At 50.5% G+C, this 69,679-nt stretch overlaps 2 protein-coding genes across 4 annotated transcripts in view; both read left to right on the top strand.

Moving 5' to 3' along the window:
• The window catches only part of MFSD11 (major facilitator superfamily domain containing 11), a 15,176-nt gene extending 7,375 nt beyond the window's left edge, over positions 1-7,801 (top strand). For all 3 annotated transcript variants that reach the window (XM_048964879.1, XM_048964877.1, XM_048964876.1), the window contains exons 10-16: positions 1,163-1,304; positions 2,125-2,165; positions 3,296-3,361; positions 4,759-4,884; positions 5,308-5,482; positions 6,347-6,482; positions 6,982-7,801. In XM_048964879.1, coding sequence (XP_048820836.1) covers positions 1,163-1,304; positions 2,125-2,165; positions 3,296-3,361; positions 4,759-4,884; positions 5,308-5,482; positions 6,347-6,482; positions 6,982-7,146 — 851 coding nt within the window. In that variant the 3' untranslated portion in view covers positions 7,147-7,801. The remainder of the gene's footprint in view (positions 1-1,162; positions 1,305-2,124; positions 2,166-3,295; positions 3,362-4,758; positions 4,885-5,307; positions 5,483-6,346; positions 6,483-6,981) is intronic.
• A 16,172-nt stretch (positions 7,802-23,973) lies between these two features.
• Positions 23,974-65,352, top strand: MGAT5B (alpha-1,6-mannosylglycoprotein 6-beta-N-acetylglucosaminyltransferase B). The gene is made up of 17 exons (XM_048964843.1): positions 23,974-24,162; positions 27,880-27,992; positions 37,653-37,797; positions 45,698-45,810; positions 45,896-45,969; positions 46,763-46,930; positions 47,390-47,554; positions 48,042-48,211; positions 54,810-54,941; positions 55,530-55,663; positions 55,796-55,926; positions 57,032-57,187; positions 57,602-57,748; positions 58,814-58,930; positions 62,452-62,526; positions 62,691-62,965; positions 63,884-65,352. The coding sequence occupies exons 1-17, from the start codon at positions 24,095-24,097 to the stop codon at positions 64,080-64,082; spliced, it is 2,382 nt and encodes a 793-aa protein (XP_048820800.1). The 5' UTR covers positions 23,974-24,094; the 3' UTR covers positions 64,083-65,352.
• The last annotated feature ends 4,327 nt before the right edge of the window (positions 65,353-69,679 follow it).

Below are 69,679 nucleotides of genomic sequence, written 5' to 3'. Positions count from 1 at the left end.
AATAAGGCACTGACATCTAAATGCTAATCATCAGGCTTCAGGAGTGCTGCCTCTGCTCCACTTCGTTTCTCTGCTAAATGCACTGTCTCAGTTCTCCATAGGCCTTGGCTTGGTAGCACAGCACAGGTTAATTTTTGAAAGTCAGCTCCCATGTTCTCTCATGGGGGCCTTGAAGTTCTGTGCCTTCTAAGTTTCACTGCCATTGCTAACCACAGAATGCAGCCATTAAATATGAGGGAGTTCTGCTGTTGTGACTTCTTACATTTTCAAATGGAAAACGCTGTTGAAATGTCTGGAGACACTTTTTTGAAAGCTAGATGTTAGTATTAGAAGCTCAGACAGCACTTGAAAATCAGTTCCTCCTTTTTACTGCCTATATTATAGGCATCTCAAGATGAAGCACGTTTTCTTCTTGATCTATAATCATGCACAGGTTATTTTTAATTGGGACAGAACAATTTACTGTTTGCCTTTAAGCAAACATCCATTAAACACAAGCACAGGCAATGTCTTTGTGTTTGTTCACTGGTTCAATCACAACTGTTAGCAGTTTCAGCATTTTTTTTCCCCTGCCTAATTTGCAAATAGGAATAACTTTGGTATTGCAGACTTTCCTTTGCCAGACAAGTTGGGTGGTGCACCAGAGCTGGTGCAGAGGGAAGCAGTTCCTTCCTCTAGTAGCACACTGTATGCTGCCTCAGTTACTGAGGTATCAGTGCTGTTAAGGCCCTTCTGGTATACAACTAATAATCTGATGTTACAGTGCTAATATCTGGTAAAGAACAAATTCTTGGGTATCTGCAGGCTTTTGGGGTAGCTTCCTATGTCCATTCTGAATTATACATCTCTTGAAACATAGATTTTTTTCCTGCTAATAGTTCATGCATTTCATTGATAACTGGCTCCTCCTTGGTCATAGTCTTTTGTGGCAGGAAATGCAAGTAACACTCTTTAATATGCCAATGTTTTATTGGCATTGTGAAAATGAGGTAGGAATTTACCAGTAACTGTGTTCATTTGTTCCACATGCAAGGTAACGTAGAAAATCAGTAAGCATTTTAAACACTGCTCTGAATTATGCTTGTATTAGTTCTTTGAAGGAAGCTGACTGTGTCTGAATTGCTTTTACATGCCTTGTTATGACTTTAATTTGTTTTTCCAGAGAGCGATCGCAGAACTGTCTTCATTGCCCTGACTGTTATCAGTCTTGTGGGCACAGTTCTGTTCTTTCTGATTAGGAAACAAGAGGACACAAAAGCTCCAGGGGAGGAAGATTCTGCTAATGAAATCCACGGGGGCAGCTCGTAAGCGCTTGCAACAATGATTTATTGTCACATGTACTTACTTATGTGTCCCTGCTTCTTAATGGAGTGTCAGTTTCACTTTCCCCTCTGAACTGGAAGCCTGAATGTTGTGAACAACCTGTAGAATGCACACATTTGATAGAAAAGTGTCTGTATGTGAACAAGTGAGAATCAATTAATGTTCTGCATATGACATTTTCAAGGATGGAGTGAGGTAATGCACATCAAGTTTTTCCATTAATGAGTGAGTGCCTTTGGAGAGATACCACTTACCTCTTTTTCTCCACTGATTGTTAAATGTGCATCTGGCTTTTGTAGTCTATCTAATCAGTCCAGGTTAAGGGCTGGAATGAGCAGAAATTACTCCCATCCTTTTTCTAAGTTATATTTTCATACTGATATATTTGTCATATATACTCAAAATATTCAGGTGCAACTTCTGAGTAAGCTGGAAGGCAGTAAGACACAGTGCAGTTTTGCTTGAGGCATCATTTTAGATATTTTTGTTTTATTAACATAATGTTAGAAAAATGTCACCAAGTGTGTGCTGGTGAAAAAGCTCTGCCAGCCATTTCTAAACCTGCTCAGAAGGAAATCTCTTGGGTTAAATTTTGAATGGTGTTCCCTTGCTCAGAAAGCCAGATGCATTTTGTGGTCAGTAGTTTAGAGTCTCAAATAACAATGCATTAGCATATTTCAGTACGTAATACAGGCCTAAAAAATGTACAGACATCTTGAAGAATGAACTCATCTGCCTTCAGTGCAATGATATGAGGTGGTTATTGGTTTTCTTTTTTGACTAAGTCATTTATGCACCCAGGTCTGCACGAAACAAGCTGATGAGAGCAGTGGATGCCTTCAGTAAGTACTGCTGAACATACAAGCTGCTTCAAAAAATCCTGACAGATCCTTTCCAGCTTTCCATGGTTCTGCTGATACGTGAAAATGTACAAATCACTCAGAACAAAAAGTTGTGGATAAATAAGGTTAAGAATGCATTTCAATTATTGCACTTGAAAAACAGAAATTTAGATCTGGCCTTTGGGAAAAAGAGACTGCCAAATGGCAATGACTTTCAGACTAGAGATGACAGTTCATGTGTGGATATGGGGCTGATGAGGTTTGAACCTGATAGGAGCTGAGTTTTCTGTGTGAATATTTGTGACTTTGAGCCAAGTGTAAACAAGGTTTGCAAATGGAACAGCTTGGAAACGCTGAAGTTGTGGGCAGATTGCTGTTGGTGTGCAGCTGGTGTGAGGTGGCTGGCTGAACTCTAGAGTGCTTCTCCCATGATGGTGTCATACAACCAAAGTCTGTCTGCAAGCAAAGAAAGTGTAACAGACATCACCTCTGTGCTAGTATAGTGCAGGAGGAATTTGAGTTTGAGATGCAAGCTGCTTTGCAATGCATTCCTTATGCAGACAAGCTCAAAAACAACAGGTCACCCCTGGGGAAAGCTTGTGAATGAAAGTTAAATTGTCTTCTGCAGTAAAAAGAAAAAAAGAAGGAAAAAAAACAACAAAACAGTATAAAGGAGAAGCTGCATATTACTTTTTGTCACCAGATGGTAACACTTTAAATCAATGTTTTTGAACTGAACTGATCAGTTCCCACTGAGTTTGATACGGTCTGTCAGTGTCTGCTTGTTTTAAGATCATGGAGATCTTCATGGACAAAATATGCTTATAGGAGTTAATCGCCATGAGCAGTGAGTACAGAAATACAACGAGGAATAAATTGTCTGCTGGTAGAAAACTGCACATCTCCCTCTTTAATATTTTCCTCCTTGCATTTCTTACAAAAAGATTTGAGATCAAATCGTTGTTGTTGAGTGCAAATGAAGGTCGGTATGCTTAGCACTCTAATTTTCTCATTGCAAGAAAGTCACAGTTGAAATAACTTATTTTTGGCTTAAGCAGAGAGCAAAGAAAGGGCAGGTGCTCTTAGTAGTGTTAGTGGAAGTCACATTAATCTCCTTTGTGTCTTTCCAGAGAGATCTATAAAGCTGAGCTTCACGAAAGAGATTCTGCTCCTCAGTGTTACAACAGCCTACACAGGTATGAGGCAAGCACAGTGTGATTGTGCAGCACTGCTGGGCATCGTTTGGAGTTTTAAACAGAGACCACAGAGCAGAGTGGTGACCTGTGTGTCTCTGCAAACAGTACTTGAATATTTCAGGTGCTGTTGGTATTACTGTGGCAGGAACTCTCTTCACCAACTTCAGTTTGAACTTGATCTGCCACTGTTAGAGCGAAGTATGAGCTGTAGAATAGAAGTGCATTTATTTGTACCATATATTAAAGCAGTTATTCCACAAAAAGACTGTTAAAAGGTTCAAGATCTTGAAGGATTTTTGTTTTTTTTTTCCTACCTATTTGGCTTTGGTTTTTATAGTTAAGCCAAATGAACTAACTTGAATTCCTTGTAGATGTTCAGTGCAACAGGAGTGTGAAACAAGATAACCAGGCAAGGGCACGGGGTGTTGTGTGATGAAATCTGAGGTTGGTACGGAAGGTTTTGTAGAAAAGAATCAGTCCAGCTTGAAAGCGCTGCGTGCTGCCATCTGGTGGCTGCTGGTCGGTATTGCCACTTCGCGGGGAAACGGGAAGTTCGTAGGGCTGGCGCAGGCTTTTACTTCCAAAGGTGCGGTTTGGTTAATCGGGCTGTTGAGAGCTCGTTCCTTTGTGAGGCTCTGCAGGTCGCATGCAGCATTACACAGCCTGCTGCTGGTAGACCAACGTGTGGCGTGCTGTGTTTTTGCCATAGCAAAAGACAGAGGAGGGGAATGAGAGTTCTATTTTCTGTTTTTCTTTAAGCATAACTCTTGGGTTCTTGTAAATATAATTGCTGTGAAGACACTGTGATTTTGAGACTAATGCTTCCTTATTTTGGACTTAAATGTGTCACCTTTCAGTATCAGCAGTAGAAAGAAAGATTTCTGACAAGTTGTTGTTCTTGCTCTGCTTTCATTTTGCAGCTGTGGGAAAGGAGCAGTTGAGCTTAAACTCCCCTTGTTTGGGATTTGGGGGTGCAGGGGTCTTTCTCAGAAATACTATAATCTGGAAAAAAAGAAAAGACATAAAGTGAAATAGTTTCATTTCCTCAGTTACTAAGTGCTGTTTCACACAGAGGTTCTTGTTTGAATGAAATTCCAAAGTTCTTGGAGAGGCAGAAATACAAACTGTTTGTAGGGGTTGTGTCAACAGCAGCAGTACTGAGCCTTAGTGCATCTGATGCTAATTATGTGACTTTTTTTTATATTGCTCCCATGAGCTAGCATAGAAAAGTATGATTGCATAGCTTAAACCTCCTCTTGTTTGTTTCTGTTACATCTACCTCTTTAAAATATGTATTTGAAAGTTACTTTAGGGAAAAACATTAGATAAAAACTATTGCAAAGCCTATGAAGAAAGCCCTCATTTGTCAATCTTGTGTCTTGTGCTTTCCTTCAAAGGGTTGGAGTTAACGTTCTTTTCTGGAGTGTATGGAACATGCATCGGTGCTGTGAATAGGTTTGGCAGAGAAGAGAAAAGCCTCATTGGTCTCTCTGGGATTTTTATTGGTGTTGGGGAAATTTTAGGTGAGTCAAAAGGAAATATTTGCTGATGAGCAACTTGCATTCGTAGAGAGGCACACGTTTTTGCAATCAACAAAGCTAGGCAGGACATCATCCCTCCATAGTGTTGTGAGGAGGAAACAGAAGTCCTGGCACGATACCTTGTGAAAAGATGAAGTGCCTTCATCAGCATCCACCTGAGAAATGTGCCTGCAGGTCTTGGACACCTCTGGCAACCCAGAGCTTCTGTCACCAGGAGAGCTGGTGTGGCAGAGCTGGCAGACACTTTGGGGCTGCTTTCGTGTCTGTCAGTGCTTCAGATGTTAAACACAGGGGTTTTACAACCTATATTTTCAGTCTATTTTTAATTTTCATTACTTGGAATTCAATCCCGTTCTTTCTATCTTTGTTTCTGATGTAAGTCTCCCATCTTTTCCATCCCTACAGGTGGAGGAATCTTTGGTTTACTGAGCAAGAAGAATCGCTTTGGCAGGAACCCCATTGTGATGCTAGGCATCGTTGTCCACTTCATTGCCTTTTATTTAATTTTTGTCAACATGCCAAGCAATGCCCCTGTTGCTCCTATGGAAGGAACAGATGATATTGCTTATATGATTCCAAGGTGTGTAAGCTCTTCACTCTGGCTGTTATAACTCAAGGTGCATATAAAACAGCTTGTACTTCTCATAGAAGACTCATTGAAACAGCTTTTTTGTGCATACTCAATTTAGGGGCTTAAATGGTGTAAGAATAAAAAGCACGAGAATATTTGGTAGCAATTGTACTGTTTGAGAACATAACTCTTACAGTTGTGACCAACAACTCTTGTGCTGGCTGTCAGGAAGTTGGACTCATTCTTACTGTAGCATAGAACACCAGCTTTACACTCTGTGTTTGAATGCTCCTTGTCAAAGCCCAAAGTCTGTTAGTTAGGGGAGGAACATAGGGAGCATTCTTATCAGTGCAAGCTGTTTTTGGGGTGTATTTGTGCTAATTTGTGTGAAAGTAACGTGGTCAGTTTGTGCAGGCACAGCTGCTCACCTGCAGTGATTAGCATTTGTGCCTGTATGTGGGCCTGTATGTTTTTGATAGGAGTGTTTTTCTGAGTGAATTGGTCTTTTGCTCATGTTCCTGCCGTTTTGTTGAATTCACTGTATGTCTGTCTTGGCTTTTGATCACTGCTGTGTGGGCTTTTTGACTCCAGGCATTGAAATGAGATTTTAGCAGTTCTAATTCAGTGTAGAATTGACTGTTGGTAATACTGACAGAAGCCTTAGCATTCAAGGAATTAAAATCTGATGAAGCTATTCTTTTTGCCAGCCAAGTGTTCCCACTTCTTTTCCAATGAAATTTAAAGTTTGGTAACTTTCTTCCATTCTCCATTTCCAAGGTTGTCAAAAGTAGTTCATAGGTTCATGCATTAGTCAGTAGCTGTGTGAGCTGCTTGAATGAGTGATTCTTACATTTGATTGCATTTTTCCTTCAGCAAAGAGGTGGCCATATTCTGCAGCTTTCTGTTGGGCCTGGGAGACAGCTGCTTCAATACCCAGCTGCTCAGCATTTTAGGATTCCTGTATTCTGAAGACAGTGCTCCTGCCTTTGCCATCTTTAAGTTTGTTCAGGTATTACATCCCGTAACCTTCTGAATGTACAAGTGTGGGAATGCTCTTTGTGCAGCTTTAATGAAACTTTTACCCTTAAAAAGGATACGCTGCAAGTGAGCAGGAGTGGTTGTCCGAGTTTCTAGCTGTATTTTGGTAGAAAATAGTTTGTGATGCTGTAAAACTGAAAATAGGTTTTCTGGATTTTGTCCTAAAGCCTTGGCTGCGTTGTTTCCAGACACAATGCTTTGGAATAGAGGAGAACCGTGCTTGCCATGCTTCAAATGCTTTTCAAATGTGTTCATTTTCTGCTGTGAACTCTATTTAAATAAGTACAAACTAAATCTGTTGTATATCATCTGGGGACATATGCTGTGGTATAATTTGATTGCTGTCTCTTCGAAAGAAGCATGCTTAAAGATGCATGTTGAGCTGTGTGTATTGCCAGCTCTGTAACCTTGTGCAGCAGTGCTGGAGGATATCTCCACTTAAAATCTTTCACTTTTTCTTTCCCCATCAGTCCATCTGTGCAGCCGTTGCATTTTTCTACAGCAACTACTTCCTTCTGCAGTGGCAGCTCCTGATCATGGTGGTTGTTGGTTTCTTTGGGACAATCACCTTCTTTGCAGTGGAGTGGAAGGCAGCAGCATTGCTTGCCCGTGGCTCTGACTACAGCAGCATTTGATCTCAGTTTCCCACACCTATAAGGAAGAGCACAGGCACGTTTATTGACAAGTGATGCAAGAAGGTGGAAGGATCAAGCTGAAGAGATTCCGACGGAGGAAGCTACTAATAAATCACCAGTCCTCAAACTGAACATGAAATACAGGAAGAGAAAATGCTGAGACTGAAAGGCTTTTTCCTTGCTTTAATCAGCTGAGTGTGGTGTGTGTCTTAAAAATCCTGTGTTAGAAATGGAAGGAAATCGAGATCAATGTATTGAACAGTTTTGTTCTGAGCCACATCTGAATGTGTAATGGCCTAATTTCACTGTCATCCACTACAGAATTAGTTTTTTCTTTCTCTCCCCAAATTATTTTACCTGTATCCTAGTTCTGCAGACACTCAAATTCTCCCACTGAATGACCAATGCTTTTGTGATGTATTGCAGAACGCATCTGTAAAGCTGAGCAATCAATTCACAAGCATTGATGTTTTTTTTAACAATTAGATATGCAGGAACATTTCTGCAGGAAATGTCACCTTATTCTTTTACCTGGAAGTTCTCAAATCCTTGTGTAGAACAGTTTGCTTTACTCAGGAGGTACCTTGCTGTACCTCCAGGACACAAAACCAGCCTTTCATCCAGCGTCTCCCAGAGTAGAGCTGCAGTGGGGCAGCTGCTGTCACCTTCTCAGGGTAATGCTACATGAGGGGCTGCAGGCTTCCCTCCCACACGTCCCAGCGGCTCTTTTCAGTTCACAGATGGTGATGAAAGTTTCAGTGATGGGAATATTACCAAAGATATGTTTTAAAAGTGCATTTGGAGTCAGAATGTGATCTCTAAGAATCATCTTGTGGTGTTTATTCTGCTGCATGGTCTAAAAATACCTGAGATGATTGATGTCAGCTGTTTCCTTCAGTATATTTAGGGAAGACTGTACTGTAATCTCATTCTGCCTAATGTGGAAACAAGCTGAATGGCATGGCAACTAAACTTTAATCCAGAACGGTTGTAGATGGTGATCTCCTGCACTCAGCAAGTGCATCCCACCTTGCTTTTAGCTGTCTGCATGACATTGTATTGCTGTTTGGTTTCCATCTAGCAGATAAACACGATGCACCTGAAAGCAGATAAACAACACTGAGCAAGTGGGAGTTTTTTAGACACTCCATGTAACTATTCTTAGAAAAGTACCATTTCCCAAGCTTTTCATGCACAGTCAGAATGCAAATGTCTTGTCATATGTTCAAAGGCACGTAAAAATATTGGCTTGGAGTATGCATTAGTAGCTCCTGCGTGTCGTACAGACATAGGTGTGCCCAAGGTTAAACTTGGTGAGGGAGTATGGTGTCTCCTGTGACATTTGCTGTCACTTCAGTTCTTGCAGAGCATATGAAACACTGCTCCCATGAAGCACAGCTGTCCTCATGCATAATGAGACAGCAGAGAAGGATTATTTTAGAGGTATAGGAGAAGATGTAAAATTCGCTCTAGGTTTCCTTGCTATGAGTTTAGTAAGGTGTTAGTGGGAGGATTAGGAGGCACCTGAACAACTGGCAAGCAAAGAAATCTGAGGACAGCCAGGAAAGCCTTTGTATATTTCCAGGAGATGTAATGGATGATGTGGAAGGATGGGATGAGGGCACACACTGAGTGAGGGGTTACTGAGGCCATTCCAATTTGTCAGGCAAACTGAGAAAGTGTTTGGTATTCAATCACAAAAAGTGAGTAGCAGCACTCAAACCTCTTATCCACCCCTGTTATCCTGCAATGTAAGCGTGCTGTTTGTACACAGAGCTCCATAAGATGTATAGGTGATAGGATGCTGGCAGTGGTTACAGTCCTCCTGTTGCTATGTACCTGTATTTTTCTCTCAAATATAAAAGGGATAAAGAATCTTCTTAAAAATGCAGGCAGTTACTTTCCTCTCTGATTTGTGAGACTTGTTCTCCCCATACAGATGAACGAGAGAAGGCAAAGCTCGCAGGAAACAACTTTGTCTTGCAGTGCATGGGAGGGAAAATCATTTCTGGGTCTTGTAGTAATGAGTAACTGAAAGTGACCCTGCTTCATTTTACTAGATAACAGCTCTCGTGAGGTTGCTCCTGAAATCGGTCTGTTCTAATGAATTTGCATTGTTCATCTGTGGCATAAGAATTATACCAACTATTTTATTAGAAATTCAGGAAAGCCAGCAATCCGGTGTGTTTTCAGCAAACATTTTGAGGCTGGCAGTGGGGGCTACTGATGAACTGGGTTTTGTGCACACGTGGTGCTTCTGTACATCAGATTTCTCTTTGTTTCCCTTTCCCTGTTCTGTTTGCTCTGACTCCATGACAGAGAATGCCATAAGGCTGTGGGGGGCACTGAAGTATTATTGCTCTGTGACAAGTTTTACAAGACATTGAGAGAGAGAAATATCTCAGTATATATTTGCTGTTAACTGTATGACTTCTAAACTTTGGATCTTAAGGGAAGGTTTGCAGTTGCTCGAGCCATGACACACGATTGTTTCTTCACTTATTTCTGTGATTTATTGAGTGATTAAAAAAAATCCACACAGCTGTACGCAATGGTTGGATGGGTCAGAATGTTTGGCGTAGCAGTCTGAAGAATGGCAGTGCTGGCAGCTGTCATCATTCCATCTCTTAATCTTCCTATCAGTGTTTACCAGCCCTGAGGATGGACCCTGTTCATTTTACCTCCTTGGCTTTTGAACAGTTCCACATTAATGTGAGTTGGGAGCTTGGGTTCATTTCATTGGGATTTGGGGGGAGGGAGAAAGGGCTTCAGATGTGATTATGGTATCATGGTTTTGTTTCAATGTTAGGGATTTTATCTTTATAAGTGAAATTACATATTAATTTGCTTGAGTTTATTTGAAAAATCTTTTTTCTTTTCCTGCTCTTATCCTTTTATGTTATTATTGAGGTTTAATATCCGGACATATCGCATCCAAGTTCTTCAGACAAATGCTAAGAGGAAATGAAAACTGATATTCCTGACATTGAGTGCCAGAGATGCTGCTAGGAATTAGTCTTTCATGCATATCGTGTAAGCTGATCCACATTTCTGTCTTGTCAGTTGGTTTTCCTTCTGATACAATAGGAGTGTATGCAAAGAGAATTTCTGCAGCTTTAGCCCTTGTTTGTAACTAAGCAATGCGCTTTTATTTCTGTTGTGTTCATTTCATTTGGTACAATCTACATAAGAACGTTGAGATAAGGAAGAGAAGCATTTATAGAAGGTTCTTTCTGAATGTGGTCTTCATAATCGAATTTCTGCTGATACAGCTAAATTAGGAGGGGGTATTTGAGGGGAAGGAAATCATAACTAATGCTGAGATCCTTATGGCAGTAAAGGCCCTCCTATGGTGTCCTCATCCCTGCAGACAGCCAAGGGCAGGGATGGGCTGTGGGCACTGATGGAGCTGTGGGTGTCCCTGCTCAGGGCAGGGGTGGCACCAGATGGCCTTTAGGGCCCCTTCCAGCCCCAACCTCCCTATGGTTCTATGATTGTGTGCCTGTTTAAATCGAGAAGCCTTCAGCTGGTGGTGTTCTGTGTTGTGGCCAATTCTGGAAAGAACTCTGTGGTGGAGTTTGCTATGAAACTTTGTTAAGTTTCATGGAAAATTAGTGCAGGAAACTGTAAATTTGGGGCCTTGTGTCTGTTGACCCAATTGGGAAAATCTCACTTGCCTTAACTCCTGTAGTTAACTTCAGGAGCCTGGTTCCTTTGGCCAATGCTGCTGAGGTTTCCTGGGAGCTGGGCTGGGTGTGAGAAGCGTGCCACACACGGAGAGAGCTGCTGGGGATTTCTAGAGCAGTGTTTAGTTGTTTGCTGATGGCCAGTAGCACAGAAAACAAGGCGGAATAGAATGCTGTGCATGGAGTCACGAGGCGATGTCCTCCTCCAAGTGATCCTAATGACACGATGACATTGTGCAGAAGTCTAATGGTTGCAATTCCTCTTTAATTAGAGACGTCTTTGGGTTAGACTTGGTGGTACGTGAGTTGAGAATGAGCTCAGACACAATTATCTTAATGATAACACTGATTTTGAGTGTACTGAGTGAAAGCAGACTATTCTATTTCTCCATTGCAGGTTCTTCAGACTCCTCTGTGGCTCCACGGCATGACGGCTGGGCAGCCTCTGTGTGCTGCTGTCAGACAGAGAGAATCTGTATTTGGTTGCTGACTGAAATATCCTTTATGTGTGCAATTAGAAAAGCACCTCTTAGGCCGGCTGTCACTGCACACAGCCTTTGAGTCTGTGGATGAAAGGACATTCAGGAGTTTGTGCTTCAAAGTTGAGTCATGAAGGGGGGGGAAAGTAGAAGGTTTGTGCCTTAAACGAAGCATCAATCATCCTGTCATCTTGAAGGGAAATAGCTATTCGTTAAGGTCACTTAGTGAAATTAGTTTCAATTAAGTAACTTTACTAAATGCAATGGTGGCTGGTCATTGCTGGAACCACTCATCTTGCAGGAAAGCCTGACCTGCACAGTTTGTTATCATTATTAGTCTTTACTTAAAAAAAAAACCAACCAACAGAGTAATTGCACAGATAACAGCTTGTTTTAGAGAACCTCCCAACCATACATCATTCTTTGTTTCATGCTTGCAGAGGTGTAACAGTGGTACAGGACGTTTGGTTCAGTGCTCCGGTGCTGAGTGATTGTAGGAGGCAAAGAAAATGATTCTTCTGTAGCAGTGCAGACAGTCCTCCAACTGAACCCGTGAATAGGCACGACTGTATGCTTTCCAATCAGAGTAAGTGTCTAATTGCTGGTTATTATTTACTTTAAATGAAGAAGATACATTTTTACAAGCAGATGCTGGTTGGCCCTGTGGTCCGGAGATGAGGTGGTATGCAATGATGTGACCCCAGCCCGCAGGTAGTGACAGTGTCAGCTGAGTGCTGAGCAGTCACAGTGACTTGCTGCTTGTTTCACACCTTCCCAGCAGCTGTGTGTGCCCACTGCTCTGTGTCACGCTCACTTGGGGCTGAGCACAGTGCTACAAGGGGGCAGGAGGTGAATGGCATCACAAGCTGCCAGGGCACCTCTGCCCTGCTTGAGCGGCGTGATGGATGGAGCACGGTGCAGGTGGAGGACAGCTGTGAAGGCTCAGCATTTTCCCTTGCTGCTAATTTCCCTGTAACTCTGATCTAAAATCTGCAGGCTACGTTTATAAATTAACTTCATTCCCACTGTGCATATTCCTGTAAAATACTTGTGCAGAATATAAATGACCGCTGTTCTGATGCATTTCTGCACTCGGTTGCCGCAGGGTGGGAACAAGCCATGCATCAGACGCTGTGAGGTGCTTTCTCCCTGTGCACTGGTGGCCCAGCATGTGCTTGTGCTGTAGTTGGGCTTCCTGGAGAAAACACAACACGAGTGAGACTTCAAACGTTGCAGTGCTCACATTCACATGCCGCCCTTACCTCAATGCGGAGCGAAATCGAGCTGCAATCACAGGCAGAGCTCAGTGACATTTATGTGTAATTATAATGATTATACTTTATAAGAGCCTAATTCTGCAAATTCTCAGATGTGTTGGCGAGGCACTGCCCTGTGCCAGTCGGTGGCAGAGGACAGGGCTGGGTGCCCTGCGGGTGCTCAGCAGTCGGTGTGTGGCTGCGCTGCTGTGATTTGATACATGCACAAAAAATGACTGCAGGGGAAGGAGAGGGCATTATGCACACTGAGCTTCATTTCATGCAGAAAGCAATTGGACTCAAAAGTTTGCTTGGCAATAAAAATAGTACTTATGTAGTATTTGCTACTGCAGTAAACAAACAGAGAGATGGGGACCTGAAGCCTGCAGCCCTGGGAGCATCATGCTCAAAGCATTTGTGGGTAACAAAATGAGGTGAGGGAGAGTCATGTCGTGCTGTCATTGATGGAGGGGTTTGCTGGGCTTTAGGGGCCAGCAACTGAAGAGAGCACTGTGGTGCTTGTGAGCACCTACTTACCCTGCAGGCTTAGGCTGCATTGGAGCACCCTATGTTCCAAGCAGCTGGAGGTGCAGTTTGATGGTCAATATTCTAATGAGAGGATGTGTTCAGTAAGAATGATGGTGTTCTTGGATCATCAATGAACTCTGAAACGAAGTTGTTTTGTCTCTGGTGGAATTAAAGACTTAAAATGTCAATAGTACTTAGATGTAGAGAGTGCTCAGTGCTTTCTACCACAAAGCATTGCTGTGAAATACTTGATTTTCTGCTGTCAATAAACCCCTTCCTAGTAAACTTCAACAAAGTAAAGTTATGTGCCCGTGGTAATGGCATCCTATGTGGAGCTGCTGCTGGAGTCATTGCTCCCAGCCTGTCTGGTGTGCACATCTCCAGTGCTGCCATCTCAGAGCTCATACCCAGCCAACATATTCCTCTCTGGGATGTCCAGTGCTTCCCTGCGTGCCCTGGGAGGTGCCTTTTTGTGCTCCTTGCTGCCAGCAACTGCCTTTCAATTCCATGCAGCTCAGCTCTTTGTCCAGCAGCCTGCCTTGTAAGTCAGGGTTACCTGCCAGCAGGTTCTTGAGATGTGTTTAAACAAAAAAGAAGTTTGGACTGGGAGCTGACAGTGTTTCATTATTACTGATTGCTTTTTTTTGTCCTCTGTAGCAACTTCTGCAGAGCTGAGGACTGGGCTGCAAGGCTCTGAGCAGTGAGGTGGGGGGTGTGTGTGCCACTGCCCTGCTGTGCCCCCCCAGGGCCACTTGGTAGCCATGTTTTCTGCCAGGATATTGCACTGCCAGGCCTGTATGGCTGCTGACCAGTGTTTGCCTCCCCCCTTATCTAGCAGCAAGACAATTCCAGCCTCTGTAATTAATGAGTCTCTCCTGCTGGGGCCGTGGGTGAAACATCAGCACAGGAAATTGGCCTGGCTAAGCGGTGGCTGTGTTGCATCCCAGCTCTGAGGCAGCACGCAGCCAGCTGAGATGAATTGCTGCTCGGATGCTGAGCCATTGATCATCCTCAGGTCTGCAGGCAGGCACAGGAGCTGCCCCCACTGCTGTCCTCCCTCGACGTGGGGCCTTGTTTTTGCAAATGCCCCACGTGCTGGTGCATGGAGGAGAATAGGTTGTGGGTCCGCACCTCAGAGGGCAGCTCATGTGACAGCCCTGAGAGCAGGCAGGGCCTGGCACAGTGATGCTGTGTGCTGCTGTTGATTAAGAGGAAAGCCAATTTATGTGGCCTGTAGTGAAGCATGAGATTAAATATGCAGCAGGCTCTTGGTTGTTTCAGATGTGGTGCTTTGAGCTGTTGAGAAAAGCTTTTCCTTGGGAGGATCCTGACAGTGTGGGCCTGAAAGATGGGCTCAGGCTGTCACCCTGCAGCATCACTCACTCCTGCAGCATTACCTCGTGCCATGCACAGGGGCAGAGGAGATGCAGTGCATGGAGCTCAGCTCTGTGCCTCCGTGCCCCAGCTCCTGAAGAGAGATGCTGGCCTTTCAGACAGCTTCCTAAAAATTCATGGGCACTAGAATAATCCCTGGCCTTACTGGGCTCTTTTTGGAGGTGCTCCATGTCCTGTGCTTTGGGACTCCCTCCTAGCTGCAGCTCCTTCTGCCCTGGGTGCCTCACTTTTGCTTACATTTGCCCCTGTTGGCACATTAATGCATTTCAGACACCGTTGGATGGCTGCACCAATGAAATTCCATCAGTCCAAAGAGATGAAGTGGGCAAATCTGCTCGAGCTTCCTGTGGGGGAAAGGTGCTGAGTGCATTCAGGCAGGGGGTGGATTTATATCTATACATGCATTTTGCAGAAGCAGCTTTTCCCAGTGTTGCAGTTCATCTTGTTAATAAATCTCTCGTAACACCTCCCCGCAGCGGCCCTCCAGAAATCAGCTAACGAGGAGAAAGTCAAGATCAAAGATGAGCATCCTAATCCATTATCAACACATGCCATCAGACTCTCCATCTGCTAGCAGAGGGCCCTGTGAGCTGGCAACGAGGAGCCTGCAGATGCTCAGCCACCGCCGTGCCTTCACCACCATTCAGTTCGGGTTGGTGTCAGCTTGGATAAGTGGCATTGTGCTCTAGAAAAAGCCACGCAGAGCCATGTTGTGCACTGGCACATGCTGCCCAGGGAGGTGGTGCTGGAGTCACCATCCCAGAGGTGTCCAGGTGCTGTGATGAGTTCAAAGGCTGTAGGCAGTGCTGGTGGTAGGAGAACGGTTGGTCTGGATGATCATGGAGCTCTTTTCCAACCTTAACGATTCTATGAAAAGAAGAAAAGTAACAGCAGGTAAAGGATGGTTTAATTTAGCAGCTCATTTTGGCCAAGTAATTATTTCTTTAAAAGCCCTGGATTTGTTAAAAGTATCACAATTACGTTTTTTTTTAATTATGTCTACAGAATGAAGCGCTCGTTTAATTAGTAAACATTTGGCATGCCTTTAAATAGGCTTTTAATTACATTAAAGGGACACTGTCAAGGTGTCTTTCATCATTTTTAATAGACCTGCAGTTTTATCCCCCCTCCTTGCGTTTGGGTGCCACACATTGGGCTCCAGACAAAAAAAACAAGAAGTAATTTTAAAGAAGGCACTGTGTCCTTAAAAGACATTGAAAAAGACTCTTTTGTTTTTTTCTGCTTGGAGGAGCCCTGTTCCTGTGGAGCAGCCCTACGTGTAGCTGTGGGGCTGGGACAGGAGGCTGCTCAGGTTTCCCAGTGTGTGGGCAGCATCCTTGCAGCCCTTAATCAAAGGCGCTTTCTAAACAGCCTGCTGTAGCATTCAGGTGTTGCTCTGTGTCCTGCAGAAGCCCAGGGATCGCCTGCCAGCCCTTGGGGCTTGGTGGCTGCGTGCAGAGGTGACAGTCCCAGCACTGGGCATCACGTCCTGGCTGAGAAAGGTGCTCCGCTCCTCAGTGCTGCTCATCACCCTTCATGCTCGGTGGCAGCTCTCAGCCGGGGGAACTCATGCCCAGAAGGGTCGTGCCCTGTGCTGAAGCAACAGCTTTCCCCCCATAAATCACCTCAACTCCTCCCTGCTGGAGCAGATGCTGCTCCTACAGCCTTACGGCTCGCAGCTGTCGCAGACAGCAGCTCTCCTAATAAATCACCAGTGCAGTGCTAACTGATAGTGATGCAAGCTCCCGGAGGAAGCCCGGTGCTGAGTTCCCAAGCTGATGCTTGCCTTTTCATCCCCAACCTGCGTGATGCTGCCCTATCCTTTAGGGCTAAGCCTGATGAATGCCAGCCCACGAGGGGTATTGCTCGTTCCCTGCCCGGAGCTGGTGGGCTTACTGTGCCTGTGTGGTTGGTGAGTGATAAACGAGGCACTGAGCAGCACAACAAAGCATGGCTCAGCCTGTGCGTCTCCATTGCCCCGCTGCGCATCACTGGAGCTCGAGTTTCTGGCCTCTGTTCTTGGCAAGGCTCTGTAATTAAAACATATGCAATAACCAGAGGCACAGATAGCCTGGCCTGGGTGAGCCTTTCCTGGCATGCCTCCAAAGGTAAAGAAATAAAAACTCAGACCGGAGTGTGGCAGCGGGGAGGCAGTGCTGGTGGCCCTCTTGGGGTGTGGGGTGACCCCATGGGTTGCAAGGTCCAGTGTCCTTGCCTGTACACCTGCTCTGCTGGCCAGCAGCACGTGTCCTCCTTCTGCACAGCCTGAGCACCTTCCCAACTATTCCTTTCATTCCTCTTTATCCCCAACAGCCTCAGTGATCTCCCGGGAGGAGCGCTGTGCATGGAGTGATGGAGGAGCCATCTCCATCCTTGGATCAGGAAGCCATACTGCTCCTCTTCCCCCTTCTTGCAAAGGGAGCCATGCCACCTCCTTCCAGCTCCAGTTTCCAGGGATACAGGGATGGAGACTGCAGCAGGTGAGGGTGCTGCCTCTGCTGCCCCAAAATCAGAATGTGGTGCTGGGAAGTTGCATGGTGCAGAGGGACTCTTGTCCTCTTGCTCTGCTTGGCATCACTGTGCTGGGCAGAGGGGATGGTGCTGCAGGATCCATGCCATATGTGGCTCCCTGCATGTGGCCGTGCAGCCTGGTTTTGTAGGGTCAGACACCCCAGGAGCCTTGCCATTCCACTGCTGCTCCATGCTGCATGGACCCGAGGTCCCTGAAGTGCAACCTGCACCCTTTGTGCCCCCACTCTTACAGATCCAGATCTTTCTGGAAAGGAGTTGTGAACAAGCAGGATCACAGCTTTGCAAGGCTTCCATAAAGTATGAATGCATAATAACATTTGCATAAATAATTCAAGATAGTCAGCACGGGGGATCTTTCCTCGGCAGTTTCACGTGGGCTCCTGCAGCTCGGTTGTCTCCGTGCTGGGTGTGAGTATCTCCCTGCATTTAGAACAGGCAAATCCTTGGTGTGCTGCATCTCCTGCTCCTCCTCAGCCTGCAAATCGTTCTCCCTCCCGCCTTGCTGCTCCTTCCCCAAGCTCCCAGCGCTATTAGCACCTCTAATTAGAGCTGCTTATTGATGTACTGCTGTTTGCCTAAGCGTGGCTGATGAAGGCAAAAAAGCCCAGAGCTGAAGTGAATCTGGGGATTGCGAGGAGAGGGGATTGGTGGCACTGTTTTCTAAAACAGGGTTGGGGGTCACCTGTCTTCCTTCTACAACACCTGGCAGCCTGATTGGAGTCCTGGTAGTCCTGCAGAAACCGAGACCTGAGCATGCTGGTTCTCCCAGGGCTTCTCTGCAGTGCCCAGTATGGGACCAGGGGCATTTTCCCCAGGCCAGTTGCTCATTTCTTGGGCATCTCTGGGAATATTTATTGGATTGTCCTCTCTGATCCAGCGCAGCAGCAACAGGGTGTCTGGGAAGAAGTCCTGATGCCATACTTCTTCCTCCAGGTGCCACCAACAGTTGCTTGTGTGTAGGTCCCTGCATATTTGTGTCCAGAGAGTGCTGATGGTTGGATTAGATGACCTTGAGGTCTTTTCTGCCCATTAATGATTCTATGCACCTCCGTTCAGGAGCAGGATTTGAGTTGTGGGCATGGGGCTGATCCCTATTGTGTCACTCGTGGGTTATGACCTTGGGATGCCATTACCTCTGCAAAGCCACCAGAGCAGTGCTGACAGTTCCTTGGTGTGCTGAAGGGTAGGGATGGATGTTGCGCCACGAAGATGTGTGCTGCATCCCACTGACACGTAGGGATGTCCCTCCTGATTTCTCCTTACTTTGTCTCTTGAGGCTTTCCCCAGCCCATGCATGGTGATGGCAGCCGTGGCAAGATGGCACCGCTGGGCTTGGAGGGAATGGAGACCCCAGAAGGTGCTGTTGAGAGCATGATGGAGCCCCATGGATCACAGCATCCCCAGCATTGCCTTCTCCCTGGGACAAGGCAGAGGGTGACGTGCTTCAGGAGAAGCATTCCCTCCCCCTCACCATCAGGTTTTATTAATTCCCCACGTGGTGAAGTCTCTATTAATAATGGTTGCAGGATCTGGCTGGTAAGCTGGGTAATGAGATTCTCTACCTGCTGTTCCTGCGCTGCTGTGATTATGTTCGGAGGGCCAAATTCTATGTGGATTAATTAAAATGAAAACAAAAGTGAAAAAGAGGAGTTTGCCTGAATTATTTACCAGTATCGAGGAGACAAAGCAGTAATTGCAAGAGTCTCGTTGCAGGTGTTGGGGCCGAATCGAGGGCTGGCTGCTGCTCCTGTTGGGTGTTCATCAATCCTCATGGATGCTGCGGGAGCTGCTGCCTCAGCTCCTTCCTGCCCAGCCTTCAGGAGCCCCCCGTTGGCTTCATAGGGGTTGGGACTGCTTTTCACTGGGACACTGTGTTGCCTGTAGGCTCTGTGACGCCGTACCTGCTGACCCCAGTGCTGACACCTGCAGCAGCTCAATGCCATCGGCTTGTCTGTAGGAAATGAGCAACGGAAAGAAAGCAAAATGAAAGGAAATGGTCCAAAAAATTCCACTTAATCATATACGCTGTGATCAATATTGATTTATCTCCATATTAACGTCCTGCCGAAGAGAAAGAAGCAGAGCTGCCTGTTGGAGTTAATCTTTAAAGCCCATAAAGATTTAGGGCAGCGTAATCGCTCCCAGATTTGATACTTTATGGCCGTTCACGCTTCCAGTTTTTAACCCCACATCCTGTGCAACAGGAGGAGAACTCAACATGAGGAGCAAAGCAGCACAAAGCCCTTCTGCATGGCATGGCCAAGCACAGAGAGCAGAGCAATGGGGCAGATCGTTGTGAGCTTTGGTGGTCAGCAGCAAGGCAAAGCTGCTTGGAGCTCCCAGTTTCACGTTGTCTGGTGCATTTCTTTCTCTGAGTTTTCAATTCATCTGAATTGTATTTTTTTTTTTCCCTTGGGTCTCTACTAATAGGAATTGCTTTGTTGTTAAACTCAATTTCACTCTTGACTGGATTGAAATATGCTTATTTCCCTTCTAAAATCATCATCATAAAAATCTAGAATGATCTCCACTCGTTTTACGTGAGAAGGGAACATTCTTCTTCATGCAGGTTTTGGTGTCTGAGGGTTTATATGTTTGTTTTTATCACTGTGTGATGCCAGCCCGTAACTTGGGGTTCCTCACTGCTGCTTCATGATCCAGACTGGTCAGCGGATGATTTGCTGGGTGATTCTGGATGCCCTTTGGTGGGGATGGAGCTCCCCATTGCTCTGAATGGCCATTTCTCTGCACAGCTCCTGGGGTGCAGGAGGGCTCAGGGCTGTGGGGGTTTGCAGGGGGAAATGCAGCAGGAGTGCAGGGTATGCTGCAGTGAGGGCACCCAGCGGCCCCAGCACGAATTGGGCTCTTCTGCCTCTTGCTTCTAAAACGGGAGAGCAGAGAGCCCTGCTTGGAGCCTGGCCCTGCTGGGGCTTCATTAGGAGAGAGATATCAGGGTGTAGGATGGTTTGTGAGATGGGGAATGGAGATATGTGGCTCTGACTTGTGGGCTAAGCCTCAACCAAGCTCACCCAAAGGAGGATGCCTTCATCCCCTGGGGATGGGGCTCAGCATCTTCCCCCCCTTCATGCACCTCTTGCTGGGGTCTGCCCAGAGCTACCATTGCTGTGAGGTGTCCCTGCTGGCTGTCTCAGGGGGGAACGTGGCTCCAGCAGTGCTCTGCAGAGATGTGGGAGCACATTGAAGCTCCACTGCACACCTCCCTCTCTAATTTGCAATTGCTGCTTTTGTTTCCTCTGGGCATCTTCCTTTGCAGCAGAGCAGTCAGGAAGTGGCTGCTGGTGGGGACCTTCCTTTCACCTTTTGTTTTTATTTTTTCCCTTGGTTAAGCCAAAGTCAGCGTTGTTTGTCAGTAACACCATAAGAAAAATACACTAATTCCCTTCTCCAAGAGGAATAAGAGAAATTCAGCTTCTCTTCTGCTCTCAAAGCACATAATCCCGTGGGGATCTAAGGAGCGATCCTCTGCTCTGTTTTCCTGAGCTCTGAGTGCATTAGCAGCTAATGGAAAGGAAGGACTGTGCTGATGGGCTGGCAAGGGTGGGAGCATTCCAAATTCCCAATGCAGAGCTGTGCTGAGGTTACCTCGAGCTGATGGGAGCTGTGGGATGCTGTGCTTTGTGCTGACCAGGCTGTGTGTCCCCACTTGGGTGCTGGGTGGATGTTCTGTTAGCAGAATCCCTCCCTGACTCTCATTCTTTTAGCAGCTTTGGGACCTGGGCGCGCAGTGGGGCCTCAGGCTTCCCAGGAGCTGTGTTTTCCCCATCCTCAGCCTTCCCTCAGGACAGAGGCACAGTGCAGTAATTGAGGCTGAGCCAGAGAGGGAGTGGAGTTGTTAGAGACCAATGAGGAGGGCCTTTATCCCCAGCCACAGCTTGAGGGGGATGGAGGAGTTACGGTTGTAAGTGATCTTATCAGCCAGAGCGTTTGGGCACTGCAGCTCCTGCAATCAAATTATATTCCCTATCTCAAGGGCAAAATTGTGCATGGGGAGAACTTGAGACAAGTGGCTTGTCACCATCTATTACTGCTTGGTGGCTCGCTGTGATCCTCTTCCAACGCAATCATTCTTTTTTCATGAAGACCCAATGGCCTGGCGAGAAGAAATGTGGGCAGGGCCGAGCCCTGGGGCTTGGTGGTACTGAATCATAGAATCATGGAATGGCTGGAGCTGGAAGGGACCCTAAAGGCCATCTGGTGCCACCCCTGCCCTGAGCAGGGACACCCACAGCTCCATCAGTGCTCACAGCCCATCCCTGCCCTTGGCTGTCTGCAGGGATGGGGCACCACCGCCTCTCTGGGCAACCTATTGGAGGGTGCAGGGCTGGAGCAGAAAGTCCATGGCTGCTGAATTGGTCCTCTCTTTTCCCTGCTGCTGCCCAATCCATATGATTCACAATAATAACAAACATACACGTGTATGTGTACATAGAACTTCAGCATATTGATTTTTGGGGGCCACTGTTTCTCAGCTTCCATAGATGATTCACTGCATTATTACCCTTCCCGGGTTTTAGATTTATCACTCCAAGCAGACAGCGGGCTGTAGTTAATTAAGCTTTTGTTTCAGGCAGCAGCAGGGGGAAGGGACAAGCTGCTGCTGTGCTGCTCCTCAGGGATGAGGGTGCCACATTCCCACCATGGGGACACATCCTGCACCAGCAGGGGTGGCTCTGGCTGGGCTGTGGCACCTCCAAAGGGCTCTTGGAGGAGCGCGGTTTGTTCGTCTGAAGCCACACAGGTTTTCAACTGCAAGATTTGCATGCTCCCTTGAGCTGAATGGGCTTTGTGTTCCCTGGACACTGTTGTAAATGCAGTTTCCCCCTTGCGCCCTGCTGCGCTGTGTGTGGGCAATGCCTTTCCTCCTGCCTGAGCGGTTCTCCAGGCCTTGCTCAATGCCCTGCAGGGTGGTTTGCACAAGCAGAGCAGCAGGCTCTGTGCCCTCTCACTGCACCTGCAGGTTGGGGTTCCCCGCTAATCACTGCACCAATGGGGTTTTGCACGTTGTTAATGGGGTTGATACAACATCACCAACACCTCCGTGCTCCTGTGAAAATGGGCAGCTGCCACTTCATGTGCTGGCTGGAGCCAGAATAAAAGCTCGGTACTCAGGGATTGCAGGACCAGACTCCTGCATTTCATTCTGCTTCACCTGCAGTCCCCTGCTTTGCACCTTTGGGGTGGGATGCTGCTTTCCTTGCAGCCGCTCCTGGCACACAGGAGGCACTGATTTGGCTGCTCCACTGACTGCTTCATGTTGTGCTTTTATGGGCATTAGGAAGGTTTCCAGTGCCGACATGCTGAGCTGGGCTCTGAGCTGAGGGCCCTGCTGGAGCAGCACTCTCGTGCTGATTGGGAATAATGTGGGTTTGCCAAGTGTTTTCACAGCTCGGATTAGAAGCAAAAGCCTCCTGCTGGAGGATGGTGGGGGTGGAAAAGGAGATGGGGCAGCAGGACCCCCTGATGTCCTTATTGCTCCACTCCTTCCCTCCTTTCCCTAAGGCCAGGTTAGGAAAACCAGATGCTTCGCCAGTTTAAGAGAAGACAAGGTGCACCCAACTCAATTACAAATATTTGTGCACCCAACCAGAGCTGCAGTATCTGTTCCCACAGGATGCCCACGGGAATGGCTTTGGGGTGTCATTGTTTGGGTGCTGCAGAGCTGCCCAGGGCTGACTTTCCCTTGGCAGAGCTGTCTGCTGCCCCGATCCTCTCTTTCTGCAAATATGCATCACATCCCTCTGCCCACCTGCCTCAGCCCAGCATCACCCTGCTCAGCACAAGTGTGGCTCTTTCCCCATCCACAAAAAAAGCCTGGATGAGCACAAAAAATCCTTTTGTATTTACAACACTCTGCCAAGCAAGCTTGGGTGGCTGTTGGTTTGGGTTTTTTTCCTCTCTCTCTCTCTCTCTCTCCTCACTTCTCCTCAGCAGAAAAGTGCTGTTTCATGGAGAATTTCCAGCTGTCTTCTGTCTGTGAGCTCTCTGTGCCTGGTGCTGTTGCAGCATTCGCTACCTGGAGCACTGCTGACTTAAATCAGCCCCAATGTGGGTCATCAGGTAGGATGAAATCGTCACCCCTGATGCAGGAATCAGTGCCCTGGGTCCGTGCTGCTGGGTGCTGGAGAGAGGCACCCACAGGCTCTGTGTGCATCCCTTAATCCCCAAGTGCTTTTTGTGCTTGTCACCTTTGTCCCCTCCCCGCTGCATGAGCTGGGAGGACCTTTGCTGAGCTCAGCAGTCGTTTCTCCCACCTCAGCTCCCACGGCCTTTCTTTGTCTGTGCAGGAAGCTGCCCTGCCTCGGCCCGGGGCTGCACGGGGAGGCTGGGAGCTGCATTGTGAGATATCACTGTGAGCCCCCAGGATGAAAACATCTCGATGGGGCAGCACAGCCCCAGGATGATGCTATCAGAGCACGACTGCAGGCAGCCCTCTTCCTCAGGAATGGGGCTCACCTGGCTCCTTGTAACCCAGAAATCAGCCAGCACCCAGCTCCACCCTGGCTGCGGGGTGATGCTGCTGCCTGCACCGCTGTGCTCCCCAACCCTGGGGCTGCTGTCAGGCACCTGGAGGGACGCGGATCCTTCCACAAGGAAGCATCCGCACTCCACGACCACCCCGTCCACCGCCTGCCACAAACCACAGTGCCACCTAAATTCGGGCTGAGACGTTGAAGAACAAATAATGTATAAATAAATACATAAATAAATATCCTCCCCCCCTCCCTTTTCCCCCGAAACCCATCCGAACAGCCGCTAGATGGCACGCCGTGCCCGCGCACCTTGCGCGGCTCTGGGCGGAGCGGCACCGGGGCGGAGCGCGGAGCTGCCCGCGGGGCTGCGCGGAACGGAGCGGCCCCGGGATGGGCAGCGGGTAGGGCGGGAGCCTGGGGGGGAGGGGGTGGGTGGGGGGACGGTGGTGGCGGATGCTCCGCGCCCCGCACCGCGCCATGCGGCCCCGCTGAGCCCCGCTCGCTGCCGCGGCGCCGGGTGGGGGGGGGGTGGGGGGTTGCGGGGGCCGCCCCCATCCCCGCTGGCCCCGCAACTTTGAACGATGATCACAGTCAACGCGGATGGCAAGATAATGGTCAGGAGATGTCTCGTCACCTTGAGACCCTTTAGGTAAAGTTGGGGTTTTATTCTCTTCTTTGTTTCTTCCACACCTTGCTTATCCTTCCGGGATAGAAAGCGGGTTTTTTTGTTTGTTTGTTTGTTTTTGTTTTTATTTTTTTTAATTAATTATTATTATTTTGATTCTTATTTTTATTTTGCCTTGCATACGGGTTGGCTCCAGATGGAGATATCGGGAGCCCAAACAAGTTTGCCGGCAGGTCAGCGCTGGCTGCCCGTCACCGCGATACCTTCCAGAGGTTCCTTACAGGGCTGCGTGCGGCTCTGCTCACCTTCCTCAGCGATGTCGATACTCGCAAGGGAGTCGCTTCCTCCGGATTAAATCCACGGGTGTCGCTGGGGATGTGGAATCCCACACCTGAGCCGGAGGCAGCGCTGGGGCTGCAAGCCATGCCAGCACGGCTCGGTTCTCTTATTGCTTTTATTTTAGATTTATTATATTATTATTATTTTACATTTGATGCCTCCGTGCCTTGGCTCTCCCCCTCCACCCCTTGCTCTCCATCTCTATCGCACCGGAGATGCGCTTTGTTGCTCCTAGACCTGAGCCGCATGGGAGGCACCGGTAATTGCTCGGGCTTTTTCTAAGGGAAAAGGATCGAAAAGACCGTGGGAGGGGAAGCTGTGTGTGGTGGGGGGGAGGGGGAAGGAGGGGGTGCACAGTGCGCTGCAGGGCGAGCCCGGGATCGTCGGAGCCATCTGACCGCTGCCTTTTTTGTTCGGCCCCCGCAGCAGGTTGTGGGGACGGGGCTGCGTTTGTGCCGTTTGCTTGCGCTCGTGTTTGGAGATGTATGGCTCTGCACAGCCTGCCCAGAGCCCTTCTCGGGGCCGGATCCCGCGGCAGCACCCTGGGGAGCCGTTGGGACACGGCCAAGGTCGTGGCTGGGGGTTGAGGGGGGCTCCCCGTAGCTCTGAGCTCAGGGTCAGAGCGGGGAAAGGGGCAGAGCTTCGGGGCTGTGAGCGTGCAACCATAAGAGGTGGGAAGGACGCGTGCAGCCCTTTAGCAGCGGCTGTATTCATTCCCAGGTGAGTCTGAGGTCCCCAGGTGGAAGGGATCGGCTGAGCATCCCTGCCCCCCATACCCAGCGCTGTGGGCATGGCTCCTGGGGCAGGAACCCTGGTGTGCAGAGCACAGCACCTGCACGGTCCCATCTGTGTGCCCTGGGCTGTTATGTGCTCTCCAACCAGTGCAGCCCAGTAAGATGTGCTGCCATGGCGGTAGCTGGGACAGGTCCTGTAATTCGGCCGCTTGTTTCTGGCTGCTCAGCAGAGATCCATACTGAGATCCCTGCTCGGTTTGGGCTCCTGGCAGTGGTGCCATCAGCAAACAGCGAGCGGGAAACCTGACCCTTTGCACCAAAACATGTTAATCACACTCCAGACATGCTTAGCAAAGCGATGCAAAAAGCCCGGAGCTGTGAAAGTGCCTGCAGCAAGTGGAAAAGGGGAGAGAACAAGCGAGGCTGTGAGCAGGCTGTGGGGCTGCGTAGGGATGGCTCTCACTTTGGTCTTGGAAGCACCAGCTGTTTGCTTTGGGACAGTGCTGGTTTGGGGCATGGGTTTCACATAGGTTTGAGAGGGGTGGGTGTGCAGAGGGACCTGGCAGTAGAACCCACACGTTTGAGCACCGTGGTGATGAACTGGAGGTGATGTTGGTGGCAGGCAAAGGTGGGATGGATGCTATTTGGCAATTGGAGCACTGTGACATTCAGCAAATGAGACCTAATTTGGGGAAATCCCAGCCTACCCGATGGCAATGTGGGAGATCTGAGCCCCTATTGTACCTCCTTCATGGCATTCATTTTCTGGACAAAGGAATTTCTACCTGCTAAGGTAGAAGAGCTGGGCTGCGTCTGCTTATGTCCTAGGATCGTTAATTCAGTTAGGATCTGATCCTTCTTCTTGCATCTTTCCTACTCTCTCTCTGTAACCCAATCAAAATCAAGCAGATTTTGTCTCCTAACGAGACACCAGAGCATGGATCTCCCAGCCTTTCCCTTCCTCTCTTCCCACAGTTTAACCACCACTCCTTGCCAGGTTATAATCATGAAAATTAAAATGCACAAACGAGGTCTTGGGTAATGATGAAGATAGTGTCAACAGGGTGAGAATAGAGAGTGGGATCAGCTGGGAGGATTTAAGCAGCCACCTCCTGGATGATGAACGCTTCAATGAGTGCCCTGGGAAGGGGCAGTGGGTGGGCTGTGCCCAGGGAGGACCCTCCTCACTCATGGCTGGGCTTTGCTCTCCTCCATTGGCTCTTGCAAGACCCAATGGGGCTGGGTGTTGGACAAGGTAATGGGGACAGGGACAGAGTCCCCAAATCTCCTCCACCCTAAGTAGACTGTGGGACTCCCATTGCTTTCGGGGTTGCTCAGCCACTTCCACAAACACCTCCATGCCTGAGCTGAGCCAGAAGCTCCCTGGAAACCTATCTGCAAGGTCTGATTGAGAGGGATTGAGGTCCATGGTGATTCCCACAAGTTCACCAGCATCTGCCATGGATGGGCCGTTGGGATGCAGGTCTGGATGAGCCAAGCGCTTGGTTAAACTGCTTCCATTCCCTGAGGGAAGCTCATTTGGAAACAAGAAGTTCCTGGAGCGTTTACATGGGGATTTTAGGTAGTTTTACCTCTCTTGCAAGGATCAGCTCTCCCTATGTCTGGCTGCAGGTCTCCAAAGGGGAACTGGGAGCACTGCTGGGGGCGTTCAACATCAGAGGCTGCATTACCATGGCCTCTGCTCCCCATGGCCATGGAGCAGGGACCAGCAATGCCACACGCTGCATGGGGCAGCAGCTGCTCTGCCAGGGCCAGCAGATGAATGCTGTAAAGCAGGGAGCTATGTTACCTCCAAAGACAGATGTGGTGCTGGATGGCAGTGCTGGGTTTTGTGCCACTCCTTCACACTGCAGATGATGTTGTTACCTTGAAACAGGAGATGCTGGATCCTGTTCTTGGTGGGCTGTTTCCCTTTGGACCAGAGGTACTGAGAAGCAGAAGTGCCAGTGAGCACCTGGATGGGGCCATCAGCTCCCCATGGCCATGAGATGTGGTTGGTTGAAGGCAAACCCCTTCAACAAAAGCTAATTTTATCCCTTAGAGAGGAGGCTGTGCCGCTGCCACATCTGTTCAGAGGGCTCTCTGATGGGCAGGATTTTCCACAGTCCTTCAGGGAGCAGCCTCCCATGGTATGGGACCACCTGGCCTGGGCTCTGGGTTCTCCTTGCTGGCCCTGACTGCAGCATTTGTTCTCCTTGAGCCAAGCTTCTCCTTGTCCAAAGGGACGAGTTCATGCAGGTCCCCAAAGCCGGGCACAATGGAAATATCAGCAGCCTGGTCATGGGGTGAACAAAAAGATGTTGTTTTCTTTTTTATCATTATTGTTGGTTTTATTTTATCTTTTTTTAGCTCCTGTGGGAGAAAGGGGAGGGAGGTACAAGGTCTCTCTTTTCCCTGGGCTCTCTGAGAAGGAAAATGAGTATTGTTTGCTGAGTGTTTCCTGCAGCCTGCCCTGGCTGAGCTTTCCCACCTAGACCCTGCAAGCAGGTCACAGCGACTTCAGAAAGTGTTTTGGGGTGAAACACGCCATTTTGCTGCCAGGGATTGGGCAGGAGCATCTTGGGGCTCCTCCTGCTCAATAAGGCCGCGGTTGGGGGCAAGAAGCCGTTCCGCACCCCTTCTTACGGCTTTGCTTTCCTCCCCGCAGGATATTTGTGCTGGGCATTGGATTTTTCACTCTGTGCTTCTTAATGACGTCTCTGGGAGGGCAGTTCTCAGCCAAGCGCCTGGGGGATTCGCCCTTCACCATCCGAACTGAAGGTAAGCGCCTCTCCATGGCCTTGCAGCCCAGCCGTGGTCCGGCCAAGCTGGGGATGCAGGATGTCCCACCCCAGGGGATACATTGCTGCACAGCTGAGCACAGACAGACCGTGCTGTCAGCAGGAGGCAAGGTTTCCAGAAACCTGCCCAAGTCCCTGGGTCCACCCCAAAGAACTCTATGAAGTTGGGGTAAAATGACAGCAAAAGGCCAATGTCCCCTTTCTGGATGCCTGGTGGGACAATATTTCCCATCCTTATTCTAGTCACCTCTTTAACCCAAATCTGAGTCTATTGCCTCCTGCCCTTGGTGTCTTTGCATTCACCAGCACAGTCCTGGGGCTGGATCTCATTTGTTTTCCTAATATCTTGAATCCCTATGGTTTGTAGTACTGGCTAAGGCAGGTACTGCTGTGTTAGTAAGCTCAGAAACTCAGAGTAAATCCATTTTTTAGCCCATTGGGTGGATTTTCAGAATGACTTATTGCTTCCAGATGAATTGCTGCATATTTGGCTGCTGCTGCATCTCTTGTTCGGGAAAATTTGGTCTGCTTGTTGTCTTAACACCTGGGACAGGAGGGCTCATCCTATGTGGGGAGCGAGAAACCCCAAAAGGAAAGCAGGACCCAGACCTCAGGGTGTGTACAGGGCTGACTTTGGGTGGAGCTGTGTGATGTCCCAGCCAGGCGTTGTCTGAGAGGTGGTGGCTCCTGGGAATGGGGATGAGAACAGATCACCCATCTCCAGAAATTGGGAGGGATGGTTCACGTTGGCCAGCCTCACCAATGCCACTGGGGAAAATGGGGATTGAAGCCCGGTGAGGTGGAAAAGCTCCATGTAAAGCACATGCTGGTGCCTGGGTTGGAATTCTAGCTGTGCTCTGCTTGGGGCAGGCCTCGATTCCCCCCAGGTCCCACGGAGGAACACTGAGCTGTGCCAGGGGAGCACTGAGCACCTGTAAGATGGGGCGAGGGGAACACGGATGGGTTCACTGCTTCTTAGCGCTGGGACATCTCAGTAGATCAATTTGAATAACAAACGGGCATTTAATTAACATGTGTTATGGATCCCAAGGAAACCCAAGAAATATCACTGGTTGTTATCGTTGCTGTTAAGTGCATGGTGCTGGTCTGAAGACAAGCTCAAAGGAGCAGGTTAATTTGGCCGGGCTGATTAGCTGCTAATGTCAGTAATTGTGGGAAGAGGGCCAGCTGTTCTGTGGAGCTGGATGGGCTCAGGACTGCTGGGTGCAGAGGCATGGTTGGGTGTGTGCTCAGATGTGTGTGTTGTGGGACAGGCTCTGAGTGTGCGAGGTCCTCTGTGTGCTGTCTGAGCAAGGGGCTCGTTGATGCATTGGGTTTAATGGCTCCCTTTGAGCATCGTTCATTATTAACTAATTAATTTTTCAGTGCAAGCTGGCAGCATCCTTTCCCATCTGCTCTGGGTGTGAGCTGCCTCACTAATGCAGCAGGTGCAGCTTGGGGCCAGCAGGGCTCTGCTCGTGGGATTCTCCCTGCAGACCTCCTTGCCTTGGAGCTCTGCTGTCCTCACGTCCGTGCATCCCACCAGGTGCACGTGGGGCTGCCAGCACCTCCAAGTAATTCACATGGGAGAACTGTTAGCTGTGGATAAGAGGTGACCATTCATTGTAGTGCTGGTTTCAAAGCCACACTGGGGCTATTCTTGCTTTTCCTGACCCTCGGGTGCTGCAATCCCAACTCTGCTCTTGGCTTGATGTGCATTTACCCAAACTGTGCTCTGAGGACAGCTTATGGAAATGCCACAGCCTTGCCCAGAGCTTTTTCAGCATCTGAGCCACGCGGGCAGCCAATCAAAACCAAAATGAAGATGGATGGAAGGCAGGAGCATGAAAAGGAGAAATGGATAATGTCACAGCCTGGAAGTTAATCCCGATTTTAATTTTATTTTTATATGTGAATCTCCTCCTAGGAGACTCTCTCCAGCCCAATCTCTGTGTGTGCCAGGAATTGTTGCTCAGATGGGTTCTCTGCTCGGTGATTTGATGCAGCGGATGCTTTGCGTCCTAAAGATAAATAAAAACCTCGAGGAATGCATGGTATTTTATCCTAATCCTGCTGCCAAATAAACACAGACAGAGGTTCCTTTGTTTTGATATGGTCACCCGGAGAATTTGTTCTACAAGCAAAGATCTGGATTGGCAAAAGGCATCTCCTGTGTGGGAGATGCGCTGGGAGCAGACTTACACTTGAGAGGTTCAGCTGTCTGTGCCCTCACCACACCTCCTCTCTTGCATTTAAAACATTTTTATTCCTCCCAAACATGATTTGTTTTAGTGCTGGGTAGGGCTGGTTTGGGGCAGGGCAATGATCTTGGAAAAGCACTGAGATCTTTATTGGGGAGCAGGAAACAAAGAGCATCCCTGTGAGGATGCTGCCCCACGCCGGGTTGGAGAGAGAAGTTTGGGGGTCTGGTCTCCTTGGGGCTGCAGGGTAGGGACACAGATGGGATGCTGAGCAGCCCATGGGCAGGGTCAGCGGGGTTGTGATGCACACAGGTGCATGGCAGTGCTACCGTCCTGGGCTGCCAGATGGCTCCGGTTTGTTGCATTGGGGTAAAGGGCTCAGGAGAAGTCCTGCAGCCGACACAAATTGTGCTGGAAGTGGCACTGACCATCACCTGGCAGAAATCCTGCCCTGCTCTCCCCAGAGCAATTCTTGCTGTGTTGTGCTGTGCCTTTCTGATTCCTGGAGTCTCACCTGCTTAAAGCAATTTCTTCCATCGATGAGCACAGGAGTGGAGAAAGGGATTGTCTGGGGCTGCAAAGCACTGCTGAGTCCTTTGCTGTTTGTGATTTCTCTCTCCTGGGAGGAGGGATTCTCATGGAGGGGGCGGAGGAGGGAGAGCTGAGCTGCAAAAGGTAATGCTGAAGGTTGTTCAGGGTTTTGTAGGGCATCTTTGCTGTTCCAGAGTCACAGCACCATGAAACGCTGGGATCTCATGTTAGTTCAATGCCTTCAATGGCTCCCTGAGGAGCAGAGCAAAGAGGCCAAACAGAAATGTGAGAGCTGACATGATCCCCTCAGAGGGGCCCTTTGCTCTCGCTCCCGTTTCTGCTGGCCTTCCGTCTGCTGTGGTTCATCCCAGCTGGGTTTGTGTGGCCAGATAGCGTCATTTGTTCTCATGGCAGATGCAGAAAGGTCAAGCTCAGCATCTAATGATCAGAGAGAGCTGGAGTACCTGCGCCGTGCTGCCCTGCAGTTGGCTGTGCTCGCAGGGAGGAGGAGGAAGAGGAGGAGGAGGGGAAGGTCTGTGTGTGGCCCTGACCCTCTGCACGTGGTTAAGGTGAGGGAGGACAGCCAGGAGGAGACAGCTTGGCTCTGCTGAGAGGTAGAAAAACACAGATGTGCCTGTCCTGGCATCCTGCAGTCTGTTGTGTTATACCTCTGTCTTAGGAAGGGTAACTTCTGCTTTCACCCTTTCAGGCAGAAATGCAGTTCATTTGGCAGGAGATTGGCTTGGCATCAGCAAAATACCCTGAAGTGGCTTTGCCAGACCATTGTATGCAACCTGTCCAGGTCTCTGGCTGGGGAGCGCCCTGGGAGTAAGTGCCTGGGCTGCTCCTCTGGGGATGTGACACATGGCTGTGTGGTTCAGGGGGCTCATGGCTCCCTTTGCCCTCAAGAAGCCATGTAAGTTATGCATCTGTCTCATTGCCTTAATGCATGCTGAAGACAGCAGGAGAACCAGTTGCAAAGCCTCGTGTAACCCCATAGCAATGACAGGGCACACCACAGAGCGCGGGACGGAGCTGGGCAGGTTCAGCTGTGCAAAGCTGCCTGTAATTACCGCCAGCTCCATTCCGAGCGAGCCGCGATTCTCTGCAGGGCTGCTTCTGTTGTGTTGGATGTTGTTGATGCTGTTTGCTGAGCAGTGCCGTGGCTGTAAGCACCTTGTCAGGATGCGCTGCTGGAGCGCCGGCGTCTTGCCCAGGCAGCGCCGGGTGACGGGGACAACACTGCTGTCACAGCACCGTGACCTGCATTCAGATGTTCCTTATGCAGAGCTCCCTCGAAAGGCAGCAGGAGACTTTCCCTTCTGACATCCCGCAGAGCAGCGTGGCTGTGGCTGCCCAGCTCCCTATGGTGGGTGCTGTTGGCAGCAAGGCTGCTATGTGGCATGTGTCCCCAGTGGGTCCTGCGTGTCCCTTCAGCTTAGCTTTTCTGCCTGGGCTTTGTGTCCTCCCAGCCCCGCTCCCTGCTGCTCCCAACAGATGCTCAGATGCTCTGGGGGCTCTTTAAAGCAGCTGCACGAGGCAGCAGGAATCACTTACGCTGCTCTTGCTGCTGAGTACAGGGAGGCTTCATTAGTTATTGGTTAAAGTGGTGCTGGCGGGTGTGGGTGCTGCTGGCTGTGCTGCTGCAAGCACCAGGAGAGTGGTGTTGGGTTAAAAGCATGTCCTCCCCATGCAGTATCCCCATGGGCATTGCCCTGTGGCAGCAAAGGGACTCGGTGCTGTTCTCCCATGCCCAAAACCCCCTGGGTGCTTTGGCCTTGGAGCAGTCCCCATCCACTCCACGAATGCATGCACTGCGCAGGTCCCCACGTTGCTGCAAAGGGATTTTAAAGTGGAGCTGTAAAACTTTACAGCTCTGACTAAATTGCTCTTCCAAGCAGAGAAATTTGTGCCGTGGAAATAGGGAAATGAGGACATCCAGCTGCTTGGGATGGGGTGGGAGCAATGGTTTGAATGGAGCACCACAGCCCCTCCTGCCCCATCCCAGCAGTGTCAGGGTGCAGCGTCCTGCTGGCCCCCAGCACTCCGTTATCTCCATCAGCAGTGGCTCCCAGGGAATGATTAAATCAATTAATTGATTTTCCAACGCTTGCAAGAAACTCAAACGGCATTTCCATCAAACTCTGATGAGCAAACAGCCCTCCATGGCCTGGAGGAATGTTAATGGCTCTCTGGGCTTTTATTACCCCTTTCACACTTAAATCAAAATTCGTCCTGCACCTGGGAGCAGTGGGTACTTGAGGAAATAAAGCACAGTGGGAAGCAGAGCAGCCTCTGAAAGTGATTTTTCCCCACTGGAGTCCCAGCTGCAAAGCCAGGGTCCAGCTTTGCTCTCCACATCCTCATTTTCCCTGTGGTGTGTTACATGGGGCAGCACTTCTGGACTGTCCCTGTTGCCCCCAGGTCTCTGTCCCTTTTGATGTGTGTGTGGGGAAAAGGTAATAAAAGTGGGGGGTGTTGGGGCAGCTCTGAGCTCTCTTGCAGCAATGTCTCCTGTCTATGAATGTTTGTGCTGCTCAGCTTCCTGTCTTTTCTTCTTTGTACTGAAATATGGAGCATAGAGGTGCACGTAGCACTGAGCTGCAGCAATACATTTCTGTGCAGAGGTGTTGGAGGACAGAGGTGAGCAGGTGGCAGTGCCCGGTCCTGCCAGAGTGTGGCACCCCCAGTGCCGTGCAGTTAGTGCTGATTGCACCACAGCAGGCAAAGGGATGGATCAATCCAAGGGGGTAAATTGTGTGCTGCCCAGCTAATATCATCTCCTTCATCAGCCCTCCCCTGCTGACTTAAGACTGCTTAATTTGCTGATTATGGGGCAGCCAGTTCCCTGCTGACTGTTGGCAGGAGCAAGACTGCTGAACTCTCTGTCGTTGGCATGAATGCTGTTGTGTGGCTCCTTGTGATTTTCACAGTGGCTGAAGTGGTCTGTGTTTTCCTCTGCATAGTTAGATGATGTCAGTGGGTCTTCAGATGGCAGCGATTGCTTGGTGTGCCCATGCTGGTGACTCAAGGGCTCTGGCCAGAGTGGGTGATGAAGGGATCACAGTATGGTTGGGTTGAAAGCGTCCTTATATCCCACCTAGTTCAGACCCCTGCTGTGGGCAGGGCCACCTCCCATAGACCAGGCTGTCAAAAGTGCATCCAACCTGGCCTCAAGCACCTCCAGGGATGGGGCACCAACAGCATCTCTGGGCAGCAGCGCCAGCACCTCGCTGTGATACCTGTCTCATGTGTAATCTGAGTCTCCCCACCTTTAGTTTAAAGCTATTTCCCCTTTTCCTATTTCTACATTCTCTGATAAAGAGTCTCTTTCTCCAAACTGTAGACTGGATGATCTTTAAGTCCTTTTCACAGAATCACAGGATCACAGAATTGTAGGGGTTGGAAGGGACCTCCAGAGATCATCGAGTCCAACCCCCCTGCCAAAGCAGGTTCCCTATAGCAGGTCGCACAGGTCAGCATCCAGGCAGGTCTTGAACATCTCCAGAGAAGGAGACTCCACCACCTCCCTGGGCAGCCTGTTCCAGTGCTCCGTCACCTCACTGTAAAGAAGTTCTTGCACATATTTGTGCAGAACTTCCTATGCTGCAGTTTCTGGCCGTTTCCCCTTGTCCTGTCTCCACTCACCACTGAAAAAAGTCTGTCCTCGCCATTCTGCCCCCCACACCTTAGATACTTATAGACCTGGATCAGGTCCCCTCTCAGTCTTCTTTCCTCAAGGCTGAACAGACCCAGTTCACTCAGCCTTTCTTCATAAGAGAGATGCTCCAGGCCCTTCACCATCTTTGTGGCCCTCCGCTGGACAAGCCTAAGCCTTTCTATGACACTGTCCCTTCCTAGGGCTGCAGACCAGGGGTGGCTCAGGTCTGCCCTGGGACTCAACTGGTGCCAACTAGCGCAGCATTTCCGTGCTGTGGCTGCGATGGATTACGTTCCAGGGCTAGCAGGAGCCCTTGGCAAGTTGCTTTGCTCTTTTAATCCGCTTGAACCAAAATCAATAGCGTGGGTTAATAGAGGCGTGCGGCGGGTTCGTGCTTTCAGATCAGCACCACGGCCAGCGCCCGCCCCGCGTATCTCCGTCCCTGCGGCCCCGGGGCGGCGCGAAGCTGAAGGCTGGGCGCTGCTGAGCAGCCGGGAGCAGCTGCTCCTCCCTTGCAATCCACCTTGTCCTTTTGAGGAGTTTAAGTAGCCTCCGGTTGTCCTTCAGAGGAGGAAAACAAAGCTGAGCAAATGATGCTTTAGATTGAAATTAATTCAGCTGGTATTTTCAGTGGATGTAAGTAATGCCTCAGCATCGCTGAGCAAATTCCCTGCTTGTAGTGGAGCGTTCAGCTGTAGTGCGACAGCCAGGCAGGGATGTGACTTATGTCTGAGAAGGAGGGAAAAAAAATCCACAACTAATCAGCCATGTTACAAACAGCGAGGATATATTGTCAAATTGCATTCTCAACACCAGGGGAAGCTTTCAGAGCAGGGAGGTGGGCTCAGATGTGCCTCAGTTTCCTCAGCACGGCTGGGGAGGACCCACCCACACCTCGACACGTTGGCTGTTCCATCAGTTCTGCAGAGAAACACTTGTTTTTCTTCCATCCACATCCCAACACGTCGGCTGCTGACTGTTCCACCGCTTCTGCAGAGAAACTCTTTCTTCTTCCAATAGCCATCGCCCTGAGGGGATGCTTTCTTTTCCTCCCCTGATTTCATCCAATTACTTAGCTGTATGCTCTTCTGAGGCACCATAAATAATTCTCCTCCCTTCGCTGTGTTTACCAGCATGTCTCACGAAATCCAGTAAGATATGATTGATTGCAATCATTATTTCATAGTGCCGCTATGAAAACCTCTGTCAGGTTTGGTGATTGCCTTTAAAGAGTGCCTGCCGCTCAGAGAGCTGTCAGGAGCTGTCATACTTTAGCAAACTCCAATTAATCCATTGAGCAGTTTTCCTTGTGTTTTCTTTCCCATCAGAGCTGATTATCAGGGGTAATTAGAATATTTCTCCTTTTGTATTTTGCTTTTGTTTTGCTGAGAAAAGTCGCTTGCCAGGCTTGTTTTGCAGGGGTTTGTGCTGCTGAGAGGGGTTTTGGGTTCTCCTGCCTCCTGCCATACTCTTCATCATGGCTTCAAGGCTGCAGATCCCCTTCTGGGGCTGCCTGGCTCCCCCCAGACACAGCGCTCCGCCACAGGTTAACGAATCCATCCCAGCTCCTGCGTGTTTAAAAGAGTCGCTTCAGCACTTTTCCTCCTTTCTTTTGGGTTTTAATGAGGCACACTTTCCAAGAGATGTAATAATTGTTGCCAAAAGTGTCAGATTGTTCTTGTTATCCTCCTTAAGCTCCTGGAACAACAACAACAAAAAGGCCAACAGCAGAAAAAGAGAGGGGTTGGTGGGGAAGAGCTTCAGCTTCATCCCCGTGAGCCAGGGGAGGGCATGGGTGGGGGGAACACGTGCTGGGACTGCTGCTTTTGGGCAGGGGATGTGCTGCCCACAGGGAGAACTCTACTCCCCAGCAGCAGCTTTGGGATGCCAGGGAAGGAGAGTTGGGATGTGGAAGAAGGAGCGCTGGGATGCGGAGGAAGGATGTGGGAATTCTCCTTGGGGAGCCCCTGGGGATGTGAGTGCCCCTCGGGAAGGGCTTTTCCAGGTTCTGTGCTTTAATAAGGGGCAGAGCTGCTTCCATGCCAGGGCTGTATGAGCAGCCGTTTGAATTTCAAACGAGGAGCACCACTAAACAAGCATCCTTAATTAAACGGATGCAGTCTGGCTGCAAACTGGGGCAGCAGCCCAGCTCGGTGGCTGTAAATCATCTTCACTCCCTTTCCAGGCTCTGTCCTTGCTCCTTCCCAGCAGCACAGCATGGCTGTGGGCTCCTGATGCATTTTCTGACTTAAGCCCCTCTTCCAGCTGTTATGTTTGTGTTGGCTCTGTGTTTGGGCTGTGTTTGGAGATGCACTTGGCCAGTGCAAATTGAACTCCAGCATCTGAGTTTCCACCTCTGTCCCCCACAAAATCTTTAAATTGCACCTTTGTTAGCAATTCTGCTTCTTAACGGGAAAAGCTGGGGCTCATGTCCTGCCCAGAGGGCTGCACCCTAGCTTGGGCACCGGGATAGACAAACAGGGATCCTGTGTCCCCCAGCCTGGCCAGTACCTCAGGCATCCAAAGATTCAAGCAGAAGTCCCTGACTTCTTGCCATGAATACAGCTTGTGCTGCCCCAGAGGTGCCCCATTCCCAATGCCATGGGGTGCCCATGTGTCCCCGTGCTGCCTGCTCGTCCCCTGCTGCTTTGTAACTGCAATGTGTACTGCCCTTCGCAGAGCTTATCTGAGTGGAATGGCAGAGATAAGCAAAATGAGAAAAGTTTGGGGGATTATGTGCTGATTAAGTTATTACTAACATGAAATGAATGGCGCTGAGATGAAACAGGAGCTTTATTTTCCGTTGCTTGGCTCTGAGCTGACTGGCATTACGCTGAAGATCAAACCAGGAGCCTGCCTGCTGCAGGTATGGGGCTCAGGAAACAGCTGCAGGCACGACAGCAACCTGAGCTGTGCCAGCAGAGTGTGAAATGGGGCTGGGACCCAGGGCTGCCATGCTGGGAGTTGGCTGAGCTGCGATGCACAAACAGGGATCTATTGCCTGAGCCAAACTCAGGTGCAGCAGGGCTCTGTCTGAGCTGCACCTGATAGCAGGTATGGGGCTGCAAAGCTGTAAGGGGACAGCAGGGCAGCGTGTGCTCCCTGAAGCACTGTGCCCAGGGCTGGGGAGTGCAGTGAGGGCAGCTTTGGGGCTGAGCTTTGCAGAGACTCTGCTTCAGCACCCGGCTCATTCCCCTTGGCAGCTCCTGGCTGTGACTGTGTCCCTTTTGCTCTCTGTGCCTCACAGTGATGGGCGCTCTGGAGTCCCGAGGGGTGCTGCGGCGGATGAGCGACATGCTGGAGCTGCTGATGAAGAGGATGGACATCCTGGCCAGGCTGGAGAACGGCACTGATTTCCACAAAGGGAACGAGGCACTCTTCCCTCTGGACAGGTCAGTTGGAGGCACCGATGTCCCCATGCGCCGCTGCTGTCCCCAAAATCACGAGCTTGAGGGCTTCATAGGGCGGTTGCCATGCCCAGCACCTTGGAGTGGGGCTGGAAAATCCCAACCTTGCTGGCCCTCATCTTCTACCTGGCGCTGTTGATTTTGCTCTGATGGAGTTGTAGGCGACCCATTGGCTGTGCAAAGGTCCCCACTGCCTTGTCACCACTGAGGGTTTCTGCGCTTCCCAGTCCCCACGATCACTTCCATTCCTCTCCCCACTGCTTTTCTTATGAGCCTCTTCTGCGCCTATAATAGAAAATATAGTAAGAGAGCCTGTAATTAAAGGCTGTGCTGCGCTGAACTGAGTGCACACACGAATTAAAGCTGTGCAGGAAGCCTGGGAGTGCATGGCTTTGCCTTTTAAGTAATGTAATTTTAACCACTGAAAAATATAATTTGCCTCTGTAATGGCAGGTGCTGGGGATTTTATTGTTGCGAGGCTGCGTGTTGGCCATGTGCACCAGCAGTAATCCTGGAGAGGAAGGGATGTGGCTGCTAGACTGGAAGGCACTTGCTCTCATTTGGTGATGTTTTGGGTGAATTTCTCATTAAATGAACCATTAATTCCAGGTTGTAATAATTTCTGTGCATCAGAGATGAACTTAAAGGCATTTATATGAGCTGGCAGCAGTCGCTGCTCACATTGGGTGGCAGCAGCCCCAAGGAATTGCTCATCCCCAGGGGGGTCTTGGGCTTCTCGAAGGGAATCGTGGCCCTTGGTGCCACATGGTGGCCTGTCTGTGCTGAGGGTGTCTGATCCTGCTGAGCCTGAGAGGGGTTGTAGAGCATGGAGTGCGTGGAGGCATCCTCTGTATTTTGTAGCTGTGCTGAGATGGCACTGGGCGGCTGAAATTACAGATCCCTTAATTTTCAGGAGCAGAGTATTCCTTGGCAGGATCAACTTCTTCCAGCTCATCACCTTTTCCTCCTTAAACATTTCCCCTCTGAGAGCATCCCAAATGATAAAAGCAGTGAGATGAACCCGAGCAAACGAGCGAGGCTGTGTGCATGTTACAAACACCACTTGGAAGCAGTCCCATGCTCCGAGCCCCATGAGCATCTCCATCGAGCTGAGCTGCTGCATGGACCATTGGTACCAGGCAGTCATTTTCCTGCACTGTCATCCAGCCCATGTTATGGCTGAATTTGCTTCCTGCGTCTGCAGATGAAGGCATTGTGGTGGGGCTGATGGTCCCAGCAGCATTTACAAACACCCTCCTTTGATCTCCAGTGACCGACTTGAAGCTGTCAGCGAATGATAATGCAATTAAAGGGTGATAATTTCAAAGGGATTTAATTCTTTAAAGCCCCTCTGGTTAGCACAGCTGCCACAATTGTGTCCTCCTCTGCTCAGCAGAGGCACCCGCGACTCCCCCTGAGCAGCAGTGGGATCTGCCCTGCTTCTACCAGGGGCTCTCCTGCTGTGTTGGATCTCCACAAAAACAGTGGAGGTGGGGGCACCTCCTGGGTAGCAATGAGCCAAAGCTCCTCTGCGCTTTATGGAGTCATAGAATCACTGATGTTGGAAAAGACCCTCAAGTCTGTAGAATCATAGGGTCACTAAGGTTGGAGAAGATCCTCAAGGTTGTCCAAGGGATCATAGAACCATTGGAGGTGGAAAAGACCTCAAGATCATCAACCAGCAGCACAGCCCCCAGCATGTCCCTTGCTCCCAGTGCCCTCATGTCAGACCTGCAGGGATGGCTTTCTACTCAGAAAGTGCATAGAGGAATTCAAATAAGCGAGATATAATTAATTAGCAGCCTTGGAAATCTGCTCAGCTGTCAGGAGCAACGCAGTTGGAAGTGACTGCAGGGTTTTTCATGGCTAAAGTCACCTGAGGCTTTGCTTGTTGCCCCATAGGTGCTGTCTATAGGCACTCACATGTGTCAAATCCATCTCCTGCAATGCTTCAGGGACAGCTCTGGATAGACACAGGTGTCCAACATCCTCTTTAGATAAGGTGACCAGGATTCTTTTGTGAAGGCCCCTAGTTTGTCAATCTGGGATGGAAGGCATGAGCTGAGAATCTACTGGATTTTGCTGAATTCTGCTGGATTTTGCTGAATGCCTTTTCCAGCCTTTCCTGCTCCCTGCCCATGCAGAAAGGTAAGCGATGAATTTCCCAACAAGCACGAGCAGGCTGCCAGTCAGCTGCGGGAAAATCAATACCACTGTTAATTGAATGCAACCCTCATAAATCATCAGAGGGCAGGAAATGAGAAGTACTTATGGAAGCCTCCTGGAGAGCTGTTTGCTGGGCAGGGGAAGTATTAGCACACGGTGAGAGCAGTGGTGCCTGGCTGGAAAGAACCTAGGGAGGGATGGAGGGGCTGTGCAGGGGCTGATCTCAGCTGGACTCGGGAGCTGGGGGCTCACAGGAGCCCAGGTCTGGGTGCTGGGGCTGTCCTCAGGTGGCAGGTGACAGCGGGGTCCTGGGTGGGGGTTTGCCCTGCTGCCCTTCTCATCCACTGGCCCTGTGTGGTGGGTAACGTGTAGGCTGTTGTTTACTAATGGCTGATTAATCTTCAGGCTTAATTACTGCCGAGGCTCAGTTAATTTCCACGCACTTCAAGTATTTGTTCTTATAATTGTTACACAACTCCATATTCCCCTGGGAATTAGAAGTCTCACAGTATGACTCCAAGTGGGTGATGCATCCTGCCAACCCGGCTCCCCAAATTGCTGCCATTAAAGAGCTGCCTTCAGTGACACTTCTGCTAAAGGTGGGCACCCCCAGCAGCACCCAGGTTCTCTCTCTTATCAATTCTGTGCTTGCACCTATTCAGCACCTCCAGGTTTGCTGCAGCCACTTCCCCAGCAGCCTTTGCTTTCTGCTGTTTTTGGGCCTTGGCACCCTGAAGCAGCGATGCTCTTGGGGCTGCCTTATTTCTTTGTAGAAGGGGTGGTTTGATGCCTCGACACACAAAGGGCAAGTGGCTTTGAGCTGTGCTTGGGTGGCTGGCTAGTCCTCAGCACCGTGGAATTTGAGTGCATCCTCCATTGGTGCCCACAACACGGATCTTGGAGAATGGTGTGTGGGCACAACTGGGTGTTTTGGGGCTGACTTGAAGGCAGCTTCCATGGAGGAATGGTGAAGCCTCCTGGGCTCACCAAAGGCTCTTCCCAGCAGCCTGCAGGCATCAGACTGTCTGGGCATGGAGGCACATGTAGCTGATTTATGCCCCTATCAAGTGAAGATGAACGGACATTGAAGTGACTGAGCCATAACCCTTCATGTTCCCAGGAACATAAGTTGCTGCTGCCTGTGCTTAGGGCTCTGTTCTGCTCACGGTACCCCATCCCTGGAGGTGCCCAAGGCCAGGTTGGATGGGGCTCTGGGAAACCTGATGTGGTACCTGATGTAGAGGTTGGCAGCCCTGCCTGCAGCAGGAGGGTTGGGACTGGATGGTCATTGAGGACTCTTCCGACCCAAACCATTCTGGGATTCTATGATTCTAAGAAAACAAGGCTTGGGCTTGTGAATGCAGCCCCATAATCTGCTTGGAAGGATCTCTCAGCATCTTACAGCATTCTTAGAACATTTTAATCAACAATTTTGACTGCTGGCAAGTTCTGCTTGTGTTGCAGCAGTGCAAGTTGCAGGTCTGTGATACTGGAACTGGTCAATGTGTTGGTGTGAGCTGCTCCCGGCAGGTCTGTGATTCTGGCTGCGACTTGTTCTCTTGCCAAGAGATCTTATTTTCGTGCAATTCATTGCTGAAATGGCAGAGGTTTCTCGAGGGCTGCAGCTCACTCGGGGTCTGGCCCTTTAAATGCATTTTTTGTGAGCAACATCAACTGCTGTAAATGGAAAATAAAATAAATTGAAATACTTCAGCATGTAAAATGCCCCGGTATTTATGACTCGATCTGTCATTTGGACAGCTGGGGCTGGCCACGCACGTGGTTTCCTTTCTGCAGTTTGCTTGGATGTAGCTCAGCTCTGCTCCTGCAACATCCAGTATGTGCTTCAAATGAGATCCCATGGAGCTCTCCTGTCCCAAAAAGCATTCGCCAGGTTGTTTGCCCCATATGAATTCACAGAGAGCAAAGGATTGCTGTTCTGCTTCGTGTCTTTGGTTAACAAAATCTTTCAATATTCTCTGTAAAATCGCAATGCAGCGGCACAACTGACCAGGGGGGTGGTGGAGTCACCCACCATCCCTGGAGGCACTCAGGAGCCATGGAGATGTGGCACTGAGGGACGTGGGCAGCGGGCAGTATTGGCCACAGGTCGGTGATTGGACTGGATGGCCTTAGGCCGTGCCAACCTTAATGATCCTATGATTGTAAAGCAGCAAATGGCAGCACAAATATCATCATGAGCAAGCACAGCCCTTTGGTGAAGGGCTCTGCATGAGTGCTGGGATGTGGATGTGTTACCTTCCAAACATCTGCTCTTCTCCGTGCGCATCGCCCTCTCCAACAGCGATCGGAAGAAATGTCAGAAGAGCAAACAAACATGCTCAGGGTTTGTATTACGGAGACGACACGCAAATAAGAGGAGATCTGTCTTTTCCTAATGCTGCTTTTTATAAAAGGCAATAAAAGCGTGGTGCTCTGTGAAGAGATAACCAGGCTGAGGCTGAATTAGTGCAGCAGGGCTGGGGGCAAAAGGCAAAGCGAAGGGGAGCAAATTAATGTATGAAAAAGGAAAGGAAAACTCAACCTCTGGCTGCGTTATGTGGCAAATGATCCGCCTGTGGGGAAAGATACGTCTTAATAGCAGTTTTTGGAATGAGATGAATACTGTATACAGTGCATTATAAGCCACAGCGTGATCTGAATCGTAATCAACGTGGGGAAGTATAAGTCTGAAAATAATAAAGATGAAATCAATATTGATGGTTAGGAGTAAAAGTACTGTATTTGCTGCAGTAAATGGTTTTAAGTTCCCAGGGAAAAATTTGTTCCAGAAAACTTATAGCAATTTACTATAGTTTCAATGCTGGCGTAGCCCCCGTGTATTTTGGTGGCATTTATATTGTCGCTATAGGAACAGTCAAAAAGCAGCAAGGAGAAAGGGCTCTGTGCAAGGGGATGGCTGGGGGCAAGCTCTGGGTTTCACCATGCTGGTGCTTTGCTGTGGTGTTTTTGGATGACAAACAATCTCTCCATCCTGCTTAGCTGTCAGTTAGCACATGGGCCCCTCACCTTGTCCTTCTCCAGTTACTAGGAGTAAGGCATCAGATTCTGATGAGCTCCAGGAAAACCTTCTTGCATTTGAGCTTCTGCTTTTAACTGTCTTATTTCCTTGTCCTCTGCTCAGGAGACAAATCACTTTAATGATAATTGATATAACTTCTACTTAACCTCCTTGTCGTCTCATTAATGCATTCAATGAAATGTCCTGCTCGAGCTGCAGCCCTGTAGCACCAGTGCAGCTTTCACCCCAAGCATGAAACTCCTTGCTGGAGAAAGCTGCTTTGGGTATTGAAAGTGGTAAGCATGTGATGGGTGGGAGATGGAGTGTGACTCCCTGTTTTGGGTGTTTTCTATGATTATTTCTTCCTTTTAACTTATGAAAGATGCCAAGAACCGTGCTGGACATTTCAACTCCAAAATAGCTGAAGGGAAGGAAATATTCCCTTTCTTGATCCAGGTTGTTTCAGTTCTCATTTCCTCTTAGGTAAGGCTTCTGCACTTTGAACGTTCTGCACATGAATGCAACGTGGATGTCTTGTTCAAGAGAACTAGAAGTGCTGCTTGCACACCATGATCAAACACCCTTTTAATATCAAAGGGCTCTGCCTTGAAGCCTTTGTGTTCAGGGAACAGCTGTATCATACAGGAGCCAGGCAGGCTGACATAAATGCCAGGATAAGTCTTGGGAGCCAGCAGGATGCAGGCTGTTTGTGAGGATGAGCCCAGAAAATGCCTTGGGTTTGGACAGTCCTGATCTCACATGAATGCATTTGCCAGTTCTCAACCTTGGAGAATCTCACATTTGGGGATGGGATGGAGACATTCAACCTTTCATAGAATTATTTGTTTTGGAAGGGACTTTTAGAGCTCATCTAGTCCAATTCTCCTGCAATGAAATGGGCCTTTGGGATTCACCAAATTCTTGGCTGTTTGCAAGCTGGTTTAGAGCCTATCAGGGGTTGGGATGGCTTCTAAGTGGAGGTAGAAGTTGCATCTGTTCCCATCCTCTTGCACTCCTGTGAGTGCTGGGGAAACATGGGGAGCAGCTACACCACCCAACGTCCCTGTCCTGTTTGAGCAGAAGGTTGGGCTTGTTGACTCTAAATTCACTAATTCTTGAATTTGCTCCTATCCTGCCCATCCCAACCTTTTTTTTTGTCCCTACAGACATGTACAGTGGTCTGACTGCTGCTTCCTGGTGAATAAAGACCTGCAGAAAAGAGGGATTTAGGAGCTTTCAGGGCTGCCTCAGACTGAAGCTGTGCTCACAAGCTAAGCTTGTCACAGGTCATTTCTGTGCCTGTGTTTTACCAGGGCCTCACAAGGATTCTCCCTGTTACAGCAGCTGGCAGGAGACCTGGGCTTTCTTCTCTGCAAAAGGTTGAAAGTTACTTAGGGGCAATGGCGTCCTCTGCATTTATTATTTCATAAAAGCCTAAGATATGTGGTTCCCCGTGGAGGTATGCAGGTTGAGTATCGATGGTTGTAAACCATGCCAGGAGGAAAAATGTGGGCTGCTTGCTGCTGGAGAGTGGACCTTAAATCAACAGCCGGAGCTGTATCGGTTCATAAACCCAGGATTTTTTTAGCCTTGAGGACAGAGGTACTTTAAATCGCAGCCTTCAGCTTCAGTGATCTGCTGGAGAACAAACATAAAACTTCAGAGGGAAGGGCCTGATATCAGCACGTATTTTTGTGCCAGCGGTATTCAAGGTAGCCCTTTTGGTCCTGCTCACTGCTTATGACATCTCCTTGTATTGTAATGATCTCAGCAGCAGCAAGAAAAATCCATGACCCAGCCGCTGCAGAAGGGGAAATTATTTGCTGCGATAACGGCGCTCATCAAGGCGTCGTTTGCAGTGGAAATGGCAAGAGGAGCATTGGAGGTGGAAATCTGTCGAGTGCGGCACCGCTGCTCACGGACTGAATTCTCTGCCCTTTTTATACCTGACATCAGGTTTTAATTGACATCAGGCATCTCTGCCGTGCTCTGTCACTCGTGCTGCTCTGTCTGTGCCAGGAGATGTGTGGAGGGTAATGGTGCTGTTTACATAGCTGGGATTGATTGCGAGCGGCGGTTCAATAGCTGCCATGTGCAGCCATTCGAGCCAGTGGGGTTGGGTCTTTGACCACACTGGGATGGTGCCCAGGAGCTCTATGGAACCACGACATGGAGCTCAGTGCCAGCTTGGGCTCTGCTGCCGGTCTCCCTGTCTCTGTCATCTCCCCTTGCCCCATAGCCCTCACCTTTGGGTCTGGAGGTCTGCTCGTTGTTGGTGGGATTGGACTTCAGGCCATCCGTGCGTCGTTGTTTGTGATTCTCAGGGCTTTCTTTGCCTGTTGCTATTTGTGTCATCCTTTTGCTCAATTTTTGGTTCTTTCTCCTTTTTTAACTCCTCGTGCCTTCCTGCGTGCGCTGCAAGGCCAATAATCACAGCGGAGGATTTTCAAGCATAGCACGTCTGAAATAACGCAAACAGATTTCGCCAGCATATTTAGCAGTTCCCGATGTAAAATGCAGAGATGTATTGCTGTTTATGAGCGTGCTGCAAAAAATAGCAGAAAAACTGTTTTATGCTGTTTTAAAGTCAGAACTCTTCAAAGCTCTCTGCTGAACGAGGCACTGCTGTGTTGCAGCCTACAAGCCTGCAGCCTGGATTTTCAGGATGTTTGTAGGGTCTCTCTTCTTTCTTCCCAGGTTGCAGCCAGCGGCCGGTTTGATGGAGAGGATCCAAGCTATAGCTCAAAACGTCTCAGACATCGCAATAAAAGTAGACCAGATTCTCCGGAATAGCCTCATGAATGCAAAAAGTGAGTGTTGTCCTCAGGTGCCCAGCTCTTCCAGCCCCATCCGTTTCTTGTGTTGGCATCTGCTACCTTCCTTGTCTCTCTGCAGTGGGGGATGGCAGGAGGGACCAGTGCGAGGTGCCCAGGGACCCCAAGTACCCCGACTGCGCTGGGAAGGTGGAGGTGAGTTGAAGCTCCCCACATGCCCAATTGCCATGAGGCCACGGGGAGGTGTGAGGCTGTACCCGCAGCTTTGCAGGCAGCAGCAGAACCATCTCTGTGAGGCTGCCTCTCCCTGCCCGTACTTTCTGTGTTTAATGTCAGAAGCACGGTGAGGAGAAAGCGCTGTCATATCTTCTTTAAATATCTGGGGCACGGCTGGTGCCTGGGGAATAATCTCAGCGTGGCACAGGAGCACATCTCGTTATGGTGGCAAGGACCTCCATTCTGAAGCAATGTCCTGGCTGACACTACATGCTCCCCACACCTGCACACAGCCTGCCGTTTGGCCTTCAGTGTGATCTCTTTGTCAGAGAGCACGTTTATGTGGGCTAATTAAAAACATTTCCCCTCTCCCCTCCTTCCCAGCCTGCTGCTTCCGGCTCTGGGCTGATTCTACCTGAAAGGATGCTGAAGGGTATATTGAAGCAATACTGGACTGGGGCACGAGATCTTCCTCGTTCCCCTAGTGCTGGGCATGCTTTCTATCCACAATTGGAGTTAATTTGGAATGTAATTTAATTGTCAAAGGCTATAATTCGATCTCCTGTCTGGGTGATTGGTGCATTTTACATAGCGGGCACAGCGAGCTGTCTCTGAGTAGATTTGTTGAATTAACTACAGGCTGGTCGGGGGGTGATGAATGGGGGCTGCAATCAGCGGCTGTTCTGCACCCGGAACCACCTCAGGGACAGCTGTGGGTGCGTGAGCTGGGAGTGTGGATGAGCCCCATTTGTGTTCCTTTGTCCCTTTGCAGTGGATGAGGGCCAGGTGGACTTCTGACCCCTGCTATGCATTTTTTGGCGTGGATGGCACCGAGTGCTCCTTCCTCATCTACCTCAGTGAAGTTGAGTGGTTCTGCCCTCCCCTACCCTGGAGGAACCAGACGGCTGCACCGTCCCCTCCACCGCTGCCCCGTGCCCAGGTAGGGTCTATGGGATAACAATGGGGTCGGGGCTGTGACAGTGGTGCCCTCAAGGCAGTGGTGCCAGCAGACTCCCAGCGCCCATCTTGATGCCACATGCAGGTCCTCTCCCACCTGGGATGCCACAAAGAGGCACCAGTTTAGAAAACATGCAAGTGAAACCACCCCTCTCTAATGGACCCTAATTGCAATCTTATTACAATGCTCAGATTGGACGTTAAGAGAAGTTTCTGCACTAGAGGCTGGTGGGCATGGAGCAGCTCCCCAGGGCAGCAGGCATTTCCCTGAGCTGCTGGAACTTTGGAAGCATTGGCCACCACTATCAGAGTTAGGATTGAGTTTTGGGTGGTCATTTTGTTGGACTCAGTGCTCCTCATGGGTGCCTTCCAATGTGGGATATCTCATGGTTATGTGATTCTGTGATGCCGGATAGCAATCAGCAGTGCTCCATTCCTGCAGGCAGCTTTCCGCAGCGACCTGGCCCCATTGCTGGAGCTGGTGGGCACGGGCAAGGAGTCCCTCAGCTTCATGAAGAAGAGGATCCGGCACCTGGCCCAGCAGTGGCTGCGGGCAGCCCGACGCCTCGAGCAGAAACTGAAGGGACGGCAGGGGGACCAAAAACATGTAGGAGCCAATTGCGTGGAGGGGTTGATGTGGGGATGAGGACATGGGGAAGTGAGAGCAGCAGATCTGTGGGGTTCGAGCTGTGTTATCAGTGGGGTGGTTGTGGCCTGAAGAGCTGGGCAGGACTTTGGAGCTGGGTCCTGGTCAGCAGGAGGTGTCCATCCCTGGGTTGGTACCGGCAGTGAGTGGGGCATGGGGTGGCACTTCTCCTCCTTTCAGATGCTGGAGGCATCTTCCTGCTGCCCTCTAGGCCCCTTTCTACAGGGAGATGTGCTCTGCATCCGTGGACAAACCCCAGTGTGCATGGGGAAAATGGACCATATCCGAAGATAGAGCTAGACACTGAATATTGGATCTCTGCTAATTGGACATAGGCCGCTTGTCCTTACACTCGAGTGGTTTCCCTGAGTAATTTCAGCCTGCAGAAGTGGAAAGGGACCAGCAGTCATTTTTGGCTGTCAGCAGCTTGTTGTCCCTCTCTCTACAGATCCTGATTCACATCGGCTTCCTGACCGAGGAGTCAGGGGACGTCTTCAGCCCACGGGTGCTGAAAGGGGGGCCCCTGGGTGAGATGGTGCAGTGGGCCGACATCCTGGCTGCCCTTTTCCTGCTGGGACACAGCCTGAAGGTGACAGTCTCACTGAAGGAGCTGCAGAGGTTGGTGCCGTCGGTCCCTTCCAACCCTAGGATTCTATGAAACCAAGGCATGGTGCAGGTTGTTAGGGCAAGGCTTTGCCCTGTAGTCGTGGTGCTAGATCTGAGCATTACTGATGCATCGCTTGCAGCACACAGCATCCCCTGTGTCCCCTCTGTCCCCTGCTCCCCAGTGATGCTCTCTGCAGGTACATGTGGCCCCATGACACAGCTGTCCTATGCTTCAGTGCCATAGGGGGTGCTCAGCCCCCAGCTCTCCCCCGGTGTTGTGTGAGCAGTGGCTGTGCTCTTTCCTTCCTTCCTCCCCTCCCACCCTTCCTGCTGAGTGGCTGAGTAAGGCTGCCAGAAATAACCCCCATCCCTTGCAGGGTGGTGGCTGCAGTGTGACCTGGGTGGGAATTGGCCATTGCTGGGACACTTCTGCAGTGTGGCATATGGAAATGCAGAGCAAGTGCAAGCAGATGGCTGCACCCAGCCACTCAAAGCACTTGTGTGGGCTCCAAGAGAGACGAATATTCAGCAGAAAAGGTAAAAAGGAGATGCTAACTGTGAATGAGACACCTGGGCTCTGCTGCATGCTGAGTTATGACCGGGCTGCTGGTGCCAATGATATCACAAAGCTCTCCTCAGCTGCTGCCAGGGATGTGAGCTGCAGGGCAAGTGCCAGTGAAAATGCTGGAGGGGGCAGGTTGTGAATGGAGAACAGCCCTGTGTTGTCCTGTGGGCCGCCAAGATTTTGGGTGATGCTTGAGCCAGCTCTGCTGCATAATGAGCCGTGCTGGAAAGGGAGTGAGAAAAATAAACAGCGATCTTGGAGAGAAAGAAAAAAAAACACAGTGAAAAAATCCAACCCAGCCCTTGCAGCATTCAGAATTAATGAACAGAATTAGCTCCTGACTAATTAACTAAAAAAATTATAATCCTGGTCCTCGTGCAGCTTCTCAGAAAGGCGCAGGAATGCATTGCAGCCATCTCCATGCTGTGCCCCGTGCTGGGTTGGACTGACACACTGAATAATGTCCCTGTGCCCGAGGATGGGTGAAGTTAATGGCTGGCAGGGTGTCCTTGTTGTTGTGTGGTTCTCGTTTGTGTTTTATGATGGAGAGCCTCATGGTGGTGGTTTAATGAGGGGAAGGAGCCCCTGCATTGCCCTAGGATGGGGCTCCTGGTCTTGTCTGGGTCTGGAGGAAGTCCTGTCCCTCTGTTGGATGCAGGGGTCCCTTTGTGAGGTGCTGAGCAGAGTTGGTGCATCTGTCTCTTTATTGCTGACCTTTCAGAAACATCCCTGCTGTGGGGCAGTGTGGCTCAGAGCAGAGCAGAGATAAGCCCTTACACCACAGGCGCAAGCAGGAGACTTAGCTGAACAAGCGTGGTTAATAACGAGCTGTGCTACCATTAATCTCGTATGCTTAGCCAAAGCCCAACGGGGGCTTTGCTGCTGCGGGTGTGCAGAGAGCCTGGGATGCAATCAGCAGCTCAACCTGCAGCCAGCAGTCTGGTTTGGAGATGCTTTGCTCCATAAATGTGAAATGTTGACTCTGCGTTTTATGCATTTCTCTTTGGTAACCCCTGCTCTCTTTGCAGCTCGGAGTTGTAAATGCTCCTGCCCAGCACGGCCTTGCATGGGTACCCGTGAATTATTCAGCATGAAATAACCTCTCTCCTGGTTTGTCTCTTTGCATTTCTGAGCTGATTTTTATACACGTATTGATCATTGGCAAGGGATTGCTAAAAGGTTTGCGTGCGCGTGCTTCAGCCAATAGTTACCTATGAGCAGCTGTTCATTACTAGTGTGTGTATTGATTGCAATGCAGCAGTGCTTGGAGGCAGTGGTCAGGATTGGGCCTGTAGTGCTGGGGATCAGGCAGGCAGGAGGAAGTTCCTGTGCAGGAAGGCAGCAGTTGGAGGGCTGTTTCTGAAGGTGAATGCACTGTCCCAAACCAGTGCGTTGTTCCCCTCCCCGATGGGCAGTGTGCTGCATGTCCCCATCACATCCCTTAATCCCTTTGTTCCTATTGCACTCTCTGTCTGTCTGTCCTGGTTGGGCAGATCCTGTAGCTCAGCACTTCCCAAAGAGCTGAATTATGGACACACAACATCTCCTGCTTCAGCTTTTAGCCACTCATTCGAGACCTGTGAATGACACTGCTGTGACCTACCAGAGCTGCTGAACAACGTGCAGGTGTTTGTCCTCTTCTGTGAATTTGTTAGCTGATTTGTTAGCTCCTGATGTGAGGCAAGAGGCAACACATGAGATTACCCAGTAACGGGCATGAGAAATTGCTGGGCACTCGTTAGCTGTGCTGGAACACGGCTGTGCCCTGGCTCCCAATGAGCCAGCACCAGGCTGCACCGCTGCGCTGTGAGCCTATGGGTGCAGAGAGCTGAGCCTCTACCTCCCCAGCCCCCCTGCAGACATGGCATGGTGGGCTCCTGCCCCATTCTAAATGCAGCTGGTGATGGGATGTGATGTGATGATGGGCACCGGTGGCTGTCATCATGTCAGCATGGCCAGCTGCATGTAGGGATTGCTGGGGAGGAGAATGGGAGTGATGGGGAGCATCGATCTTGGCGGTGCTGAAAGGTGCTTTTGAAATTGCCCCCTTGAAATTAACTGCTCATAAGGCAGGACAGAAAGTCGAAGAAAACGGGATTTGATGCCTCGTGGGGTCAGTGCTTTACGAAGTGCTCTCGGAGCTTAATTGCTCTGGTGTCAAGTCCTGGGCTCATAATATGGACCTTGGCAAGGCACTTAATTCTAGGCATGTGCTCGTTCCGTGCTGCCGGCCCTGGGGTGGAGGCAAGGGGCATCCCACGTGGGGCACAGCATGGCACGAGGCTTTGCACAGCCCCAGAACCACATCCCACAGCCGAAGCTGCAGCTCCCACCTCGCTGCCTGCCATACACATAATTAGAGCTGCTATTTTCCTGCGCTTTCCACCGCCGCTGAGGTGTACTCAGGCTGCAGAAAGGGCCATTCGAATGGAAAGGCGGTGTCCAGCTGAAGGCATTTCTAATTATGTTCTGGCAGATAAAAGCCATCTTTCTGTCTTGCATCTGTTCGTGTGAAATCCCAGGCTGCAGGCATCACCATCCCTCTGCAGTTGGCAGACGCAGTGCTGGCATCACACAGATGGCCAGCAGTGGCCCTGACTGTGGGTACCGTGGTTGAGCTGAGGTAGCAAGAGGCAGTAGGCTCTGCCCAGGCACTGCCAGCACCAGAGCTGCTGCTGCTCCCCATCCCAGGCAGTTCTTCATCTTTCCTAGGAAGGTTCTTTGTTCATTGCTGTATTTCCAACTAGAAAGAGCCATTCTCAGTGGCAGCGTGTTTCCAAATGCAGGTTCATTTAGCTTCTCATTGCATCCTCAGTGTATCTTTAGGGCTCAGCTCTGCTCAGATCCCTTCCTGGCTCCCTCCAGTCTCTCCCATCCAGGAAGTCAAGTCCAGTCAATTCCAGTTAATTTCAATCGACTCCAGTTAACCCCCTTTAATTCCAGCAGCAACAAGGGGTGGCTTGGAGATGTGCCAGGCAAGGAGTGGGGATGAGGGTGAGAGCGATGGGGAGGGATTTCCACCACCTCTGAGGTCTTCATCCTGTAGGAGAGGAAGGTGCATAAATTAGCATGAATTACTGAGCTGTTAAATTGCACTCCTTCGTGAAATATGTTTATTTTGTAGCCAAATGAGGACTTGCTGGCTGGCTTTGGTGCCACTGCAGAAAGTTCTGCTTTCATCATGGAGAGGTTATGATAACCTTATTAACCACTGTGGGATTTAGCTGGGTATTGTTGAATTTTGAGTCATAGAGTCATTAAGGTTGGAAGGACCAAGAATATCATCCAATCCAACTACCAATCCAACCCCACTGTGCCCACTGACCACATCCCCCAGTGCCACATCTCCATGGTTCTTGAACACATCCAGGGATGATGATTCCCCCACCGCCATGGGCAGCCAATGCATCACTACTTTTTCAGAGAAGTTTTTCCTAACCTGAACCTCCCCAGGCACAAGATAAAGCCATTCCCTCCCATCCTGGAAGAAAAGTTTGGGTTAATTTGAAAATAGGTCAATGGGATGTAAATACAAGCCTGCAATCATCTGAATTCAGAGAGCCTGCCCCACACTCAGGAAGGGAATGCATCCCCTTGCTTGATTCAAGTATTTACAAGGGGAAAATAGCAGGACAAGAAGCTGCTCTAGATTTATTCTGGAGTGGGCACAGCTGGTGGAGGCAGCTGACAGAGAGGAGCTGGGCTCGCATCTGCCAGCACCGGGGGGAGCTGGGCTGCAGGGATGAGATGTGGGCAGCACTGCAGGCAGGTCCCAGTGGGGGGGTTGCCTCCAGGTGTAGTGCTGGGGTCGAGCATTTCTCAGAAATGCTCACTGAGAAAGGAGCATTTGTGCTCGTCAGTTCTATTTGCGTAATTTCAAACGTCGTTAATAGGACACGGAGTGGGGAAAATCATGGAAATCTCACTCCAACCATGAGTGAAATTGGGCTTAGGAGAAAATTAGTTGGCTTAACTGGCAAATGATGAAAGCCTTGAATAAAGGATGTTTAAATAAGGAGGAAAGGGGAAAAAATCCCACTGCCCAGGAGCTGCAAACCGGATTTGCATGATTAGAATATTAAAATCAGCGGTTAAGAAGTGTTTAGGAAGGATAAGTAAACAGGACAGAGAGAAGCTTTGCTGGAAAAACACTGACTCGATGCTGGGAGCACGAGGGATGCTGCAAGCTGGGGAGAGCTGGCAGGTGGTGGGACTGAGCGCATTGCTGGTGCCTGAGGGAAAAAACGGAGTGTATGTGAGCAAATGTGGAGTTTGTTATTGTATCTCTGTAACATCCTGGGCATCTTCAGTGGCTTGAAAATTCCTCTTCTCCTACTTGCTACCATTGGGCTGGGTCCCCCAGAGGGCTGGGTCTCCTCGCTGCCCTGTTTATCTCATTGAGGTTGTTCTCGGAGGTGAGAGCCTTTCTATTCCTGCCATCTTCTCAATCTGCTGTGTCATGTAAAATTGCCCATAAAAGTGATAAAATTGCAGCTTGTTTCCCCTGCGGCTGACCTGGCTGCTCTGCCCAGAGCTGGTGCTGATATTCCTTGTGACAGGAGCACTGAACCGGCTGCAGACACAGCTCTTTGCCTTAAATTGAAAATCTGTGCTTTGGTTCCATGGTGTCGTTCCATGATGGCTTGTTCTGGAGTCACGGTCACTCCTGGGGGCTTGAGGTCACCCTTGGTCTGCTGGTCCCAGGCTGGGATGGGGCTGGAGGATGGATTTCCCATTGCACCAACCCATCTTTTATTCCTAAGAAATGAGGAAATACCTACAAGGATGGATGGGTAGAGCCTACCCACACCAAATGGGCCAGCTTCCTGGGGCCAACACAGAATGGCCTGGGTTGAAAAGGACCACAGTTATCATCTAGTTCCAACCCCCTGCTATGTGCAGGTCGCCAACCACCAGACCAGGCTGCCCAGAGCCACATCCAGCCTGGCCTTGAATGCCTCCAGGGACGTGGCACCCACAGCCTCCTTGGGCAACCTGTGCCAGTAACAGGTTCCCCAACATCTTGGGGCCAACAACTTTGGTTCTTTATGCTGCTCTTGTGAAATAATTGAGGAGTTCACATCTAGAAGGGAAATTGAAATCTAGCAGGAATATTGAAACTGAGGGATGGACCATTTGTATTTCTGAGCAAACTGCTGCGCTGAAATCACAAGTACATGTAGCAAGGATCTTTGAGAAACCTGCTGGAGTTGGAAGGTGTCACATTTTTTCTTTTCTGAGGAGGAAATGTGGTCCAGACAAGCAGATGGGCTGTCGGGCTGACATCAGTAGTACACTTAATGGAACAGCTTTGGGGAGAGCGATCCATCAGTTCACGGAGGTAATTGAAAAGGGAAGGAGGCATGCTGCTGGTTTACCAGCCGTGCATCATGCCAGATTAATCACACTGCGTGTTGGGGCAAGGTAACTGATGATCTTGATAAAGAGATTGTGGTCAATCCGGTTTATCTGGATTTTCATAATGCATTTTATCCGCTGCAGAAGAGAAAAGGGGCTGAGAAGGGTTATTTGAAGGGGCTGACTGAGAATCCTAGGCAAAGGCCCAAAGTCTGACTGTCCTGGCTTTATTATGTTATGTCATTAATGGGGCAAAATCACAGAATCATCATAGAAACACAAAATGGTTTGAGTTGGAAGGGACCTCAGAGATCATCCAGCCCTTGTGCCATGGACACGGCTGCCAACCACTCAGTCAGGCACCGGGTCAGGCTGCCCATGGCCCCATCCAACCTGGGGTGCCCAGCTTCTCTGTGACAAAGTCAGAAATATGAGTAAATATGCTCAACATCCATGGGCAGATGGAACGGAGAGCTGTTCTCTGTGCCCCCCAAGCACCAGAAGAGGAACCCCAGCCCATCTGGGAGCTCTGCCTGTGGGCAGATATTTGGGGTGAGGCTGTCCCTGTGTCTCCCAAGGAACAAAGACAACACGGATGCCATGGGGCTGCCGGATGACCCCTCCGAGGCACCCATCATGTGAGCACGTGTTCTTCAGAGCTGATCAGTGCCTCCTGCTTCCCTCCAGCAACTTAGGGGTGCCTCCAGGACGGGGAAACTGCCCCTTGACGAACCCTTTGCCTTTTGACCTGATCTACACCGACTACCACGGCCTCCAGCAGATGAAGCAGCACATGGGGCTCTCCTTTAAGAAATACAGGTGAGAACACCACTTCTTTCTCGTGCTCTACTTTTCCTTAATTAGCAAGCAAAGGCAGATCTCGATGACCTCAAAGGACAACAGGTGAGCAGAGGTTCCCACCCTACTGTGGCAGTGGGAGCCTTTGATGCCTGCAAGAGGCAGAGCCCCGGCGCCGGCTCCTTCAGCACCGTGACAAATGTCAGCATCCCCTGCTATATCAGCAGCCAGGAGAATATGCGATTTAATTTAGTGCTGATAGTCCTGCTATTTATTATGTTTTCTCCCATCTCTTCCACTATCCTGCACAATTTTATTAGAGAGAAAAATGACAGGCAATGTTATTGCTTTTATTATAAATGCATTTGCTCTCGCATTCAGCTTGTTGTTTTGTTGTTTTTTTTTCCCTCTCTGGTTTGATGTTCCCCTTTTCTCCTTGCTCTCGTGCTGTTAATGCCAGCCTCAGCAGTCCTGGGATATTGGGAAAAGCATTAGCAAGTCTTCAGGAGATGCGTTGTTGTGGAAACCATCAGGGGGACGAAAGCCCAGCAATGGGAAACCACTCATTTAGGGCACGGGGAGGTGATGGGGTTCTGTCTCCTGTCCCAGGTGCCGTGTTCGTGTCATCGATACCTTTGGGACGGAGCCAGCCTACAACCATGAGGAATACGCCACGCTGCGCGGCTTCCGCACCAACTGGGGCTACTGGAACCTGCACCCCTCCCAGTTCATGACCATGTTCCGTAAGCACTGCCATAGGGACGCAGCGGGGCCGTCACGGGGGCTCAGGCACTTTGCCGGTGTTTCACATCGCTTCTCCTCCAAGCTCTGGAGCCGCGGTCCCAGCTGTGTCCATCTGTTCTTGGTGTCCGCAGCGCACACCCCGGACAATTCCTTCATGGGCTTCGTGTCGGAGGAGCTCAACCAGACCGAGCGGCAGCGCATCAAATCCAGCAAAGTGAGCAGCATGGCAGTGGTGTACGGGAAGGAGGCCAGCATCTGGAAGGTGCGCGATTGCGGGCGCCGGAGCTCCCAGCGTGTCCTGGTCCCGTTCTCATCCATACGTTGCCATTCCAGGGCATAAAAGGAAACAGCTAACTCTTTCTTCTCTTTTTTTCCCCTTGGTGCTCCATGGTGATACTCCAGCTGCAGGTACGGTGCTGCACCCTTTGCATTAAAACCTCGCGTTTGCCTCTTGGGGCCTCAGCACCCCCAGGGAACAGGGTCTGCCCTCCCTGCCTGTGCTCTGCTTGCCAGATATACAGGCCAGGTTGCACTCCATCTAGGTTAGCTCGATTTGGGGAGGTACTCAGGAGACTTAAAATGAACATTTGCCTGCCTTAGCATTGCAAACGTTTGCCTCTTTTAGCCAGAAGTCATGAATTACACCTGTTTCCCCACACTGGCATTGGGGTTTCGCTTAAGGTTGGTTCTTCCCACCAGCAGTGTTTTATTGTCATCTCCCCAAGTCCTTTGCATTAGGGAATCGCTATCAGAATGGTGCCCAGCTGGGTGTTACCATACAATGGCACCCTGCAGCTTACTTGACCAGAGAGAGCTGGTTGACTTCTTTGCTCTGTATGCAGATCTGGCTGATAGCCATAGAGAAGTCTGGGATGTGTGGCTGAGTGCAGAAATGCAGTGCTCAGAGAGGCGTTAAGGCAGCGTGCGCAGCTCTCCCAGGTTCCTCATTTATACCTCCCCCTTCCCTCCCAGTCTGGTCTTTTAGGGCAGGAATAAACTGAAAATACAGCATCCAAAGCACTGCCCCTTTGTGTTCTTCCAAGCAAAATAATAAAAAAAGAAAAGAGCAATAGAGAAATTGTTAAAATCGAAGGCTGCTTTGGAGAGCAAAAGCCTCCAAAGAAGAAAAATGATAACCCCCTTGATTTTCCAGGTAATAAATCAGGCGTGAGGATTAAACCCAAGTAAGAGCATCTTAGGGACTTGTTAGGTGGGATGTGAGGCTGTTACATCCTCACATCCCTTCACACACCCATCCGCATCCCAGCTTGATAGCCCTGGTTTTGCAAACCCCCTGCACTCAGTGTGCTGCAATCCAGCAGTCTGTATCCTTAATACTGGCATCGGGGTGCTGTTTCCTTCTGCAGGGCAAGGAGAAATTCCTGACCATCCTCAACAAGTACATGGAGATCCATGGCACTGTGTACTACGAGACGCAGCGGCCGCCGGAGGTGCCAGCCTTCGTCAAGAACCACGGGCTGCTGCCACAGCATGAGTTCCAGCAGCTGCTGAGGAAGGCGAAGGTGGGCTGCTGCCCTCCTTATTGGGGGCATGGGAGCTTCTCTGTGCAGGGTGGGTGTGATGCTGGTAGCTATGGGTGAGCATTGCAGCTTCCACAGCTATGAGCACCCCACTGGGCCGTGAGTTGTAAAGCTTCCCTCTGATGTGGAGTAGCTTCTGAGCACATTTAAGTTATGGGATGCTGAGCTGCATGGAGCTGCTATAGTGGCTTGCTGCACAGAGCAGCACAGGGGATGCTGTTGGTCATTGGGAACATTTCCTGTGGGGCTGGGGGATACCAATGGGTGATTTGGGTCACTGGGAGTCTTTCCTATAGGGCTGGGGGATGCAGGTGGGTGATTTGGAGCCTCTCCTATGGGGCTGGGGACTGATGGGCCTGCAGCTCCACATCACCAACCTGAGTTTACTCCCCACAGCTCTTCATCGGCTTTGGGTTCCCCTACGAGGGTCCAGCCCCACTGGAGGCCATCGCCAATGGCTGTGTGTTCCTGCAGGCGCGCTTCAACCCCCCCCACAGCTCCCTCAACCACGAGTTCTTCCGTGGGAAGCCCACCTCCAGAGAGGCAAGTGCTCGGTTTGGGGGGAAAAGCACCCAAGTGAGATCTCTGGAGAGATTTTCTCCAAATCCCAACATGTGAATGTATCATCTCAACGTGCATCTGTTGGATGGAAGGGGCTCTGCTGGGGGTTGCAGAGGGGGAGAGTGGTGCAGGGATGCTCACAGACCCCCCTCCAAAATCCAGTGCTCATTCCCTTCCGACTGTGCTGATCCATGCACATCCCTGAAATAGGGATGTGGAACAGGGGCTGCTGTTCTGCTGGTGCCTGAACCCCCTCAGCCCATTGCATTTTTGTAAAATGAGGAGGATATGGGGACCTCAGCAGTGCTGCAGGATTACGACACCCCTCCCAGTCTTGCCCATTGCTGGGAATTCAATCTAAGCGAAGCAGGAACTCTTTAAAAGTTAAAGGGTTGAGAAAATTGCCTCTTTTATTATTAATGAAGTGGATAATGCGGCACAGTTCTCACTCCCTGAGCTCGGCTGGGCTGTGCCACACTGTCCCCAATGGCTCCCAAGGTTCTGAAGTGCCCTGGGGTGTTCATGTGGAGGATGGGAGGAGGTGCTCACTGCTGGCTGCAAATGGGAAGGGAGATCAAGTGGGACAAAAAGAAAAGCATGCATGGCTCTGCTCCTAGCAGGTTCTCCTGCTTTGCAGTGCCTTCCAAGACAGCTCAGCATCCTCTCTCCTCCTGCCCCCAGGGCTCAAGGTGCCTTTTAGCAGTGTGAGGCAGGAAAAGCAGCATTTGGTTTACCAAAAAGGAGTGATTTCCCCCCGAACTGCTCAGTGAGAGGTGGGTGGTGGAGCATTGACATAGCACTGGGGTGATGCAGCTTCCAGCACTGCCTTTTCTGGCGACCAACCTTTCTGTGTCTTCAGCAGCGATGGATTTGCTGTCGTTTCTGGAGCTGTGATGTGGTTCTTCCACAGAGCTTTGCCATTTCGGGTGGTTTGCCTGGTTCAGGTTACAGTTACTTGAATTATGGGGCTGGGGGTGGAGCTGGGAGCAGAGCATCCCAACCTGCAAGAGTTTCACAGCCGGAGGCTGCAGCTGTGCTGTGTTATAGGTGTCCTCCCAGCACCCGTACGCCGAGGACTTCATTGGGAAGCCACATGTGTGGACTGTCGACTACAATAACTCCGAGGAGTTTGAAGCTGCTATCAAAACAATCCTGAGGACCCAGGTGAGAAGGGCTCCCCAAAATGTGAGCCTCTGTGCCGTGCCAAGGTGAGAACAGCTCTCATCTCCGCTTTGCTGCTCTTGGGATGAGCCGTGCCCTCACCGTGACGGCCGTGCGCAGGTTTTGGGGTGATGATGCTGGTGGGGTGAGCACATCAAACCGAGCAGCTGTGCGGTGAGGAAATGTGGAGTCGGTGTGGATGAGGTCACGTAGGTGCCTAGCTGTGATCTCCGCTGTTAAAAAAGGAAAGGTAACAAAAATAAAGAAGGGTTGTGAGGAAGCTGTGCCGCAGGCTCATCGGCTCCATCTCCGGATTTCTCCCCGTTCCCACGTCAGCTGCTCATACAAATGCAGTTGTGGTGCAGACACAACACATCCTTCCTCCTTTCCTTAATTAACATCTCCTACATCACTGAGAGGAAGGGGGAGAGCGGGGATGAGGCAGCAGCACAGAGAATGTGGCACCAGCCTGGGGTTGCACGGCTGTGGGGTTTTCTGGGCGTTTTGCTTTGCAGTGTGGCACCTACATTGGAAATATGGCTTCATGGTCTATTGAATGATGTCTCCACAGAGCAGGGAAGCCTCCCAGGACCCTTGTTTTGGAGGATCCCCATTGCTTTGCTGCTGCTGTCCATGCCCCTGTAGGGGCTGCCAGGACGTCCAAGCCTTAATTCACCCCAAATGAATACAACCCAGAGCAGCGTGCTGTAACAGCTCTGCAGGGAGATGTTCCCATGCACCAAGAGGTGCAGTGGGGTCAGCCCACCACTCCCCTTTGCCCTTTGCTTTTTTAAAGGCCATCTATATATCCTCTGCAAGCAGAGCAGGGAGCGAGCAGAGCAAGTGTCAGCATCTGCCTGTTTGTTTGTTTTTAACATAGATATCTGTATAGAGATGCTGTCAAAGCAATTAAGACTAAAAGTTCACCCACCTTACAGCTTTAAAAGCCCCATTATTGGCTTTGGGAATCCCTCAGTATCTTGTTTTTAAAATACTGTTGGTTGCAGCAGGAAATGAGAACAGCTGATGGGTGTTGGGAACGGGCAGCTCAGTGCTCAGCCAGGTGGGAGGAACTGTTTTCTGCCTCCTTTTTTCCGGTAGCAAAACAGGGCGTTGTGTTTTCAGACTGTTTGGCAAATCTCTCCTTCAGAATAATCACCAGCCATTTATTTCTTTTGCTCCGAACGTTGCATTGCACCATTACTGAAATGAAATAATGTGTTTTTGTTTCCCATCTGCGTGTCTTTGCTTGGAAATGCCCTGCTAAGGAAACTTCTATCTGAAATGATGCATTTCCCTTTGCCTCACCAAACCAAACAGATTGCCTGACCTGAAACAAAGCATTTTTCTCCTTGCTGGGAAACATTGGGAATTAAAAACTGGTTTTACTCTTTTTCCTTTTCCTTTCTTTCCTTCCTTTTCAGTTTCCCTTTTCCATTTTCTCTTTTCCCATTTTCCTCTCCCCTTTTCCCCTTTTCCTTTTTTCCCTATTCCCCTTTACTCCTTTCCCCTTTTTCCCCTTGTCCCCTTTTCCTTTCCTCCCCCCTTTTTCTTTTCTTTTTTTTCCTTTTTCCCTTTTCCTCATGCCACTAAAAACCACCAACCACGCACCTTTGGCTTTGCACCTTCAAGGCAAATCTCAGCTGAGCACTTTCAGGAGGGTGGATTGCCACCCCCTGCTGTTGTGCCAGTGAGGAATTGCAGTTCTTTGCCACAGGTTGGGGTGAGAAGGGCAGACAGGTTTTCAGGCACAGCCATTTCTCAGCCTTCAGCTCTTTCCATTTGTCCCAGCACAAGCCATTTAACAGACCCAATATTCTGGTGTAGCGAAGGGAGAAGGCATCATTATATTAAAGTCAAATATACAGGAATATAATGGAAAATTATACATTTCAGCCTATGCTTGAAAGAGTGGCATATTAAACATCACAGCGAAAATAGCTGGTTCAAGTGCTTCCAGCCTGCTGCCGGGGGGCAGCTGACAATTGCATTATTTTTCTGCTCCTTACTTAGGGATTTTTTTTCTTCCTTTTCCTTTGGAAAGAGGGAGGCAGTTCTGCGATACCCAATGGGGTCTGTAAAAAAAAACCCAAAGCACCCATGCGTTTTGCATTGCATTCCCCACTGATGCATGCAGGAGAGGGGTGCAAAATCCCTTTGCAAGAAAATGGCAGAGCATCACCCTGTGCAAAGCTCCTCAGCACTGCTGTCGTGAGTGCAGGGGTGAAAGGCTGAGCACTGCAGCCCCAAAGCTGCAAGACCTGGCCCTGGTTAACTGAGCAGCATCAGTGCCTGTCACGGTGTCAGCACCAATTACACTGCACACCTGTAATGAGACAGAGCAGCTGCGATTTCCAGCCTTGCTGAGATCTCAGGTGGGATATTTATGGTGGAGAGATGCTTAGAGGGATCTTGTTGGCAGGCTGAGCCTTTTGGAGCTTGGCTCTGACAGGTGCTTCAAAGGAGACAGCTATTTTGGAGGTGCAGAAAATAGAAGCAGCAGTGTTTTCCGGATGAATTATCTGGGGTATTTTTTACTTACCATCCGTCCTTTTCATAAGGCTCTGCAGAGATGCAGAGGGGAAGGCGGCCTCCAGAACCTGCCCAGCCCATCCCACAGGGGATAGAAAATGAGGGGAGATGTGGGGATGGCGATGCTGCAGGGTTTGGTGATGCTGTGGAGTTGGGGATGCTGGGGGGTTTGGTGATGCTATGGGGGCTGGGGATGCTGCGGGGTTTGGGAACGCTTTGGAGGAGTTGATTTCGACACCAGGACACAAGGGCAGCTCTCAGGAGGGAGGTGTGATGTGGAAGAGCGGGTGAGGACCAGCAGTGTTTCATAACCCATGCTATAAATACACTGGTTGTTGAAGTGCTGCTGGCTCTGCATAAATAGCAGGTAGGAACGTGGGGCTGCGGGGGACATATTTGCTCCACGGTCCCCACAGCCCTGTGTTGGCCACCAGCACCTGCAGGGGGATGGGAAATGCTGCCAGAAATGGCTTGCTTGGGAAACTGGGGTGTGGAGCAAGGTGACTGCATTTGAGCCTATTGAGGTGAGTTGAACCCCATTTAATCCTTCACCCTCTTTCTCTTAAACCTGTTCTTGCTTGCAGAGCTCTTGCAGTCCTCATTTTCTTCCAAAGAGGAATGAGGGATACCACGCTGAGTTCCCAGCCCCACAGGGGGCCCGATCCCTGCAGTGCCCTCACATGGTTCTTGCTATTTTTAGGGAAGGGAGATGAACTCATTCAGGAGCAGAATGACGTCGCTCCACATCTCTCTGCCTGATGGAGGATGAAGGGCAGGAGCATCACCCACTTGGCCAGTGATAGGAAAAGCAGTGATAATGGGAAATGCATCCCATCCCTGACTTTGTGCTTTGGGTGCTGAGGAACGTGCAGTGGTGATGTGATGGGAAACATGCCATGGGCTTCGATGCCTCGAGGTGCTGCTGTCAGAGCTGGAGCAGGGCAGGGCTTTGCCTGCTTCTTGCTTCAGTGCTGTGCTCTTCCCCTGCACAGGTGGACCCTTACCTGCCTTACGAGTACACCTGTGAGGGGATGCTGGAGCGGATCCATGCCTACATTCAGCACCAGGTTGGGCACCGTCCCTGTTATGCTGGGGGAGGAATGGGAGAAATGCTGGGGAGGAACTGCTGGGCCTGTGAGGTGTCCCCACCAGGGATGCTGAGTCCTGCCGAGCCCCACACCTGCGCATCACCCTTCCCCTTCCAGCACTGACCTATTCCCTTCCCTTCCAGGATTTCTGCACCATGCCATCCCCTCCACCTCCTGCCAAGGCCCAGAGCCCCGCTATGCAAAGCCCTCCGAGCCCTCTGGCCCTGTCTCCCAACGCCACCCACCTGGTGTGGTCCCCAAGCGCCCGCCGGGACCCCCACGCCTGGCCGCCAGCAGACTCCCTGCAGGTGTGGCTGTCAGAGGGGCAGCATGCCTGCACTGAGACGTGCCGCCGCCGTGGGCTGGTGTGCGAGCCCACCTTCTTCAGGTTCCTCAACAAGAAGGAGGTGTTTCTGCAGTGAGTGTCCTCAGCGGGGCGGTGACACGTGGGGGGGCTGCTGGAGGGGGCCCCCAATCTCCAGTTCTGTATCCCCAGCTCCCCTTGTCCTCGTGTCCTTTGTCCCCAGAAGCCCCTTGCAGCCACGGCAGCCCCATGCTTGCTCCAGCAGCTCTGTGCTTCCACAAGCAGTGATGGCATTGGCATTTTGCTGCTGTCCCGCTTCCACCCCGCTTCTCTCCACCTCCTGCCTGCTCTCTCCCTTTCTGTCCTTTTTACATCTTTCTCTCTGAAAACTGCATTTTGAACACACAGCGGTGAAGTTTTAATAGAGTATAAATCTGCCACCAGGCTCCTGGCAGTTCTGTGGACAATTAAGATGCCAACATTACCATTTTCGTCACGCCGGCCAGGCAGGCGATTGGAGCCCTGGTGACAGCTTTATAGGATGAATTAGGGCCAGGGCTCGTGTTCCCTTTGTGCCCCCCATCCCTGGAGCCAGGGCAGCTGTGGATGGGCTGGGGGAGCCGTGGAGGCATAGAGCAGGGGCAGCTTTTGCTTCCCATGGGGTTTTTGTGGGTGTGTGTCCCCATTTTGCTGATCCAGGGGACGTCTGAACATTCACTGAGGTTGGGTGCACTTCCAGGGGATGGCATCTGCTTGTGGAATCGTGTGCAGAGCAGGCAGACCTCTCTGGGCAGGGTGTAACATTCTTAGTGGGGATGTCCGTGGTCCACTCAAGGCTTGGGTTGATTGCATGGGGCTTGGGGTTTGATGTGGGGTCAAAGGGTGCCAAGCACTCACGGATCCTGTGTCCAGCAAAGGTCCAACCCAAGGCTTATCACATGGAAAGGCGGGTTGAGCATCACCTTTAGCGAAGTACCTGGCAGCCTCCTCGCCCTGGAACAGCAGCCTCCCCACCTTTCTTTTCCTTCCCAGGCTCAGCATCACCTGCGACAGCACCGAGTACGAGATGAACCATCTCTACCCGGCAGTGGCAGAGAACGTTCACGAGTGCTACCTCCAGAAGGAGCCGCTGCTCTTCAGCTGCGCGGGGCACAACACCAAGTACCGGCGCCTCTGCCCCTGCCGCGACTACCGCGAGGGCCAGGTGGCTCTGTGCAGGGACTGCTTGTGACTCGGCCCCATGGCGGTGACGCACTGTGTGCCGCCGGTGGCTTTATCTCAAAGCTCGTGCAATAGCTGGGGAGGCAGGACGGGATGCGTGCCGAGCCGGGGGTGCTGGGCTGCAAAAAGCCACGTCCCGATGGTCGGCTCCATTTTCCTCTTGAGGCGCATCGTCCGTCCGCATCCGAACCCACCTGGACCGCGTTGGTGCTGGGATGGGGGTGGCGGGGAGAGGAGCTGGAGGGGATCACCCTTCCCTTCTTCCATCCACGGGATGAGCCACCAGCAGACTGCAGTTTCAGGGTTTTCATTCTCTTGAAGCATCCGAGGTTGTTTTATTTATTTATTTTCTATCCCCCTCCTTCTCTCCTTCCCTCCTCCCCTTCCCAGAATGAGTGGTGAATTAAAAGGGAACAAAAAACACCCAGCCCTTCTTGTGAGGAGTTATTGGGCTGTGCTGGGGGACCCTTCCTTGGCCGGGGAGGGCAAAACCTGAGGGCAGAGGTTGCAGTGGGAGCAAGCAGCAGGGGCTCGGTTTGCAGCACAAGGCTGGGGCTGAGCAGTTCTGTGTGGGGCTGCACAGGGATGCTGGGCTCAGGGCTGTGCAGGGTGCTGTGCACCATTGTGTAGGTGGTGGCACGGTGCTTCTCCTTGTTTGAGGCAGGAGGAGGTGCTGCAGCAGCTGGTATGTTACTGGCATGGAGTGAAGGTGGGGGCAGATGTAAGGCAGAGTAACTGCAGCAGCAACGTTGTGCCTGCATCCCCCCAGTGCTGCAGCCCCTGCCTTCCCAACCAGCTGCGAGAAAAGGTGAGCTCCAGGCCAAGAGCTCCAGGCAGCAGCTTCACTTCTTTAGCTTCTCTTTAAGCTCATAATCTTTTAGAGAATTGTTTGATGCTTCTTGTGATTCCTTTCCTGGCTTAGTGGGACCTGTGGTGAGCAGGCTGGTTGGGTTTGGGAGGTTCTCATGGAGCGGTGCTGCAGGATCAGTGCTCAGCCCTCCTGCTGCTCAGGAGTGGGCTGCACAGCTGCGAGCTGCAGACTGGGCACTTGTACCATGCATGGAATAACCCTTCATCCCAGCCTGACGGTGTCATCTGGGAGCACTGTCCCCACCTGGCTCCGGGTGACAGAGCAGGGGTTCAGCAGGATGAATGGAGCCCCATTTTGGCACCAGGCTGCTCTTGCTGTCCCCCAGCCCAGAGCCAGTGCTGTTATCCAGGAGCCATTTGTCACCTTCAGTGCAACGCCGTGCAGGCAGCTTCCAAACAGCCGGTGACGCCGACAAGGGAAAGGATTGATTAAGTAATTTGTGTGTCTTGCAGCAGGCGTGTGTGTAAATAAAAGCTGTGGAAGCCTCTCTTTGCAGAGATGAACACCAATCCTTTGTGCCTTTCCCTGGCACTTTTCATCTGGTAGTGCATTGGCATCAGGGAGGTCACCATCCCTGGAGGTGTTCCAGCACCGTGGAGATGTGGCACTGAAGGATGTGGTCAGTGGGCATGGTGGGGAGGGTTTGGGGTTGGACTGGAGGATGTTATCGGACTTTCCAACCTCAAAGATTTAATGATTCTGATTCTATCTTGGTGCCAAAGCAGCTGCTTGCCCACACTACTGCAGGGCTGGGGCAGCACAGGCCAGGCACTGGGGGCATGGCAAGAAGCACACTCCCAGTCATTCAGCCCCCAGTGCCACAAGGACCAAACAAAACCTGCTTTATACCAAGAGCAGGATCCCATAGCTGGCTCCGGACAGCTCTCAAGGCAGCAACTACAGTCCAGCAGCCAGGTGCCATCAGCCCCTGTTACCACTGTCAGGGCTGTTCTCTACAAGCTAAAATAGGAGCTGGCTCACTCACTCTGGTTGCTGTCACCGTAAATAGCGACGTGATGGGGAGCTGGTGTGATTCAGGGGTCCCCATTCAGATGATGGTTGCAGCAGTGCTCTGGGTTATCCAGCATCCTGGGCAGCACTTCTGTCCATCAGGATGGGAGACCTGAGCACGACGCAGGCATTAATTTCATGTTTTATCACATAGGAGCATGGAAGAGATGCAGAGGGAAGCTGAAGCGCTGCCGTGTGAAAGAGATTCTAATTACCACGGCTAATTATCAAGAATAAATTCCCAGCAGGGAGGTGCAGGTGGGGGGAAAAGAAAAACTGTCAGGAGAGAGAATAAAATCAAACAATTGGAAATGCCATGGGGAGATGTCAGCATGGGCCTGGCGCCTGGGGATGGGTCTGCTCACCCTAAATGTGGCATGGAGGCAGCAGGGTGGCTTTGAGGTGCTGTGATTTACCTGCAGAGGAGCTGCAGGCACCTCTTCCCATACAGTGGGCTACTGGGCTTCGTGAGGAGCTTTGGGTTTTGCCCAAATTGGCCGGGTTTTTGCCAAAATGGGTGCCAGGGACAATTCTTGGGATGAGGTGTCCCCAAGCAGCGTACCACTGTTGGCCCAGCAGCACGTCCTACCAATGCCCAGCTGCATGGAGCAGCCGTCTGGGCTGTCAGTCACCCCAGGATGGAGGGAATAGGGCTGCTCCATTTATCAGGGGCTTTATTAGGAAATCGTTAAGCAGCTTTTCCCTCCCAATCCCCCGCTTATCAGCAGCCAGGTGAAACGGCAAATTGCATCCCGATGTGGACAGTCCGGGGAAGAGAAGCCCATTTATTTCCCCTTACGGGTTTATCGCTAGATCAAGGAGCTGCTGAAGATGTAAGCAGCGTTGTTTATTTCCCCAGGTGATGGATTCAGCTGCCACGCAGCTCCGTTAAGCACGGCACGCCGCCTGACAGTGATGCCTAATGGACCCGCGCTCTGCGCTGCTGGCTCGTGTCTTTCAAGGTCTTGCTTTAATTGAGTCCTGTCTCCCCCGTGTCGTGCCTTTTTTTTCTTTTTGGGAGGCCTTTCTTATGATGTTCCCCCCCCCCCCTTTAGAAAGACTTCCCAAAATGCACCAATGCATTGGATCTCCTCTCTCCTTGCCTCACCCTTCGGCAAAGCAGAGCCCTGGGGGAAGTTAACAAATTGAACATCTGTCCTCAGAGCAACTGAGTGAAAAGAGCAATGCAATCTATGGCTTTTTTTCCCCTTTCTTTCTTTTTCATTTTCTTTTTCATTTTCTTTTTCATTTTCTTTTTCTTTTTTCTTTTTTTGGCAGAATTCGTGGAGGGGCGAAAACCCCTTTTAAAGCTGAGTGTTCCCTTTCTTATCAGGTGGAGCCATCCTTCCCAATGACACCCATTGTGGCTCCTTAATGGAAAGCCATTAAAACTCTGGATCAATATTTTCTCAGGAGAGATAAGGCCCTATTCAATGCCATTTCCCAGGAAAGCAAAGAAATACCAATGATCCACGGGCAAAAAGGAGCAGAACCGCTGAGGATGCAGCTGTGCCCCAGCACTATGTGGGGGATGGAGTGTCCCCAGCCGTGGGACCAAATTGTTTGGAAAGGGGGAAAAATTGAAGGGAGGTCCTTATTTTCAGCTCCTATTTGGAAAGAGAGCAACCAGATCTCTCAGAATTTCTGTAAATACAAGCCAGAAAGCAGGAAACTGCAATCTGCCCTAATTTAGTTCTTTCATCTGAGGATTCAAGGCATCCAACAGCATCTCTAAGAAACAAGTAGGGGCTTTGCAGCTTGCATGGAAGTGCAGTCAGTTGGGGTTTTGCTTTGCTGAGCGTTGCATTGCAGCTCTCTCCCATCTGATCTGCCCCTGACTTCCCACCCCATGTCCTTGTTTCCTCCTGAAGGTGATGTCCATGCTCTTTGCCACAGTGCATCTGGCTCAGCCTCATCGAGTGCGGGGGGTTGTTGATTTAATCCATTAATTGCAGGAATTAATTTTCATGAGATGTTGAGGAAAGTAATAGGAAGAGCTGCAGGCTTCTTGCTGGGCGCGGGGTGGAGGGAGAGGTGCCTGACTGCCACTGGGGCATCGTTTTTATATTCACAGCCACCAAAAGCAGTGCTAATGGACAAGCCCAGCAGTGATGTCCTCACCCAAAGAGCCCCATGCCCTCCTGGTGGTGTGAGGGCTGGGGAGCAACAGGTTGGTAAGAGAAATCTGGGAGGCAAGAGATTTCTACGCTTAATTAACTTCTCAAATTAATCCCAATTAGAAACTCTTAATTGGGATGATGGCTGTTAATCATCTTTTCACCCCAAGCAACAGCCTCACTATCTTAACTTCATCATGAAATCCAAGGGCACGGAGCTGTGCAGCCTGAGCACAAGCAAAGCCCCATAGGATTTTGGGTCCCATTGCAGGGTCTGATCCCATCCATGGTGGGGGACGGGTGGGGAGCACAGCCCCCATGGCCCAATATCACCACTGCTTTGGCTGTAGCAGCCCAGAAGAGAAAGGTGCTGCCCTGGGTGAGCACACACTGCACTCCAGCATCTCCTCCCAGGGCTGGCACCAAGGGAGGTCTGGTATAAGTGCTGCTAAATGGGAGAATAAGATCTCAAGGGGTCCAGTGATGCTGGCATTTTCCTGTTGGTGATTGGCTCAGAATCCTCAGCAGGACAGTAGAATAAAATTCACCTGCATCTGCCATGCATCATTTTTACAAATCTCTTCTCCTTCTCTGAGCAGAGGGATGCTGTGCAACATGGCATGGAGAGAGAGCTGAGTATCCACGCACCTGTCAGCAGCAGGAAGGCGCTGGGGAGGGGTGTGAGGGGGTGGCAGCAGGAGGGAAGATTGGTGCTGTGTCCTGATGGGTTGGGAGAGCATCCAGCCCCTGTGTGGGCAGCAGGATCATGTCCACGTCCAACCGCTCGGCCAAATGCAGGAGTTGCACTGTTTGCTGCTGGGGGAGTTGGGGGGATGCTCTCCATCAGGGGGAGCTGCTATGGGAACCCCTGTGAACCCCCCAGTGCTGTAGATGGGGAGGGGGAAGCCTTGTTGCCATGGTAATTGGTGAGCCAGTATAGAGCCTGCTGCTATGGGAACCGGTGGGGGACTGCATGGGACCATCCCATGGGGCTGTCCCTATGATGGGGACGGTGTGCAGGTTCCTGCAGCGTGGGATTGGTGAGAAGCAGGGCTGCTGAGCCCTGCTGCGTCCTTCAAACAGGCTCTGTGGGGGGCACAAACCCCAAAGTGGGGAACTGAGCATCCCAACCTGTAAGAGCACGTGCTGGTGGGGAGTAGAGCCAAGGGATGTCTCTGGTGCTCAGCAATGCAAATTGTGCAGAACGATGAACTGAGGGCAGAAATGTGGCACAAACTGCTGCCGAAGGGACACCCAGCAGCGCTGGGGAGGCAGCGGGGCTGAGCTGCAAATAGCACTGAGTGGCTCTTCCTCCCCACCCAGAGCCATAGCACACCTCCTGTTTGGGCTTCATGGCTGTTTGCCTTCCCAGAATATCTCTGAGGGATGCTGGAAGCCATCATCTCCATCAGGATGTCCTCATGCTGACACGTCCCCACTTCTGCAGGGCTGGGGATGCTCGCAAATCCTGAGCCTCAGCATCTCTGCTTGTGATGGGATAAAGCAGGAGGGAAGGGAGGGCTGGGAGCACGCAGGACATCATGGGGAGAGGAGGAAGATCCTGTGCCATGCCAACAACCTTGAGATGCCCTTTAATTTTTAATGTTC

This window comes from Lagopus muta, chromosome 18 (genome assembly GCF_023343835.1).
Source record: "Lagopus muta isolate bLagMut1 chromosome 18, bLagMut1 primary, whole genome shotgun sequence".
In the NCBI taxonomy this organism is placed as follows: Eukaryota; Metazoa; Chordata; class Aves; order Galliformes; family Phasianidae; genus Lagopus; species Lagopus muta.
This window is presented reverse-complemented; position numbering and strand designations above follow the sequence as displayed.

Excerpts from the sequence above, each read along its gene's own strand:
- MGAT5B (XM_048964843.1), top strand. The coding sequence starts at position 24,095 with ATGATCACAGTCAACGCGGATGGCAAGATAATGGTCAGGAGATGTCTC. Across the intron at positions 45,811-45,895 it reads TAGCCTCATGAATGCAAAAA|TGGGGGATGGCAGGAGGGAC; the intron begins GTGAGTGTTGTC and ends GTCTCTCTGCAG. Across the intron at positions 57,749-58,813 it reads GGAAGCCCACCTCCAGAGAG|GTGTCCTCCCAGCACCCGTA; the intron begins GCAAGTGCTCGG and ends GCTGTGTTATAG.